This window comes from Thalia democratica, chromosome 3, assembly GCF_965202585.1.
Source record: "Thalia democratica chromosome 3, ktThaDemo2.hap1.1, whole genome shotgun sequence".
Lineage (NCBI taxonomy): Eukaryota > Metazoa > Chordata > Thaliacea > Salpida > Salpidae > Thalia > Thalia democratica.
In genome coordinates this window covers 39108255-39180343 of record NC_139167.1, presented here as the reverse complement: position 1 = coordinate 39180343, position 72089 = coordinate 39108255, and the positions used below count along the sequence as shown (strand labels likewise).

Below are 72089 nucleotides of genomic sequence, written 5' to 3'. Positions count from 1 at the left end.
TTGAATACAAAAGTGAGTTTTTAAAGTGCTCAAACTGTACTTTTTTAAAGAGTTTGGGTATATTTTAAGTGTATAGTGGTGGTAGCCCTATATTATTCAGTTTAAAGTTAAATATTAAGCGTGGGAAGCTGAACTTTAAACTTAGTTCACACTATTTTAGAAATTTAGACCCAATACTTTTAATAAAAACTTTATTAAGGACTCTAAGTATAAAAACTTAGTTTCTAATTTAATTAACCTTTTGCTTTAAAGAAAAACAAACAATTAAGCTTTGCAGCTCAAAATTTGATTTCTTATTATTAATTTTTTTTTCTTAAACAATAGTTTGTTCTAAATATTTTTCCTTAACTAAAAACTTTATATTTTTAGCGACGTTAAAAAGTTTATTTTTTTGTTCAAAATAGTTCTTAATGAAGTAAATATTAAGCTAGATTCAATTATAAACAAAGTTATACAAACTTAGTTATCACTGTTAATATTAAAACAGTTTTTGTTTTATATACAAACTGTTAATATCCCTTATCTTTTTATTAAAGTTTTTTAGTCATATTTTTTTTATTTTGTAACAGTTTTAAGATAAACATTTGAAAATTATTTAGGTGTTGCTTGTCTGTTTTCCACAAAACTTTTTTTTAACTTTTCTCAGCAATAGTTTTTACAATAAACTTTTGCAATTTGGATATCTTACTTATAAACATTATATTTTATTGAACGACAAAAAATACGCTCAAAAGGTTTGGTCCAAGGACCTGGTGTACAAAAAACCTTTCGGTTAACGAGTCATACATACACCAGAACAGTTTAACGTCATGCCCAAGACAACTACAAATACATTAAAAGTACAATTACATTAAAACAAAATACTTTTACATTTTATTACTACTTGTTTTATTAAGGTCCACCTTCAACTGTAAACGTAGAGAAAACAACAGACGAACATCTTATATCTGGTAAACAATCTTCATTTGTTTGTAAAGTTGTTGGAGGTAACCCTAAGCCAGAAGTCATATGGAGTATTGTAAGTCTCTATCATTTTATTTGAAAACTTTGTTTTTACTTTAAATCTTTTACAATATAAACACACATACTTGAACAGATTGTAAATACTTTTTTTAATAAATTGTGTGTATATCAATTTTTAAGGACTGTATTTAAAAAACTTTGATTGTCGTAATGATAAACTTTTACTTGGTTAAGGCCCCTGTACTTTGTTAAATAAAAAATTATTGTTAATAACTTAATTGTTTAAATTGACAGAACGGTGAAAATGTTGTTGGAAAATTGGTAGAAAAGAACAACATGATTTTTAGTTACATAAACCGTACCATGGTTGAAAACGATAAGAGTGTAACTTGCACAGCTGTTAACAGTGCAAATAATGGACAAATTAGTCGAACTTTGAGCATTAATGTCCTTTGTGAGTCAATAGTTATTTAATGCACTTCTGTTCAGAATTATTTATTTAACTGAAAGTAACTAATTCTTACAACTCTCTTTTAATTATAAATTAGTACATGTTTAAACTTTTTTTTTGATTAAACACAAGTTTTTGTTAAATTTATTGCTTATTGTTTTTAAAGTAGCTATTAAATATTACTAAAATAATAATAAAATTGTAGTTTTTTAGCTAACCTCATTAATTTTATAGGTTCCCGTTTAAATAAATTAAAATCAGCTTAAAAATTTAAAGCAGTACATTATTTTAGCACTATAAGAATTATAAATATGATGTATTAAAACTAAAAGTATAAATACAAAAAAAAATTCAATGTTTTTAGGAAATAGTTTTTTTAACATGGTCTAAAAGATATTCCTAAACAAAGTTCAACCTTGTCAAACTTAGATGTAATTTAAAATATTACTTCCTTTTATGATTTGTCGTTATTTTGTTTAAAATAAAACATGCACAGCTCAAAAAAAAAGAAGAAAAGTTCAACATTGCTAAATAATGCTAAAACTTTCATACTGTTTTAAAAATTTACTTATTAAGATATTACAATTTTTAAAGTTTTATTGTGCGCATTTAATTTTGTTTTTCTAAGTAAAACTTACTTTGCACTCTAGCTTTACTTATAGTATTGTTTATTGAACGACAAAAAATACGCTCAAACAGTTTGGTCTAACGACCTGGTGTACGAAAAAACCTTATTTATAATTTATTTTAGATGCACCAAAAACATACACTTTAGTTGTAAGTGAAAACTACTACAACCCAGTAAAGGAAAATGAGCCCTGGAAATTAGAATGCTCTACATCCTCAAGCAACCCTCTTTCGAAATTTACGTGGTAGCTACCATATATTTGTTGATTTTAAATATTAAAAATTATTAAAATAACTACTATCCAGTAAATTATTGAAGTAGTTTTTGTTAACAGTATTTTAAAACAAAATAGTTATTAATTCAAAAATAATTGATTTTGTTATGCAATTTTCTTAATTAAAATATTTTTAATCATTTACTGTGTCGAAAAGTTTAGACGTACAAATTATTTGTTTAAGACTTTTCTATAAAACAGTCTAGACTCTAAAAAAAACATTTTTAAAAACGTTGTTTAATAGGTTCATAAAAAAGCAAGGCTCTACAAATGTCATTCGTCTAAGCAACCAGTTCATAATAACTGAAAAAGACAGTAACGGCGGAAGAACGTCAAGCTTGTTCATAAGCAACATGCAGTCTGAATATGACCAAGCATATTTCGTATGCGAAATTAAGATCATAGAGCTCGGCTTTAAAAAAGAAGTGAGTTTTGCTGTAAGGCTTTTGTTATTGGAGAAAAACTGAAATCATACATGTTGTATTTTTTAAGCTATATTTTAAACAGTTGTCACAAACCACATATATTTTATGTTAAGTCTTTAGAACAACATTTTTTTGTTTTTATCTAAAATATCCTTTCATAACATTTTTTTGTATAAGAATTTTTGTTATAATACTCATTCTACTTCTGTATTGCTTTTTAACAGTTTACAATAAATTTTTGGCATTTACGGTACAATTTAATAATACTTTGTAGACTTATTAGTTTTTGTATAAGATTATAGTTCCTGTATTTTGAAAAATTCGAGGTTTTGTCTTGTTATTTAATGTACTTCATTAACTAAAAATCAACAAAATAGTATATTTTTTATTATTATAACTCTAATAAACTGATTTGAACTCATTCTTGTTAATGATAAAATTTAATATTATTAAATGAAATTGATAATATTTAAATTATGATAAATATTTCAAGTAGTTGGTTTTATAGAAAATAGTCTTTTTTTATTTAGTATTAAAACTAACATTAATGTACTAGTTGTTAAACAAGTATTATACATTGATATCTTGGATCAAATAAATTTTAAAACAGTAACATTAATCTTTATCTAGCATATGTTGTTACAACATAGTCAAGATTTTGTTATTTCCTAGCATTTGAACAAAAATTAATTGTTTTATTAGTTTTTATATTCAGTTTATTAAACCAATATCTTAGCTTATTAAATTGACGCGAGTTTTAAACAGTGTTGTTATCGGTTAAGCAATTTTATTTCATTCTTAGCTGTTTATAACACTTACTATTTAACGTTTTTGTATTATTTATATTTTATTACTTGCAATAGTGTGTAAGTTGTTTACTTGATTTAATTTTCATCATAACTTAACACTTCTAATGTTCAACAGGTCTCAATAAAGAGTGATGTAAAATACAAACCAAAAGAAGTAGAAATTGTTGGTGTTTCAGAGTATAACATATTAACACCGACCTTTTCAAAAAACAAAAAGTTATTGTCAGTTTTATCTGGAAGTCAACTATATCTTATATGTATAGCTAAGGTATTTCTTTGTTGTATGTAAACTATGTCTGACTCTTATAATTTTTTTTTAAAGAAAGCAATACTTATCCTGAATAAAAAAAAAATTTAGAAAGAAAACTAGAGTACTTTACTTATTTTTTGTAGCTAAACACAAATGTATTACTCAGTAGAATGTACTGCAGTTTTAAGTTTTGCTAGATATTGAAAATTTCTAAACTTTAATTTAAAGTATATTTAAACTTACAAAGCTAAATATTCTATAAAAATCCTTATGTTTGATTCATCAAACAAAAATTTGTTTATTTTTTAAGGAAGGTATTGCTTTTATCTTTTTGTTGCATTTGTTTTTGCTAGTTACTACTTTATTTTTTTTTAATAGTTTTTTTAACGCAAATATAAACTTTTATACAGAACTAGCAACAACATTTTTCAAAGTAAAACAATATTTTTTTGTAAACATGTTAAAGAAATTAACGAAGCATCTATAGTTGGTTATAGCCGTAGATTTAAACATTTATAAAGTTGATTTTATTAAGGACATCTTTTCATAATGACTTATTTTGTTATAAAAGTTTTACTTTAAGAAAAACCTATGTTGCTAGGATGGAAACCCTAAGCCAACTTTTTTGTGGTCTGGAAAAAACAAAGATTCAAAGGAATTGACAAAAAATCAAATTCAAAATGAAACTAAATTATGTGCGGCTTGTCGTAACAATGCCGTACTATGCAGTGTCTTGAAGATTGAAAATATATCACAAGCCGATCACTTGAGTGGGTTTAACTGTTCTTTACTCTATGAAGAAAAAGTTGTTCTACATGCCAAAACATTTTTAAATGTTAGTTTGCTAAGTGTGTTTTGACAATATTAGTTTTAATTATTTTCTTCAGCCTTTAAAGATTTATTATGAATTTTAACATAAGGATAATTGAGCTAAATGCTTTTCTATACTAATCAAGCAAGACTCTTTTCACAAATACACGATTTTTTTAAAACTAACTTACGATCATATTTCTTACTTTTCAATAAAACATATTGTTTTATCACTCAAAACTTTTACTTTTTTAATTGTAAATAAGCTAATCTTACAGGTTTATTTTCCTCCCAACAATGTTGAAGTTGAGGCAGAAGCAGTTTTGTCAGCCGGGAAGCAATTCGACTTCACTTGCTCCACCACACAAGCACATCCCAAACCCAGTTTAACTTGGTGGGAAAAACTGAATGTTTTTATCAATAATTTAGCGATTATCAGAGAGTTTTATATAAATTTAACGTTTTTTTTTTGTTTATAAGGCGTAATATATAGTTATTTGTCTAAACTAAAAAAGATTGCTCGATTTACTGGAATGCAAAGAGGTTTTTTAAATAAATGTGTGGAAATTAAATATTTTATTCCCTAAAAGATGTTGAATTTTTCATTGACTTTGAGTTTTGTTAACGTTTTATTGATACTTGGTTTTAATCTTAATTCAGCTTTTTTTTTTTTTTGACTCATTACATTAATTTAATTCAATTTGCTTTTAAATTAGTAATGATTCTACTTTTTTATATATTTTTATGCATGAATAAGTTTTTAAACAACATTATACATAAGCAACAATGTTTACTATTTTATTACACTTGAAAAGGCGTAATTTTATTTCGCCACCAAAACCTGGTAGTAAATGAAACATTTAATTTACACATTCTTATTTAAAGCGTAATATAAATGTATATTGATTATTTAATAGTCAAACTTTTGTAGGCTCATAGATGGTGAAGAGGTCAAAGATATCGGACGAATAGACGAACGTGCAAGTGTGGACGATCAACACAATGCAGTGGCAAGCAGCACCAGCTTTTTGAGATATGTTCCAACGATCGAAAACAACGGAAAGAATATCACTTGCGTGTAAGTCTAAGACTTTTTGCATTTTGGTTTTTAAAGTTTAAACAATTGTTCCTTAATAAATTACGATAAATCTACTATTTTAGAGCAACTTCAACGTTTACGTACGAGGGAAAACAAATGCAGATTGAGAAGGAAGCAAACCAGCCACTAAATGTTCAGTTCGCTCCCATTTTCAACAAGAAAATGTTCAAAACGCTGATAGTCAGTAACGCTGGAGAAGAAATAAAAATATCTCCGGTTGTTATTTCAAATCCTCCCGTGAGCACGTACTCTTGGTATAGGTTTACTGGCTATTGGAAAAACCCTCTACCTTCTGATGCAAAATTTACACTGAACGATAAAAAAGATGAGCTAAAAGTTCTGGCCACAAGAGAAAAATCAATCAAACTTCAAGTAAAGGCAGAAAATGAGATGGGATGGAACTTTTGCAACATCACATTAGATATAATGTGTGAGTAAATTTTTGAGAATACAGAGTGTAACGCTTAATTTAATGCAATGTTTATATGTTGTTACAATTTTATTTTTGGAATTTTTAAGCAAAATAACTTTGGCGAATTCGAAATATTCGCTCAAAATACTAATTAGTCTTAAGTATCTTTTTTTTTCACGTGTTTTTTAAAGTACCAATTTCTCAACTAAAAAACATGTAACGCCTTCTACATATAATTGCTTTTTTAAAATTTCTTGAGTCAAAGTTTAAAAGAAACACTATAATATTTTCTTAATTTTTGATAAGGTTTTTATCCTGAGTTGTTGTTCATCAGTTTTAAACAATTCAGACCCAGCCAAAATTGAAAATGAATTTCCCTCAAGTATTGAAATCGATGAAAGCAGCGAAGTAGTGTTGGAGTGTCACGTGACAGCAAATCCTATAGAGCATCTGAACATTAAGTGGAAGGTTTTCTATTATAATTTGATATATTTAGCAGAGACTTTCAATCCTTGACATTTAAATATTTAATAGCTGACTAAAAGTACCAAGTATTAAAAACTTAACATTTTTTATACACTTTTGAAAAACAAAGTACCTAGTCCCTTTCTCGAAACTAATTTAGTGCGTGTGACCGTTAAAATATACATACATTCAAACAAAGGGACCTGGTGGTAAGGTATTAAAAAGCGTTTGGAACACGACAACTAGTACTCTAAAACTGAACCATGTACAAGGAACAGACGAAGGTGTGTATAACTGCACTGCTTTCAACGGAATTGGACAAGAAGTCTACAAAGCATCAGAACTCCTTGTAAAAAGTAATTATGTTTTTATTATTTATTTAATTTCTATTACTTATACTAACTATAGACTATTCAGCAATAAATGTGTACTATAGCGAAAACTTAGTCTTCCTTAAAACGGTTCATTTTAATTTTAAAAGTTACAGTTTTCCCTAACCTTTCTAAATTTTTCTCATAGTTGCCTTTTAAAAAATAATTCACTTTACGATTGTTAGGATTATATTATAGACTATTATACTTTAAACTTGTTTTTGTAATTACTCTTTGTATGTGCCGTAAATACAACACGTTTTATAGGAAAAGCAAGGATCAACAAAATAAAAACTCCTTCAAAGTATGCTATAAAGAAAAATAGCGCACTAAAAGTAGCAATTCCTTGTTTTGCATCGGGAAGACCTGATGTAGAATTTATTTGGAAAGACTACAATGGGAATAAAATTGATAAGACTAGAAATAACGGGTTTGTTATTGCTAATAAAGTTTGATTTTAAATAAACAAAAGTTGAGCATATATTTCTTTTTTTTGTAGTTATTTCCAGTTTTTATTATACAAAATTTACTAACTAACCTTATTTTTATAAATTTTACCATATTAAACTTATAAATATATAATTTTTCAATGTAGGTATCAAATTACAACAAGCCCTGTTGAGGGAATTTCAAAAGAGAACAAAAGTGTTTTGAGTATTGACAGTTCACATAAAAATGAACTGCTCCGTATTATGAAAGGAAAAAATATCCAGTTCACATGCGCGGCCTACAACAAATTTGGAGAAGACATTGCACTGATTGATGTTGTTCGTGAATGTAAGTATTTTTTAAAACATTGTTTTTGTATGTATTGTTCTTAATCGTCATAGTTAATATAATAGGTTGTAAAAGTAGTTTTTTAAAGTATATAAACACGTACACCCTCATTTTAAAGAACAAAAACTTTACAAAAATGTTTATATGTACATTCAATGTCCTCATCTAAAGTAAACCTTTATAAAGCATTATTTTTAGATAATTTTGAAACAATAGTACTTATAAAGTTCATTTTAAATAGAAATAGTCTATAAATGGAATATTTTTCAATAAAAAGATTAAGTAATTTGAGTGCTTAAATAAAAAAATAAAGTGTGTTTTTCCATAAAAAAAGTATTTTTTAAGTTATATTTTTCTAGATTTATCTGGTAGTTGAAAAATACTTTAGTTTTTAAACACTTACCTAGCACTCAGAGACAAATAAAATCTTACCTACTCGTTAGATACTTTGTAACTGATTTTTTTTTGCTATAGGAAGAAAACTTTTTTGCATTTTGTATTTTTTTTTTTATTTGTTACCTCACAGACGTGTTTTACGTTTTGCCATTGATTATTTATTAATACAATGAATATTTAAAAACAAAAGTAGTTAATAAAACATACTCTATAAGCTAATTAATACATTTTATTTAAATTCTCATTACATTTAAAACATAGTTTTGAAGTACTTTTTCGTTTGTTTTTCAAAATTCTTTTTTTTATAGCTTGACTAAATTTTTTTTTTAAGTTTTCAACTGATATAAAAACAAATTTTATTAACTTTAAAAATGAAAAGAAGTGTAACGAACTTGGTTGAAGTTTTAAAAGAATACTTTTTAATTTTTGGAGTAAACAGTTAAAATGTAATAAAATATACTAATGCTATTTTTTGAAAAGGAAGTATTTTAAACAGAGTACAACGTAGAAAACATCAAAATTACTAATAACAAGTTTAAAAAGTTTTAAATAAACTACTAAAGCTATACTATTCACAAATTTTTATTCTTGAAAACTTTTAATGTATAAGATAACTGCTATATTTAATAACTAAACAGTGTTACTTGTCTCAAACAAGTGTCAGTAAACCCTAAGCAGGTGTGATTGCTTAAAACAGAGCGCGGTCAACTGTTAGTGTACCAAGGGATTTGATTAACGACGATTATAGCTTCTTCTTATTTTTATATGAAGATAAAGTCCACAAGATGTATAACATTATCTAGCTGTAAAAAATTAAAAAGCTTTTATTTTCTTTTATTCAAAACAAATATTTTTTTAACGTAGATAAATAATTTGTAAGTTTAAAATAGTAATACAATACTTAAACCAAAAAATATTTTAGCGTGTTAACTAATAGCTTTCTTTTTAGCAACACCCGACTGCCCATATAACGTTCGAGTAGAAAACAAGGCAGAAAGCTCATTTGATGTAGTGTGGAAGTTAGGATTTAATGGAGGTTATGAACAAAGTATTTTTGTTAAGTGAGTTATTATTACCTTTTTTTTTCTGTCAACTTTTAATACTTGACTAATTAAAACTTAGAAAAATTTTACCACTTCTTAGTTTTAAATAAGCTATTTAGACATAGAATCAATATTTTTAAACTATAAAATTTAGATAATATAAACTTTAAGAGTAAATTGAGGATCTGCAACAACAATTAAATCTTTTTTATTCAGTGTTTCGCAAATATCGAATGACGATACAATATCCAATGACCCAATTGAAGTCAGATTACACGTCAGAAAGTACACCATAAAAAATTTAAAACCAGGAGCCGAATACAAAATTGTGATTAATTCCACTAATCATCTAGGTCCTTGTAAAAATCCAACAGTGCTTACTGTAAATACTAAAAGTGAGACGAAAATACTAAACTATATATTTTTAAACTTTTTTCTATTGCTAATATTCATAGTTACGTTGTCTGTCTTATCTTTTTACGTGTTATTTATTTATACTTATACGCTTTATTGTATCGACAAAGCTAAATTTTGTTTTACAGATGGACAGTCTAGTGATCCAACAGTTAAAGGTTAGCGTACTCTTAAAATTTTTTCATTATTATAATGGTTGTAGGACTATAATTTTTGTAAAAAGTTCTAATATTTACACTGCAGCTCAAAACAAATGTACAAAAGTCTTACAAAATCCTTGTTTTAACTTTATGAAAGCTCTTAAAATTAACAAAAACGTTTGTGTTGTACACTACGTTTAATATCTAAATTACTTTTTTAATAGTATAAAATTTATAAATAAAACATTTATCGAGAATTTTCTTATGAATTATAGAACTTACATTTGAAAAAAAGTTAAAAGCGAAGATTTACTCTACGAAAAATCATCGTTAGCAATTATGCATTGTCAAAAAACTAAGTAAAAGTAATAAAAACTTAAAAAAAACTTTTATTTACTTACATAGTTAAATACTTCGTTAAAGTCAGGGAATTCTTTCATGTATTTTTGATAGTAATAAAACAACCTTTTATAGGTGCCACGAAAGTTTCTACTGTAACCATTGTTTATATTTCCCTGATCATATTTCTGCTGTTGATTATTCTCGTTTTTACTATTACTTGCTTCCGTAAAGTAAAAAACAAAAAGAAGCAAAGCTCGAAATGTTAGTTTTCTATCTAAAATAAAAAATCAGTTTTGTGCATTTTATATTTTTATCAATATATTTAGTCTTTTAATACACTATAACTTTCTATGGATCCAAAAAAAATACAAAAATATTAAAAAGCAAACAGGAAGATTATAAAATAACTGTATTTTACCACTAAACTTTTCATGAAATGTAATTGATCTTTTTTTGATTGTTGCTAAAAAAAGACATAAAAGTAAAGTTACGAGTTTTTTGTTTACTTTTTGTATGTTTTTACAGTGGAAAATATAAATACAACAACTTTTGACCAAACTAAAAGAACACTGATAGAGCACCCTTCAATAAGCACCGGACAGGTATTGAATTTTATTTAAGCGCAGAACTAATTTAATAGCAGTTTAATGCATCCTTTTTAAATGCAACAGTTATAAGTTTTAAACATACTAAAAAAGTTTTGAATTCTTGAATGTTACTTAACATTAAAAACTCGTTTAGTCAAACAGTTTAAAACAAAACAGGGAAGTAATAGTTGTACGTCAGATGAAAACAGTCAAATCAATGTCAATTCTTCAGGTATTTTTTATGCTTATTTTATAGTTTAATTATCATTGATTAGCTTTTGTTGTTGAATAATGCTTAATAGAAATAAGCTATTTAGGTTTTAATTGTTTAAGGTTTCTTCTGCCTACTTTACTTGTAATTATTTTTATATTTTTACTTCATTACAAAGTTTAAACATATTTTTTCATGTACAAAAAAATACAAGTTTTTTTTTAATTTTTAAACAGCACCAGACTAAAAAAAAATAGTTTTCTAAAAAAAATTCATCAATTTACGTTTAAGTACGTAGGCTAACTGAAAGTTTCTGATTAAAAAAAATAGTAACCGTTTATAATTTTTAGCTTTATTGCTTAACTTCTCTAAAAGCATAATTAAAATCAACATTGCTTAATGTACGGCTCTAATCAAGTAAACTGCATATTTCAACTCTGACCGTTTAAACTTAACGTTCCAACTCCGAACAGGGCCTCCGACGTGGATCCGTACCATCCCCGCGTCTTCCGGCATCCGGAACTACCCTCCTCCCCCTTCCTTGTCCAGGGGGAGCCACCACGGCACCAAGTCCGCGTCAACCTGCTCCTTCGACGGCCACCAGCCCCACAGCTCGCTGCTGACCAGCCCCAGGTGCTCCGACATAGCGGCCGTCGGATATTCGAACGGAGAGCTGATAAACAGCGGGTGGGAGAACTCGGAGCAGCAGGCGAGGGTCGGGGAGTACGTGGCGTCGATCGGGAGGATCAACTCCGTCAGTCCTGGATATGGAGGCAGGAGTTAGTATTGATAAAATTTTAATTGAGTTTTTAGTAAAAAATTCTATAAATTTTAAAAGGAGTAAATTGTATCAGAGAAACAGCAGAATTTAAAATAAACCTCAGTTTTCATAAACGCTGTTCATTGCTAAAAACACTAAGCAAGTTCTTATACATTTATAAAACCAAAGATGTAAATAGTTATCAACTTAAATAACAGATATCGATGCCAATCAGTACTCTGTTCCACCTGCAAATATCAACAACATGTATCGACTAAACTCAACATCCAACGCTGTAAGTTTTTACCAAAATTGTTCTACATTGGGAGGAATTCTCGACGAAAGAAGACATGGCTTGCACCAAATAAACGAAGTAGACACCAACCCAACTTTCGAAGGAATACCAAGCACTTTTTTGGATACCAATCAACTAGACCTAAACATGGGAAATAGGTTTGTTTAAAGTGGCTTAAATACTTTTCTTCATCACACGTATTTCAAATTTAAATTCAACTAAAAAAATTATAATTATATTTGTTTGTATACTTACTTCCTTATAACCATCAAATAAACGAAACTTAACCTTATAATTTGTAAACTACAAATTATTATATATAGTATTTTTAATTTTTAATTAAGTAAGTAAAAGATAAAGCTATATTTAGAAAAAAATACTTTTAAAAATAAGTTTGTATCTTCGAACTTTTCTTATTTAAAATTAAGCTAACCTTTTCTGAAAAATAACACAAATCTTTTTTTAACTTTTTGTCCAAGACAGCTTGAAAGTTATTCTTAAACTTTTATTCTATTGTTAAAATTACCAAGTCTTTCATTCAGTTTTTATCTAAACCAATGAATTACTTTCAAATCAAAATTTTTACAACTCAGTTATAAGAACTACGTATAATAAATAGGTTATAATTACAATGTTTTGAAGTAAATTGCATCACCGGCTCTAAAAATTTTCTTTTTTTACTTACTTTTACTGTTTGAGTTTTTTTACCGAAAAGTTTAGCAATTATTTTCAAAAAATATTATTAGCTACTTTTTTGAGCTAAAAACAATATTTTAACGATTTCTCGTCAGGTGTTCATACGTAGCAGTGGGAACCAACAACGACTTCGGCCCGGAAGAAACGGCATCGACAAAGTTCGGACTCCGAGTTCGAGACGCCCCGCCCGAGTCTCATTCGGAAACCGACGAGAGCGAAACAAACGCCCCCAAGTGGCTGCCGAACGCGAGAACGCAAAACCGAATAAGGAGGCAGTCGTGCACTGAGGTATAAAAGTTCGTTGTGTTTTTCAAAATAATAAAAATTTCCCTGATTTTCCAAACAAGAAAAAAATATACTTAACAGAACCCCCGCCATAACATCGAAGCGGGCAGAAAGTATTGTTTGGACAAGCATCGGGCTTCTTCTATTTCGTCGTCGAACGCCACGTCATCGGACGCGTCGTCTACTCGCCAGCTGATTGGTCAGAATTACAAGGGGACTTTGTTTTGATTGCCACGTTCATTAGCTTGCTGCTTTTTGTTTTTTTTAATGATTATAAGGACTTTTTATTTAAGCGTTATCCTGTTTATGTATAGTTTTAAAGATACAAAAAAAAGTTGTTTTGTCTTAATAGGACAAAGCTATTTTTTTAACTAGTTTGTCTGAACATCTTAATAGTTTTATATATTCCTTATTTCTTTCTAAAAACTGGAAATTATATCGTTAATATATAGAAACAAACATATATACCTACATAATTGACGAAATAAAAGAAAGAGTATTTAAAAAAAACGTATAAGTTATTTAAGATTTTTTGCTTAGCTAATTTGTTTTAAAACCAACTAAATTCAGTTACAGAACTAACTTAAATTTGATCGAGACTTTTTTTTTAATTAACTATTGTTTATTTTCTTTTTTTAAACCGCTCTCTTAGAAAATTTATGTTATATTTTTTTTACAAAAGATAACAGAAACTTTTGTTTTTGCATTTTAGAATAAAATATTGAGCCATTAACTTTTGTGTTTTTAATCTACTTAATACATTTACAACTGTTTGAAACAAGCAGTCTAACTAAACTTTGGTATAACTAACTTAATTTCTTTTTTACATATACTTAATGTACAAAGTTTTATATTCGTTAACTAAAAAAGGACAAGTAAGCAAAATGAGTGTTATAAATACTCACTTCAATTAAGTACAAAAAAACTACCATATGACTAAAAACTAACTCTCTTATCTAAGATAAAAATTAATTAATTTTAACTCTTTATTTAGCTTATATATTTATTTGTTTTACTTTAAATTAACTATAAATAAATAATAAACTAAATAGCCATTTTCAACTAAAAAATAGTTTTTGTGAAGGATGACGTAAGTTCATTGTTTATACAATTACATTTTATTATCAGCTTTATATATATATAGTCATAACTAAGGGACGGAAAACATATTTTAGTTTAAGCGTTAATCAAAATATTAGTTTTTGTTCTTTAAATCCTGTAAATATTTAGTTAAAGTTTTTACTATAGGTTTTTCGTTTTACTAAAAGAAAATTATTTACATTTTCAGACACTTAATTAAAATTAACTAGTTAAAGCAAGTCTGTATAATCAATTTCATATGAATAAGATTTATAATAAAATTTTACGAAAACTTAAAAACTCTTATTGTAAACTTATATTCTTCAAAAAATGGATACGTAATTCAGAATAAAAAATATCCTACTTGATAAACACTATCAGTTTATGAAAATATTAATGCTTAAGTACTTTTATAAAACAAAGTTATCATGGGGTTAGGGATTCATTATTTGTGTTGTAACATTGTTTTTTTAATTATAACAAGTTATTTTATTTAGCGGTCTTAAATTAGGAAATACATCTGTATTGAAATAGTAACTTATACTAAGTACAGTAGTTGTTTTAACACCTAAGATAATATACAGAAGTATAAAATAGAAAAATAAGTTTATAACTTGGTTTATTAACCTGGAAAAAGAATAGAAAAGATAAAAATATGAATTTAACTTAGATTGTTGACAAAAATAATTGTTTAATATGAAGTTTAAGCTATTTCTTAATATTTTCTTAATATTTTTCATAAGAATTATTAAAAATATCAGTACAAGTAGATAAACAGAGACTATGCACAATTTTTATACTAGAAATTGCAGCTCTACTTCAAATTACATAGTCACCTCCCACTTGTCCTGGACATGACCTTAAACTGTTCTGGTGCATGACTCGATAACAAAAAGGTTTTTTTCGTGCACCAGGTCCTTAAACCAAACTTTTTGAGTGTTTTTTGTCGTCCAATAAACAATATAAAGCTTCTGGGTGCCGAACTTATAAAATAAACAAGAAGATACATTTTTAGTAGTTTTATCTTTTTTCATATTTTCACTTACAATAAGAATTCTTTTGTATTCTTTGACTATGAATGACCATATCTCAAAAGTTAATAATAATTTTTGAATTTGGTTAAAGAAAACTTGTAGCTAAATTAAAACTGTATAAAATAAGTTCAGCAAAATTATTCTAAAGTAGATGTAAAATGCAAAATTTTATATTCAGGTATAACAAAAATTCAGTTGTTTTTAAACTTGTTGGTAAAAATCTATTTTTACTAAAAACATTTTAATACTCTTAAAGTTATAGATTAAATTAATTTTTTTGCTGTTCAAAATATTTTAAAATTTTCTTAGCTACATTCAGGGTTGCCACACACTCAGAGAAACTTAGGGAATTTTTAAATTCTAAAAAATCTCAGGGAATTCTTTTTTAAACACAGGTTGACTCGGAGCATCTTTAACTTTTTATAAAAGTCTCAGGGTAGTTTTAAGATTTTATAAAATTCTCAGGACAATTTTTTAATAGATTTTGAATAAAATTTAGTTCATTTAGTTTCAACATTTTGTTATTTTATAACCAATTTTTTTAAAGAAGTTAATTTTTATTGGTTTTTAAAAGTTTTTATACTTTATTTTTTTTAGGATTATGAAAATCTCAGGGTGACTCAAGGCAGTTTTTTTGACTCAAAGAGTGTCAAACCTGTATATTATCAAGTTTTTTACTTTTATCTTTTTAATAACAAAAATGTTTATTTTTTTACCCTGTATAGTTAAAAGAATTTTTTGAACGAGGTAGTTGCTACTTTTTATAGGTTTTATAACTAGGAAAATGCAGAAAAAACTAGTCAAGTAAATTGGACAGTTTCTAAGCTTAAAATCTACAAGTTATCATAACTAACAGAGGCTGAAAAGCTAAAATTGTAACAGAGTAGACCAACCCCAGGTCTTTCAATTGAGCAAGAGTTCATTTCAAAAGGTTTTTTTTAAAGTATAATTAAATATGTTCATTCAATATTTTAAACTCTACATATTTTTAAAACTTCTAAGATGTAGTTTGTTTTGTTTTAGCTTTATTAATATGCAGTGCCAAAACTTTTAAATATTTACAGTGATTAGAAATTGTTATTTTAAAAATCTGATCCAGATTTATATTTCTACGCTGATAAATGAATAACCAGTTGAATAGTTAAAAAGTTCAGTACTTGTTCAATAAAAATTCTTAGAATAATCTTCTGAGTTAAATAGGATTCAGATTAAAGATGGTAAATATAATTAAATTTATGACTTTTTGATTTTAATACAAATTGCTTTAACATCTTTAAAAACCGAAGAGTATAACGAAACATTAGTTTATGACAAAAATATTTATTTTTCTTTGTTTATTTAGTAGAGTCAGTTTTAAATTATTGTTGTCACAATAACCTTTTAGTGATTTTAAATGTTGAGATATACCTATATCCTACAGAAAACAAATTTATTAGAATTTAAAGTTTGTAAGTATTAATTAGATTTCTTATCTTATAATCTAAAACAAGCAATATATTATATATAATTTTTTAGTAGGTGTCAGAAAAGCACAGCGTCACTTCAGCATGGGACGTCACTTTAGCAGGGCGTCATGTTAGCACAGAGTGATACTTTAGAACGGAGTGACATTTTTACACGTAATAACTTTAATCTTTTAAAATGTTCATTTGAATAATGTTTAATTTTTTTAGTTCTTAACTTTACAAATAAATAGATGTGAAAAATATTTCTAACATTTAAAAAAAAATCATCTTAAAAAATTGTAAATAAAGTTTTTACTATGAGCTTAAAATGAAATAAGTAGGTTTTTAATCTTTATACATCTCATTTTTATTTAAAAATCACGCTTAAATCTTAGCTTTATTAAAAGTAATTTAAGCCTTTTAGAAAAGTTTAATAATCCTGTATTTATTGCTAGCTTTATTGAAATAGTTTTATGTCAAAAACTTTAAATTAAAAGTATCAAAATATTTTCATTTAAAATTAAATAGTTTTAAAAAAAGTTTTAATTTGCTGTTGTTTTAGTTTTAACTAAAGATTAAACTTGTAATTTATTTAAAGCTTCTTAACTTACAATTTACATATTGCATATCTCGTTTTAAGATTTTTAAACAAAGCAGTACCTAATGTTATTTAAACATAGAAAAAATTTGCAAAAAAACTTTGTGCTAAAGTGTCACACCGTGCTAAATTGTCACTCGGTGCTACATTGTCACTCCGTGCTAAATTTTTATTCCTTTTTATTGTTAGGTTCGATATTAGTAAAAAAATATTCTTTGTTTGGTGTTTAATCCATATTTTTAAGTAAAGTAGAAGCTAAAAGAAGTACTATTAGAGTAGCTGTATTTTTAATATAAATTTATTTTATCCCAATTTTGTTCTACTTTTAGCTTGAGAGATTTGTTAAAAATGAGTATTCATAAGTAAGCAAACATTTTTTTAACTTAGTCAAAAATATTTAATGATTTAAATTCTTATATTTACGTAAATTTTTCATTCTTTTAAAAAATTATTGTTTTCAATATTTTTTTAACAGGATTTCCTAGGTTACATTAGCAATTGAATGTAGTTATATCAGAAAGAGTCTTTATCTAACAAAAAAAGGTTTTAAATAAGGGAATATTTTTTTCTGCACCACTTAAAAAAGTCACTTAAAAGTACCAGAATTAAACTTAAGAGAAAATAAACTAAACATATTTCTAAGAGCTATTTTATTTATATTTTAAAATATACTTATCAAGTAACAAGATATCTGTATTAAAGATTATTTTTTTAAATCAAAGTTGTATATACAACATGGGATGTGCAAATTACCGTAATTAAAAAAACTCTTCCTATGGTCAATTTAAGTAAAAAACAAGCTGAGTTTTTTTATATTATTTTACAAACACCGAATTGTTTTTTAGCTTTAAATTGCTTGTAAACTGGTGTTAAATTTATACTAAAAGTTTTGAATATTTTTTTTGGTTTTGCTGTTAAATGAAATATTTATGAAGTTTATTGCATTAGGTTTTATCGCAATAATATTTGAAGGTTTTGAACATAAAAATGTGTAGAAAATCGTCAAAAACTAATTTTGATTCATTAGTTGTTGTTTTATCGAAAAACTACCATGTGGAACAAGGGAAACATACTTTTATGAACATGTGGAAAGAAAATATAATTCAGCGTGCTGGTGTAAAAAAACAAGGTAAAACATTTTTTTCTAATAAACTTTGTATTTAAAAGTTATTGAAGTGATTATATTCAAGTTTAAAAATTTTTAACAAAATTTTAATTTTTTTTTCAAATAAAAACTTAAGTAGTAGTAACAATAAAAGAAATTTAAAATTTCTAGTTCAATAAAAATATGAAACTGCCTAAAAACTTGCTTTAGTCTAATTAAATTGGACTTTTCAATATCCTGAATTTTTTGTTTCAAATCGTTTTCAATAAGTTTTCCGCTAGCTGGCGTTCTTTTCACCTCCTATCTCGGTTTATATAATAATCAAACACAAAATCAAGACAAATGTATGCAGTCTGCGTAGTCGTTTTGGCGTCAGTACTTACTGTTTCGTTTTTACGCTTTCTTTGTTGTAATGTTTTGTATATTAATAAAGTATGTTTGTTTGTTTCTAATAAACATGTTTATATAGTAATGTGTTTTGTATAAGTTAAAATCGTTAAGACAACCAATTATAAATAACTAAGGGGTATATTAAGTAGATATGTTAAAAAATTAACATAGTTGAGTTTTACTACTATCAAGTGGCAGCCCTCTGAGTCCTCTCAAGTTTCAGTTGGTTATATTTAACACTAAAAATTTTCAAAAAATGTTTTAAAACTTTTAATGGTACTACCCTAAATTTGTTTTTAAGTATTAAAGATTTAAAGTATTAAAGACAGACAGGATATGTTAGTTTTAACTTTTTGGAGTCTAAAACACCTTTTTGTTATATAAAGAACAACATAAAAAATAAATAAATTTATTATTTTTTTACAGCTTATAGGTATCAAATAAAAACATTTGAAATAATCTTTTTAAGTTTATAAATATCATTTTACAAAAACTATTTAAATTTTACTCATTATGAAATCTTATAAAATATTATTTCTAGCTAAAAAAGAAAATGACGAAGAAGCATTTACACTGTACTCACAAATAAACAATTTTTTCTTAGATGTTGGCACTGAAATAGAAAACTTCAAACAAATTAAAATCAAAACTAGTGTGAAAAATTGCGCAGCTACTTTTTACTTATCACAACTTTCAAGTTGCCAAGTTTGTCAATGTTATCTTTTTCACTAATCAATCGTTGTTTTCCAACAGTAGTAGCTGACTCTGATAACTTTTTAGAACTGCACTTTGTTTGTGTGGCAAAAATACTTTCAAGCAGTGAGTTGAACGTTGATTCGGAGCTGCAAGTTTTCAATGCAGCCAGTGACTGGTTGTGTCACAAAACTGCAGAACGTACCCAACACGCTAAAGATCTTTTGTCTATGGTTCGTTTTTTTTTGTTAACAGTAACTGCTCTCGACTACATTTTGAGCAAAGTTGTGTTTTATTAACAACGATGAATTCTTTAAAATTGTTCGAAGTATAGCAGCATCGAAAAATGAAAAAGTTTTCAACTCACGCAGTTTCAATGCTGTCAGTAGACAATGCAGTCAAAATGAGTTCAACATAGTTCTTTGTGGAGGTAGAAGCTCACCTTTTGATGAAGTTAACGATGTATACAGCATCCAAGGAAACAACCTCAGCAGCGTGAAGAAACTTGCTAAGTGGAAGGAGGAGCAGTGTTGCCATGAAACGGTTTGTGCAAATGGCGAACTGTACGCTTTTCGCGGTGCGAGTCGCTGTTTCAAGGAACGTCTCGAAAATACTCAACTGAAACCGAATCGTGGGTCAAAGTAGCTGACGCGTGCGATGCTCGTGAGGCCTTCAGCGCTTGTTCTTTTATGAGTGGTGTTTACGTCATAGAGCAGGGGTTCCCAACCAGGGGTGCTCGCATTTTCCCTTTGGGGTGCGAGATGGCTTTTCATTTTTGTAAGATAAATAAAGAGATTTTCACTCTCTAATAAAGTTTATAAAGTTAAAAAGTACATTTTGTTATAAAAAGAAGTTGGCGCTAATTTTCTGATTAAATGAATTTTATTAATACGTCATACAGCAAGAGCGGTTTTCTAGAAGTAAATTCATTTTACTTATTTCATTTAATAGTTGTTAGTTTAGAATTAACATTTCAGTAAAGCTTTCTTAGAGTTTTACACTTGTGAATTTTAATCATCTATTCTTTAAATATTTAGTTTTTTTAACTGGTTATTAGTTGTTTAAAACAGTTCATGAGCTAGCATCTATTTTAATAGAAATATGTAGACAAAAATTAATATCTTCAGCAGGTTTTTTATTAGCTGTTAAGAACAGGTTCTATTAAGTCTATTACGTTTATAATTTAAATTTTTATTAAGCTTAGTTGTACAGAAAGTGGTGCTTAAAGATTTAACATCAGTAAATTATAAAGTTCACATAAATAACTGTATATTATACCATTTAAGAAAACTTGTTTTTAGCTTTAGTGAAACAAATTTTTATAGATCAGCAAAAGTATTCAATGCATCATTTTTATTTCTATTCATTCATTTTTTGAACTTAAACCGTTTACCATTTTCAATCTATTTTTTTCTATTTATGTTGTAAGCATACAAACTTTTTTTTGTATTTGCTTTTATACATATCTTTTTACAATTTAAGACTAAATATCTTTTATATTTTTAAAATCTCAACTCAAACCTCTATTATTTTGTTTCTTACCATGTGGCGTATAACGTAGCTAAATCAAAAAAGCCTTATACAATTGCTGAAGAGTTGATAAAGCCATGTGTGTTACAAATAACAGAAGATGTTCTGGGAAAAGAAGCTTCAAAAAAGCATGAGAACTATGCATGAACCTTTTTCTCAAAATTCAGTATGAAAGCAAAACTCTTGAACAATATTGGTGTTTTTCAATGAATATGTTTTCAAAACTTGGTGAAAAAGCACTTATTACTCTCATTCCATTCGCGATGACTTACTTGTGCGAGTCTGGATTTAGTACTCTTTTGTAAATAAAAACTAAATCAAGAAACCGCTTGAATTTACAGGCAGACATGCGAATTGCAATCAGCAACAAAATGCCACGTTTTCAGAAAAATTTGTGCAACAAACAGGAACAAAAAAGTCATCAACTTTAAAGTAGATTTAAAGTTAAGTTCTTAATCTTTTCAAAATAATATTGCATGGTAGAATTTTAAAAGTTTGTTAAATGCTCTGTGAGTATAACGACGTGTCATTTAGGATTTTTTTATTAAATATATAAGATTAGTTTAGTTTTTTGTTAATGTTAATTGAAAAAGATTTTTGCTTTTTATAAAGATAGATTTTTTTTTCGTTTAATTAAAAAGTAATTAAGTTCTTTAAATAGTTTAAAAAGGAGCAGGTAAAATACAAGTGATGAGCTCCAAACTCACCTGCTTGACCTTCCGAAAACGTTTATCGTTGCAGAGGGAAGAGTGAGTTCTGATGTTTTTTACCTTATAAAAAATAGATAAAACTTGTTTAAATATAGTCTGTTATGTTATTAAATTTCGAAGTATTTTATTTTCGTTAATATAGTACACTACCACAAAAATTAAAAAACAATTTATTAATCAAAGAAGTCAATGATTTTATAAACAAAATATTAATAAATAGTTGTAGCATATAGTGTTAGGGGTGCGAGATCAATTTAAGAGACTTTAGGGGTGCGGGGCATCAAAAAGGTTGGGAACCACTGTCATAGAAGGATATTTAGATGGTAGGTTCTTGCTATAAGGTTCTTGCTAAAAGTTCTATTTAAAAAACCGTTAATGGCATAAAATTGCTCAACTGAAAGGAGCAAGGCACGACGCAGCTAGCGCGGTGTTCGAAGGAAGAATAGTTGTGTGCGGTGGATACAACATGGGATATTTGAACAGCGTCGAGGCGTACGGTCACGTAGATGATACGTGGTCGCGCATGCCTCGCATGATCGAAAAGAGGACCAAGCACCGTTCGGTGGCTGTTAACAAGTTTTTTGTCGTCGCAGGCTTCCAGACTCATTCTCACGAAGTTTTTGATTCTCGGTGCAACAAGTTTGTTACGTTGAAGCAACCGTTGAGCGCAGTTTGTCACAAGTCTCCAGCGGCCGCCGTCACCGTTGGAAGCAGGATTGTTGTATTTTATAAACGAGATTCGAAAGCGCGTGTTTACGATGTTGAGAGTGGCGAGTGGACGGAAAAAGCGTTTGAATTTTCGAAAAACCTTATTTCGTATCATTGTACTAAAGTCCCGCAACTGTAAAAGTTTAATAAAGTTAAAGTTGTTGCAATATTTTTTATTCTTTTTTCTACTATGTTGATTAAAAAAAATTAAGATCAACTTTAACATAAATAAAAGAACATAGTTATAATAAGCATAAAAACATACCTTTTAGTAGTAATTTAAGTTTAATTTATTAACTAATACTTATTGAATTACTCCATTTTCACAATGTATAATAGTCGGATTATATAAATTATATTGTATCTGAAATTGTTTATTAACTTATTATAATTATGACAAATGTTTTAGTAAACACACATTTTCTTTTCATTTGCTTTATTTTATACTATTTTTTGCGTACTTACATTTTACAGAAAACCGTGGAAAAGCGTTAACTTGTTTAGCACAGAGAAACATGTATCAGCATAATTAAGAAAAGTTAAAATTGTTTTTGTTTCATATTGCAGCGAACTTGCATCGTTAGGATCTATATTAACAAACTATTAGCTTGTAACTTTGAATTTTTAAACGTAAATTAGCGTTTTTATTACAAAAAAGTGCTCGCCACTAGAACTTTTCTTTTAAACCTTCGACCAATCTGTCTTATCTAAAAATAATATACTTAAGGGAAAATTTCTAATTATACTTGTTGGTTCCAAGTTATTCTTTTGCTATTAAAAACGTGCATAATAAAGTAAGCTACTTCTTAGGTCCATTGAAATCCTTAATAAGAAGAATAAGCTTTCTGTAATTTTTATCATTTATAGTTCATTCAGATTTAATAGTTTTAAATGAGGTTAATCTAACTTAAAGATTTTATTAAGCAAAAGTCTAAATACACCTTAATCAACAGTAAACCTTAAATGATGATTTTTGTTTTGAAATTGAAGTTTAAAGTCTTTAAAAACTATGCAATTAGACGGGTGGACAACTATTCAAATTCGTACAATTCAAATTCTTAAAAAAAAATTGAAAGGGTCACAACTAAAAAAGTAATGTATATTTATTAAATATAAAAAAACTCATACGTTCTATTAATATCTAAAAGACATTTTTCCATTTTGCAAAACATTGAATATTTTTTGAGACATGGCTTAAATAAAGTAAAAAACATAGTTAATATTAGTATTTTTTAAATTACTTAAAATTTATTTAAGATTTTGCAAAAAACAAAAAGTGGCTAGTAGATTTTAATAAGATCTACATATACATTTTCTATTTTTTTCAAATTTATAATACTTTTTGAGATATAGTGATTTAAATATTTTTTAAGAATTTGAATTGTCATGTAACCCAATAAGACAGGTGTTTTTTGGCAATAATTTGACACAGTGATCCTGATTATTATTTAATACAGAAACTTTTCAATGTTCTTGCAACCGATTCGTAATGTTGAATCATTAAAGTGGTTTTTTTTTCACTTAAAATTTTCTTCATCTACAAGCTTTTTAATCTGATAAAAAATTCTTTCAGTCTCAAGAGTTTCCAAAAATTTTCGGAAAGCAAGCAATTTTTTCGGTCTCATTATTTTTTAACCTATATTTTGTTGCTCTTGGTGTGTAATTAACGAAAAGTACCAACTGTAACAGAAAAACCAGCTAATCCAAAGAATATTTTTTAAATAAAGTTTTATTGTGCTCAAATCAAAGTTTAGCTAAAGTTTTATCAATAAATTAAATCAATTATTTAGCGAATTTTTAATCCACTAAAAAAAGTTTGTAACTTAACACTTTGTTAGAAGATTTTTGAATTTTTTTTAATCTTAAACTAAAATATTTGTGTTTTAAGTTTTAAATCATGTAAACTTTTGTAAAAAAAATAAGTTTGTTTAAGAAGTTGTATACCCTTTAGGTATATAGTTTTATTAAACTCAGACACATATTTTGAAAAACTTTACTTAAATAGTATAAAGTAGTTAGTATTTAACTAAAACAAATTTATCTAACAATGTTTAAAAAAGACAAAAAAGAATTGCATATACTATATTCTAATTTTGAATAAAATAACTACATGAATTTTCTAGTAAAAATAATTAATACACTCGTTCAAGGATATTTACAATAATTACTGTTTAATTATGTTTAATACGAAAGATAATATTGATTAAGTATAAAAAGTATTGTACTACTATTAAAAAACAGAAAAACGTTTTTATTTTAAAATTTAAAATGAAATACCAGAAGCAAAAGCTTATGATTTATTTTTAAATTTATCCATTTGTTAAAATTCTACCTACCATTGAAGCAATACCAGTTAGCGCGAGGCCACAGTATAAAACACCTCAAATACCTTTTTAATGGTATTTTAATACGATATCATAGTATTTTCTTCATACCTTTTTCTTAACTAATTTAAATTGCGCGTGACAATTATTTTATTGTGTTAGCAACCATGCATACAATTTTTGGAAAACAGTTTACTGAATAATTTAAAACTGTTTAAAATTACTGAATTAAAAATTTGAACATAAACCAATGGTACTATCTTTACATAACACTATACTAATTATTTCTAGTCGAACTTTTTAATGGGAATAGTCATTCGCAGGCTCCCATAAATTTTAAAAGTAATACTAAAAAACTGGTTAAATCAAAACTATTTTGAATTAATAATTAAATAATCAACAATGTAAATTCAAAGTCAAGTAAGGTATATATCGTAAACTGTATAGTTATTATTAGTTATTGTTTAAAAAAAAAACTAATTATGGTTGTTTATAGCTTAAAACTGTATTGCGCTCCGATTATTTATACCTGACGGGCCGGTGACCCCTGTTTTATACCTTCTTATTTATATTTTTTATCCATATACCACAAATATAATCAATAAGAAGTTACTTAGCAACCATTTAAGCTTGATTAAAATTTGGATTAAGCTATTGAAAATTAACTTATTGTCAAATAGACAAATACTAATTAAACGCTTGTAAAAACTATGGTATGTATATGATTGTATTATTATCAAGAAATAGAACTAAGAGTTAGGCTAAGTTTTTACAGCTAATAGAAAAGTTGTAAGTAAAAAATACTTATTTTCAATACACCAAACTATAAACATGGGCGGATCATCTAGCTCCATGGTAAAGAAAAACGAATTTTTCGAGTGCGAACTTGTAATTTCCAAGGTGAAAAAAGAACTGCCCTGGCCAGCAAGGATTGAAAGGGTGGACGAACAGGTCGAGTTGGATCAACGAAGGTACATTACAAGGCGTTTTGTGACGGGAGAGAAATTGTTTTTAAGCAACAAACATGTGTTTCCGTACAAACAAAACAGAAAAATTAAAGACAATTACAAGAACTGGTTTACTTACGTCAAAGCTTGGGAGAAAATAGAAGAAGAATTTGTTTCTAGATACCCAGAGTGTTGCTACTATGACTAGGAAACGTGTTTGCTTGCTAAAATTCTACATAAGTAATAGAAAGTTGTAACAAAACTAAAAAGAAACTATTTATAAAGTCATGCAAATTGCACAAATGAATTTAACTTAAAACAAAAGCATTTATAAACTTTCAGCGAGTTTTATTCTAATTCAATTTTACAGTGTTACTTAAATATATTAGGAGCCTTTATATAAATATATATTTATTGATTTATATAACATACAAGTTTTTTACAGCCGTTTCGTATAAAAGATATTTCTATCTCATATATTCCTCAGCAAAGTTTTACAGAAATTTAGAACTTATTTATTTATGTTTTTAATGAAATTTTTTAATAGTAATAATGAAGGTTTTAGTGCAGTAAGCTAAGTTGAAATACACTGATTTTAATTTTGTATCTGGTTTAGAATTTTTGCATTTTGAAAAAAAAATTGTGATTGCTAAATAAAAATTTTGTGAAGTATGGAAACGATAAGTTGTACTATGTTTAATAGCAATTAGTAGATTTACGTTTTAGTTCACTCTAAATTAAAATATCAATTTTTTAAGAACAGCAAACATAGAGTTTTAGTTTGTGTATAAAGTTTTAAGAAATATTGAATAAAATTTTCTTAATAAACACGACATTTATTGAAATGATTGGAGTTTATTATATAAACATACAATGAAAAATTATTTTCAACTAATTTTATAAATATTTATTCTGGTTTTATAAAAAAAACTGCACAATTTAGATACAACACTACTTTAAAACAACATGAAGAGAAAAATTTATCAAGTTTATTAATTTTAATAATTCCTTCTTTACCTGGAATCTACTGAAAAAAAACTTATGATAATTTTAAATTATTTGTACATTTTATATTTTTGCAGTTTCACTATTTAAACGTATAAAATATGCTATTTGAACAATTGCTTGTATCTAAGTAAAATATTAGCTTTGTAAAGACTAAACACTACCAGTCACAAAACTTTAAAACCGTAAAATTTAAATTTTACTTAAAACTAATATTTAATTAAGCTAATAGAAAATAAACTTCAGTTTTGAGAAAAAAATATTTTTTAATTGAGCTTAACCACCTGAGACAATGCCAAGGAATTTTCTCATTAAAAAAATCACATTTCAAAAAACATCAACAGAAAAATTTACATACACCGTTCACTGGCGTCAATTAGTTCAACAACTACCTCAAAGCTTGATGGTCCGGCCCGATCATCCTCCCATGCTGCTGCTGCTGGCTCAACTGCCCTGGCTGCTGCAAGAAGGCCTGGTGAGGCGAGTTGGCGGGAACTCCGACGGTGCTGCTGCTGATCAGCTGCAGGTTGTGCGACATGATCTTCTTCCACGAGGCGCACATGAGCAGGCAGTGCGACTTGCACTCGTCCACCTTCTTTATCTTCTGGCTGAGCGTCTCGATCTGCAGCTGCAGGTCCAGCTCCCTGTTGAGCAGCAGGATTTGGCAGCGCACCTTTGGAAGTTTCGCTTGATTTTTTTTTGCATTAACAATTACACTTGAAATAAGAAGAAATCACCAGCTTATTCAAAATGGTGCTTATTTAATTTTAACAGAAAACAAAAATACTTTGAAAATAAAAAAACTGAAAAATTTTTAAATATGAGTAATTTTTATTTTTATCTTAAATTGCAAGTGTTAAATGAAAAGTATAAAAATGTTTCCCAAAATTACACGGTTCAGAAATTTTATATCAAAACTTAAACAGAGATATGCAAACTTATATTATACCCTGTCAGTTGTATAATTTAAGTTGTTCTAAAATGCAAAGCTTTTTGATGATAAATAAATTTGTTGATCAAAAAATTGGTCCACTAAATGTAATATTATCTTAACCATATTACAGGGTTTCCAATACACTCTGGATAAAGTTAAAGAATAATAAAAAACACAGAATTTTTCTCTAAAAATTAATATTAGCTTAAGTATGAGCTTTAAGATTTAAAAAAAAAAAAACAATTAGATTTTGATATACAGAAAGCTATTTAGATACAAAGTATGGGCCATAATTTTTATTGTCAAATTTTACGGATATTTAAAAGCTGATTGAAAATTAAGTTATTTTATGTTTGTGAGCTTTTAAAACTTCAACAACTATCCTTAAACAGTATTAAAATTCTAAATAACTGGAAGTTTTAATTATAAAATAGATTTAAATCGTTTAAAACTCTAAAAAAAAACCAACAATTAGTTAAAAAAACAACTAGTAAACAATAAAAAGTAAAAAATTGAAGTAAACTAGTAAAAAATTTGACTAGAAGATAGATTTTTTAAATAAAAATTGTTTTTTTTTTTCTTTATTTTTTATATCTTCTATAAGGAACCTACTGAACTAGCTTTGGTGAACTTAATCACTATGTATTAGTTATACATTTAAATTACTTTGTGGTCTTAAATTTTTAGACACATTAATTAAAAAAAAATTAACGGTATTGAACTGCTAGCTAATATTTAAAAATACTTCTTTAAATGGTCGAAAAAAAATTCTAATAAATCACGAAGCTCTAATTGTTTTCCATTTTGTGTTTACTACTTATTAACACTATAAACTAATACACGAACTTGTCCCTTCATTTCTCATTTCTCAAAAACTAGTTTTTATCATTAAAAAAAGGTTAAAAAGCAACTGTTAGCTGAGTTAAAGATCTTTAAAATAAGATAAATATGAAAAAAGTGTCTTACCCTGATACGCCCTTAATCTATAAATTTAACCATCTAAAATTTTTTTTTAACGTTGCACTTTGATGCAATGTAAAAAAAATATGAAACCTAAAACTTAATTTTAATAATCTAAATTTACAATTGCAAAAGAAGAAAAAAATAATACCATAGTGATGGGTCAGCTGCAGTAGAACTTTTTTGGAGTATTTTTCATTAAACTTTTGCAAATGATAAACAGCAATAATACAGTACTACAGTAGTAAAGTTTAAACCCCTACCTCATTTAACAAAAATTGTAAATTTAAACCCTTACCTCTGACACACCTTACCCAAACACATACAAATTGTATTATTGATTAAATAAATAAAGCTTGAAAATTGGTTAAGCTCAAAAAAAAATCAAAGTTTAACCAATCAAACTTGAGCAGTACTTCTCCAACTGGTAGCATAGTAATAGTTAAGTTAATTAAAATAAAAACTACTACAATCAAATTGTTTTTAGGATATCTAAAAAACTATGTAAGCTTATAAGGTGTTCTGCTTACCATAAAAATATTTTAATTTCAGATCAAAATACAATGGTTTAAATAAAAAAAATTAACAAAATCATAAAAATTTTTGGATCAATTTTTTTTTTTTGAACATTCAATTATTAAGCATTTGTTTATCATATAACCTTAAATATTTACAAAGTACCTCATTAAAGTATGTTTCACATTGGGCTAGTTTCTCAGAAAATTCTTTGGCAAGTGCATCGGTTGTTGGACGATGATCGGCATTATGAACTTGAGAGAGACACAAGTTGTTGTTGACAAAAGGAGCAATTATTGCTTGGAAAGCAAGTTGCAACTCTGTAATTGGGTTAGGCTGCTGTGGTGCGCTTACTGCTGGTGAATCCTGTTTAAAGAGATTTAATAATATTATTATTTGTTAGAAATATAAGTATGTTAAAATTAAGTGCGGAATAATTTATTCAATCAAAAAAAAAACTTTGGTCAGATCAGCAGAGCAGAAGCCTGGACTTTTGTATGCCGTTAGACAATCTCAAGTTTAACTTAAGGGTTTATCATACCAATTCTATCATCAGACCACAAGCTTTCAGACCACAAGAGAAAGCTTGTGGTTTGATGATCGAATTGGTATGATAAACCCTTAAAATAAATTATTCAAGTAAATAAAAAACTTGAATAATTATTAACTTTTATCTATGACAGCTACATTTACAATTGGTTAAAAACACTTATGTTTTTGCTTGCAAAATTTAATGTAGGCAAATACAAATAAATCAATATTAAACACAGTACTTTGTAGTTATAAACTTATACCAAATGTATATAGTTTAAAGTTTTTGTAATGCAAACAAAAAGTAGAATACTACTAAAAATTCAGTATTTTTCTAAAACAAAACTCATATTCACAAATTGTTTTTAAAAAGCTTGAAACTTTAATTTAAAATCTAATTCTAAAACTAGATTACTTTTTAATTTTAATACCAACATAAGTCAAAAACTTATGAACCAAATTAAAACTTAAGTATTACTGATATAATTAAAAGTCAAAAACTTGCTACTATATTATTTTGATTTCATTTATTTATGAATTAAGCTTTTTTAATGTATTACAAAAAGTAAGGTAAAAAATAACTATTAAATTAATACAACAGTTTTTACTTCTAATATTGTACAAACATAATATGAATTTTAAAAAATTTCAAGGTGTAAAAGAATTACTTTAATTAAAAACAAAAGTTCTAAACTAGTTAATACTTAGTAGTTGATTAATAAACTCATTATTTACAAAAATGAAAAAATATTTGTTTCATTACTCTTTTAAATGTCTTTAAATGATTTAATTTTAAACTTCTTGACGTTATTTTTGTTAAACTATATTAAACAACTTTTTGTATTGTACTCTTAGTTTTTAAAAAATAACTACTACTTTTTTAGCTTTTTTTTGTTTATCTGTTTAACATTTAATTAAATAAAGAGCTGATTTTTACATTATTAGAAGAAAATTGGTTGACTATTCTTTATATTGTTATAGGACAACTAAATCTATTGTACAACTTTTCACAGCTTAAACTTTGTATTTATGAATTAAAAATTGTATTAAAACTTTATGAAAACTGTCAAAGAATTGAAACAACTGTTTAATGTTGAAATTTGAAAATTTATTTATTTTCATTCGCATTTATAAATATATTCAGAAATCTATTGAACGCCCAATTCAAAAAAAAGTCATCTTTGAGATAAAATATTAAACAGAAACACATTAAGTTGTCTTATAGTTGCATGTATACTTTTTAACAAAAATACTCAAGTACACAAATAACACAACACTTATTAAAACAAGTATGAAATTGTAATTGCAGAAACAAATTATGCCTGTTAAACAAATTAACTGAGTTAACCAGAGTTTTTGCAAATATACAAACTAACTTAAGTTTGTTACAAGCCTGACTAAAGAAGATTCCCACACACTTTATAAATTCATACTTTTATTTTTAAGACTTTCAATTTAGTTTACTTAAAACTTATCATATCTTTTCAAATACTAATGTTTCTGTAATGCTAATTCTACTTTTATCTTAAAAATCAGAACTTGAAGTTTTGTAACATTTAAATATAGTAGTAATAAAACTGTTTATTTACTTAAAAGCTCTAGTTAAAAAAATCTTAGTATTAAGTTTAAATGAAAACTTAAGGGCAAAGGGGGGTACAACATTATTTCAACAAATAGCATAGTTGGTTGTTAAACAAAAGCTTGAAATGTGAACTATAAGTCAGTTTATATAGAATATAAAAGATTCAATTATTGTTTGAGGTAAATCTTTTTAGTAAAAATTCATCAAGTTTTCAGTGAATATTCCTTGCAATATTTAGAAAAATTTATCAAACACTATTTATTAAAAAATAAAACTTATGACAAAAATAACAAAAAAGTTAATTTAAAAACTAAAAATTCCTTCTAAAATAATTCTATACATTGAGTAAAGATAAGACCAGAGTTGTCTTAAGTCAAAAGAACTTTCCTGGGTGACCATAAACTGTCCTGAGTCATCCTGACTTATTTCAGATCAAAAAAAAAAGATCTTTCTAGCCAAAAAAAATCAAGATCTTAACACAATTGGTTATAAAATAACAAATATTGAAACTAAATCAACTAAATTAGGGGTTGGCAACGTATGGCCCGCAGAATGAAAATGACCGGCCCCCAACCGTTTTCTAAACTTGGGATCTAGCCCGCAAATGAAAATGACAGGCGCTCGAGCTAATTTATAGGCCCGCAAAGGGTCAATATTACAAATTTTTACAAAACTTTGTATCATATTTTTACAAAATAAAACTGTAAGAATTTGACTTCAACAACATGCTAACAAATTACTTTATAAATTAATGTGTACTAATACACACCATTTTGTCCTAATATTTTATGTTGTTCTAACTTAGTTAGAATATCTTTTTGTAAAATTACCCCAAGCAAAGTGTTTTTTTTAAGTACAATGTTTTACATACGTGCCTTTGTCAATTATAATGTCAATTCTATTTATAGACATTATTTAAACATCTGACATGTCTCAATCTACATGTTAAATTGTCAGACTTGAGAAAGTTTTTTGAACTTGAAGGATTTAAGAAATTGATCATCAGTATCCATAAATTTATATTTCGGGCGGATCCGAAACTTTTATTTACATTAGAATCCAACCAGATCTGTATCTTGACTTGAAATTAGTTCTAGTTGAATTTGGATCTAAAAAGTCATCATTTGGCTTGATCCGGATACTGGATCCGGTAAATCACTAATTCAAAATGCTCAGGCCTGCAAAAGACTAAATTTTTTCGGATCCAGCCCGTTGATTGAAAAACGTTGCCCACCCCTAAACTAAATCTAATTCAAAATCTAGATAAAAACTGGCCTGAGTCATCCTGAGTCTAAAAAATAAAAACTAGCCTAATTCTTCCTGAGATTTTTTAAAATTTTAAACCATCCTGAGTATTCTGAGTGTAAACCTGTAAATCTGAAAAAATTAAAGACTGCTCAAAAATTATTGGAGGAGTAGACTTTTACTTGAGATTTTTTTTGTACCTCCCATAAGAAACCTAGAAACTGTCAAACTTAAATAGCTTATATATTAAAAAAAATTACATCAATACAATAGGTTAAGATATCATAAATCATATGCATGCTTTCAATTTAAGGTTTCCCAAAATGGGCCATTACAGAAATTTAGGGTGGCATAAGAAGCAAGCCACAGAGGGGTCATTAGGCCATAATTTGAAAATTATACTAAATTTTTTAGATTTAATTAAGTAAAGCAAAAAAAACAACTATTATAAGTTTTTTTGGGTATTTAAGGGTTGTTTTGAAATCTTTATCTTATTTATATTATGGGAAATTTTTAGAATTTTAAGGGACCATAAGCTGTAAAAGGTTGAGTATCAAGGCCTTAATTTGAAAATTACACTAGATATTGAATTGCAAAGAAACATGATTTTAAATATATCTAAAACACTGACAGTTGGTTAAAAAAACTTTATAAATTCTTTAACTTTTTGTAGCTTAAAGCTTTAGTATTTTCTTTTGATTTTAACTAATCCTATCATTTGTGTGTTTACGCACACAGTTGATAAGTTCTATCATAACCAAATTTGCATAGAACTAAAAATTTGCTTAACATAAAGCAAACAAGTATTAACTTGGTTTTCTATAACTATATCCTTTTTATCTTGAGAAATACAGATTTTATTCAAAAAATACAACCATCCAAAAAAAAAATCTATTTGTCGGAATTATTTCACTGCTTTTTAATATTAATAGTAAACAATATAAAATACAGGAGGGGGTACTTGAGCTTTTAAGAACCATTTCAAAGAGATACACATCACAAATTCATAGTTTATTTCATATTGATGTCATTTCTACATTTCCTCAGTCACTATCAATAACAAAACTCAGCAAAATAACTAAAAACTAGTGATAAAAAACTGAATACATAAGATAGATTAAGTAATAAGATATATACAAACAGTTGAACATTATAAACTACCAACTACAGTAAAAGTATTTTCTTATAACTTAATCTGTTACTTATTACTTAATTTGTCTTATATATTTAGTTTTTTAACACTAACTTTTAGTTTTTTTGAAGTTTTGTTTCTGTAATGACTGAGGAAAAGTCGAAACGACGTCAAAATTAAATAAACTATGAATTTTTAATGTGTATCTCTTTGAAATGGTTTTTAGAAAATTATATATTTATTTTAGTTACATTTTTGATTAACGTTTATTCTTTTTAAGCTGTATACAAAAAATGTGTGCAGTAGTGGTTACAAAAAAAAATACCTTAGCTAAGTTAGGTGGTTGATTGAATGCCATCTGGTTGTTTAACTTCCTTTTATGTATTTTCTTATTTAATCTTAAATTAATTATTATATATTCAAACCATAAATGAACTAAATGCAATTTTTTTAAACAGGGAAATTCCCGCAGTTAAAACCTAAACGTTTTGTCTAAGGTAGGGGTCGGCAAACTGCAGCCTGCCAAGCAAAAAAAGTAGCCTGCGACCTGCTTTATAGGTGAAAAACATGTAATGCAGAAAAATCAGGTTTAAGTTTTTTTTTCTTTACATATATGCTCTTTTTTTTCATTTGCATAGACTATATTGCAAAAAATAGCTTTAAAAATAGACAGTAGAATTGTTTCATGTAGCTTACTGCTTTAATGTTCAACTGTTTACATTTCAAAATGAATAAAATTTGTACAAAAGTTACAATAAAACCAAAAATTGTAATGACAAAGTTGTGAAACTTTTTACAAAACGCGACTAGTGCAAAATTTCAACTTTGTTCGTAACAAACAACTGCAATTACAATACAACAAAAAAGTGACTACAAAATTTAAAGTTTTTAAACTAATTGAGTTTTAGAGGAAATTTTTTTTTTACTTTGTGGAAGACGATATAAACTCGATTATCTATAACCTTTTTTTTTAACATTCAGATAACGGTAGATGATTCTTTTAAGCAGAGCCAACACACCAGATTATTACCATTGAATATAGGCTGTGCTCTGTTTATTACCTCCTAACTTATTCTATAATAAATGTTCTTTTGCTTTAGGTCACAACACAAACATAGTTTGTTTTGAAAACTCGAACTTAAAAAGAATAGTACAAATTTTTCATAAAAACAATAAAGTTGTTTTTAATCATCAGCTGTAGTTTGAATTTAATTACACTTTGCTAAACATTAATACAAAGCTTGTACAAAAAAAACTGTTATGTAATTATTAAATATTGTAGAGGACAAATTTTCAGTGCAGAAGTTAATATACCTTCTAAAGAAACAACTAAAATTCAAAACTTACAAATATGTGATTGTAACATTTAATACTTTAAAACTTATTGAATTTTAAGAGGAGAATTTTTATATGCCGATAACATGATATGAGTTCACTACATTTGTATAAGCAACCCTCTTTTTTCAACGAATACATAACGGCCGTTGATTCTTTTAAGAACAGCCTACAAACAGGGTTATTACCGTCTGCTATAGGCTGTGCTATTTTTATCACCTCCCAAGTAATTTTAAAATCAAAGTTTTTGCGCTTAAGGTCACGAACGTACTTTGAAAATTAAGTCTTATTTTCATTTACACAACCTTTTAAAAAATTGTTTGGTTATCATACCGGAATCTGAACTGAGTTGTGCAGAAGCTGATGTAGAACTTTTTCTTAAAGTCAGAGTTAACTGTTGCCTTGTAAATAATATTCGTCGAACGACAGTTGTCCCCCTAAATATATTCGTTGTTCAACAATTTATAAACTTGTTTATAATAGTCCCTAGTTTATAATCATTCTATAATTCTAAAGTATTTGAAATTGAGTTTGTTGGAGAATTATTTAAAATAAAACGTTGTATACCGAAGGTGTGTCTAAGTTTTCTAAGTTGGGTAGCACATTTTTTTGTTGTTAAATTTTAGATTATTCGTTATCTAAGCCTTTAGTATAACACTTTTTATAATATTTTAAGAGCCTAATAAAATGTTAAGCACTTGTTCTCTATAACTAAAATAAGTATTCGTAAAATTTATATTTAGTTTTTGTTAATATATTTCATTTAATTATAATAAGAATTTTGTTTTCTTTAAAAACTGTTAGTTTTCTAAACATTATCTAGCTAAATGAGATCACTAGTTTTAAAACAAAAAAGTCTGAAAAAAATTTAAGTTATTTTAAATATAATTCTAGTAGACATTAACTACTAGCTAAAACTTGATATATAAACAGTTTATAAATTTAAAACAAGTACTAAAAAAACTTTAATTAACTAACATTCGTTAGATATAATGTTCAAAATCTACTACCTAGTAAAATTTTAACAAAGAAAGATCTTTGGAATATGCCAGAACAACAAACAACAATTTGCATAATACTTGCTAAATAAAGCTAACTAACTAAAGCAAGTATTGTGCAAATGCAAACTATTTTAATTCTTTTATGTTATATATACAGCTATTGTTAGTAAATATTGATAGTTGGTTGAAAATTTAAATAAAAATAAGTTAAAACTTTGAGTCAATAATTAAAAAACTTTAAAGACAATTATTAATGTTCGTTATACTTGTAAATAGTGTTAAAAGATATTATTAAATGTAAAGTAACATCTAAAACAGATTAAAAATGTGAAACAAGAACTAAAACAAATTGTAACTATAAATTAGTACACAATAACTTTTAGATAAAAGTCGAAAATAAAAAGTTGTATTAATTACAGTTTTACATAGTTAAGTTTAACTGCTAAAACTCGAAATGTCACTATGAAAACCTTACTAATTTAAGCTTCGATACTATTCAAGTATATTAAAAAATAAATTTCATAAAATATTTATGTAAAATTCCAATTAAAAGTAAATTATTAAATGTCACTACAATGGTTATGTGGTAGAGTGGCTAAAATGACATCGTCATTGGTCACTTATTAGTGACTGTAAGATTCAAAACTTAAAAAATTAAGAACAATTACAAATATTGTTAACAAAAAACGTGCGGTAATCTTCTTTAACATAACAAAACAAGCAACTAAGTATAATGACGCTTAAGTGATTAACATTGAAAATTTTTGAAGTAAAGCTGTACTTTCTAGTGAAAAAATGCAAAATTGCTATTCATTTACTTACACTATCATTTTTATTTAAAAGCTTTATGCAACTAGTTAGTTTTGTTTTACAAGTTAGCTCTCATAGGTAAAAAAATATTATAAAATAAAAATCAAGTTTAATTTCAATATTTGTTGTAACTAATAGCAAGGACAGCACCAAGAAATAATAAAATTCTGACTGATGTTAACATCTTATTAATACATCATCATTATTTGAAAAGTTAGCAAAAGAACACAACCAAATCCATTGGTATATGAAAATTTCTGCTGAACAACATTTTAGTAAATAATCTATAATAGTTTTCCTTTTTCTCCTATTATTTTAGAGGTTGCACAGGCTTCAGGAAACCAGTCAAAACACGCCCCTGTTTTCTACGCGTTATTTAAGGGTTTTTTTTTTTCAAATTTACAACTTAAAAGAAAGTTATTAGTAAAACAACTGTATTGTTTATAATTTTGGACTTTTGATGAACTATCAGTATAGTTAATAATAGTTATAGTCACGTTTCTAATCGTAAGTAGGGTAAAACAAGTCTTTTTCCTTGACATATATATGCAAATATTAAAGGACGCAAAAACAAAGCTTGATAATTTTAAACGATAAAAAACTATTTTGAAATTTGCTATTTAAAGTTGAATCAGTTTTGCATTCTTATTTCATATATTTTTATTGTTTGTTGAACGACAAAAAAACGCTCAAAATTTTTGACCCTAAGACCAGATGCAAGAAAAAACTTTTCGGCTATCGATTCAAACACCATTTTGATACCTTTTAACGTCTTATCCAGGACAGGAACTTAAGGTGTCAACATACCACAAACCTTTGTTAGACCACATAGTTAGTTAATTATATAACATGCATAGAATTTTCCTAAGAGTTAAGTGAAAAAAAAATCTTTTTAGCGAGCTAAAAGTTTTAAAAACAAAATCAAATATTTTAAAAGCGTGGTTTAAACATAGCCTTCAACGAATCAAACGATGCCAAAACTAATTGTTGTATCCCTAAAGCTTTGGCTTAACTTGTTTATCAACAAATTTCAGATAACCCTAAGCTGTTCAAATTGTAAAATAAACTCTTTGCACACTAAAGTGTTAAAAATATAACTTTTATAAACGCAATTTTATGATTTAGGTGTGTTAATACTAGTGATGTACCGGACTCACTATCCGGGTCCGGGTCCGGCCGGATATTGCCATTTTTGTCTGATATCCGGATCCGGCCGGACTCTAATTTGAAAAAAAAGTCCGGATCCGGTTCCGGCCAGATTCTAATTTGAAAAAAAAGTCCGGACCCGGATCTAGTTAGTAAAAAAGAGTATACTGAAAAGTATTTTTTTCAAAAACAAACCCTGTGTAAATTAATAAGAGTCATTTTCGTCAGTTAAAATTAAACACCTACCGTGATTGGCTCATTTTGTACACGTGACTAATTTACATTTGTTTACATTTAAACTATGAAATAAACATTTTAGAAATGCAACTCTTTACATATGTTGTAAAATTGAAAACTTTAGAATGAATACTTGCATTATTTATTGTTTAAAGTTGAGCTCAGAGAGTATTTAGAGTCAATACGGTTGAATGTACGAGCCAATGAGAAACATATGACGAAATGTTTCAAACTAAAAACTGATGCAACAAAACATCAGAACATGACAGGCAGTTTATATGTCAGCAGTTGGTTAGTTTGGTGTGCAGCTTGAAGCAACAAAATATCTTGAACTTTTTTGTGAATGCTTATTGTAAGTAGTGTTTTGTTTTGAAAGTGAACATTTTAACTGGTGTTTAACTGTTTAAATATTTAAGCAAGGTTTATAGTTTAATAGTTTATTAAAAATTTTACAGTTTCTTGTTTACTAAAAGAATTATTTAATTTTTAGTTTATTGTTTTAAGTCTTTTGATATAGATTTAAATAGCTTCCAGTTTTTAAAGTGTTACCAAAGTAATTGTTAATTTTGTATATGCTAGTATTTCTTGTTGTGTTTCTTATAAAAGATTCATCACTCAAAACTGTCGTGTCTGATTATAGAAAGTAGTCTCAGTTAGAATTTAGTATTTGTTAGATATTAATTAAATAAGGTAGGATTTAATTATGAATGGTAGTACTAATAAGTTAAGTGTACCACAATCAGTCCACAACTTTACTACCAAATTGTCAACCTTTGCTAGCTGTTCTACTGATTATTAGATTAAAGTATTTTTTTCAGTTTTTAAAAACCTCATTCTGACTCAGGCTTGTTTATACTCACTCTAGCTAGTTTTATTGACTTAAACAGTGGCAATCCTGCTAGTTTGAAAATTTTTGGGAATTTTAGAAAATATTGGACTGCCTCACGCTAGTTTAGTTTTTTATAAAAACTCAGGCTAGTTTTCTTTTAGATTTTGAATGAGTTTGAGCTGATCCAGTTTTCAACATTTGGTAATTTTCAAGTGTTTTTTGTTCAAGAACTTGATTTCAGATTTTTAATTGTAAATAAAACCTAAATTTGTAAACTTTGTTGCTAGCTGTTCCACTTAGTTCTTTTTTTTCAGTTTTTAAAAATCTCATTTTGACTTAGGCTAGTTTATACTAGTGATGAAGCGGACTCACTATCCGGGTCCGGGTCCGGCAGGATATTGCCATTTTTGTCAGATATCCGGATCCGGCCGGATTCTAATTTGAAAAAAAAATCCGGATCCGGTTCCGGCCGGATTCTAATTTGAAAAAAAAGTCCGGATCCGGTTCCGGCCGGATTCTAATTCGGAAAAAAAGTCCGGGTCCGGTTCCGGCCGGATTCTAACTAGAAAAAAAAGTCCGGATCCGGGTCCGGTACATCACTAGTTAATACATAAAAACAGTGTTCAACAAAAACATCGGCGAAAGTCAGCAGAGCAGAAGCCTGGACTTTCTTATGCCATGAAACAAGATCAAGTTTAACATAAGGGTTGATCATACCAATTCGATCATCAGACCACAAGCTTTCGGTAGACTGAGACCGGTTTCGTCCTGATTAGGACTTATCAGTCAGACACAACCGAAAAACGGAAATTTTGTTTTCCTAAACATTAACCTGTGTTTTTCGGTTTGTAAAGAGTATTAAAAACCCTTAATTAATCTAAAAATAAAATTTTCTAACAGAAAAAACAAACAAACGTGATTACATTAACTAAGTTTTCTGTGCACAGCAAAAAAAAAAGTATAAATATACACACTGCTGTGCACAGGCGCATACTGTGAGAAGAACTTTTTTTGATAATGGGCGGCAAACATTAACATCTTGGCCATATCTAGACCGGCAGACGAAAACTATTTATAAATTTATAAATTAGATAAAACAAGCTCTTTTTTTTGCACAAAATTTATATTTATTTGTCAAGCTTTTGTAAAGATCATAAGTAAGAAAGATTTTTATAAAAGTATTAAAATTTAAAACCTAATTGTCACTTTTGTTAACTAAACTGGTTAGAACTTTGTATCATGATTTTCTCCTTAGCTTGAAAACTTTGTTATAATAAAAATGCAAAAGCATTTAAAATTTCAATTAAAAAAAATCTGTTATAAAAATAAAAGAATTATTTAAAGTTAAACTAGATAAAACTATAAAACAACTTTGAATTGTTTTTCTATTTAAAGATATTTCAAACCAGTTTTACACTCAAAGTTTTATGTTATAAATTATAGTCTCAAACAAAACAAATTAACAAAAACGTTTAAAAATGAACGCTGTTTTTATCTTTGAGATAAAGATAGCTTATGTCTTATTTTTTACTAAAAAATAAATAATTTAATTTGTTAGTTTAGAACATCTAAAAGCATAGTCTATGACTTTTAAACAACAAATTCATAGTAAAATAATGAGTTAATAAAATTTCTACTAAAACTAATGGCTAACAGTAATTTCGATGATTTATTTTATTTTTAATTAGACGAACAGTTTTAAGCATATTTTTGCTTTATTTTAAAAAATACCTTATTTTTTACTGCAGTCAACTAGTAGACCTGTTAGAGTAAGTCAATTATTTAACAAATAGTTCTAAAAAAGCATTAGCATTTACAAAGTATTTCTGAAGTTTCAACAGTTGTTTCATAATTTTGTGTAAAAAAATGGTGCTAATCACATTAATATATAGATATTTGGAATTTAAAATTTACATTTTTTTACTATTTGTACTAATAAACAAGTATCATGATACATATTTTAAAAAGTGTAGGTGTTTTTTACACATTGTTACTGTTAGAATTGCTCTGGTATCTTGACTTTAGATTTTCAAACTCAAGTTTAATAAAGGGATTACCATGCCAAACTTAAACTTAAGCTTCATCACGGCAAACGAAAATCCAGGCTTCTGCTCTGCAGACTTTCGCCGATGTTTTTGTTGAAAGATCTTCAAACTGTTGTTTAAAAGTGTTTACCCGGATAGGTTTCAAAAATACACGAAGAGTCACTTTCGCAAGAAAATACATTTGCACGTCGTCACTTATTTACGAAGGGTCACTTTTGTACCGTATTACTTTTACACGGATTGACACTTTTGGACGGGTTTAAACTTGTTTTAGTTTATGTCTTTTTTTTTTTATTATCACCGTTTCCCCTAACCCTTAACCTTAGTCGGAAATTTTATTTGTTCTTATTTCTTACCTTTTTTTTTATACTTTTTTATTTCCTGCTTAATTTATATTTTATACTCTCACTGTTATCCCTAACCTTTAACGAAGTCACCTTGCAAAAATTAAGCTTCGTGCAAAACATTTTTATACAAAAGTGACTTCATGCAAAAGTTTCTTCTTGCAAAAGTGACCCATTTTGTGTTTATTCGTATACCTTCCTTTTTTTTTCGATTCGTTCAAAATGTTGTAGTTTGAAATGATTTTATTATAAGAATAAGTTACTTTTAATACTTTTCTAATAAATATATTTGTTTTCTTAAAATTTTTTGTATTATTAATACTCAAAAACTTTTATTCAAGTACAAAGTACGAAATAGTTTTTTAGAAACTATAATCTAATTTAAAGACTTTTGAATTCTAAATGCAATTTACCTAAGTTTTTCATGTGACAGTTTGTATAGTTATGTCGTAATAAAATAATTTTCTTATGAAGCTATTTATTGCAAAGCTCTCGTTTGTCATCTTTAACCGTTTTAAATATCACATATTAGAAGCCTTTAAATTTTTGAGATACTATGAACCAAATGGATTTAAACTTGTACTGATTTTTTTTGCAAATTATTTGTACTGAAAAAAAATCAGTATTTTTCCACCAGCTAAATTAATACTATTATTTGTTATCTTTTTTTAATGTAAGTCTTAATAGACTTAAAGTAAAAAACTTTCGCAGCATATCTAATTAGCAAAAAATAAGTCTTTGTATTTTAAGAAAGTTTGATTCGTGGTAATTGGTTTTTAATTTCTTTTAATTTGAGAATGTACTGTTTATGTATAATGTTTCATTTTTTATATACTTTAATTGATAAAAAAAAAACAAAGATAACATGCAAAAATAGTATAATTATAAAACTAGTTTTTTAAACAGACAAAAAATTATACTAAATTTTAGTGTTTATATTCCTTTTATTACTCTAAAAGTTTATTATATTTTTCAAATTACATGACTAAAATTGTTTAGCTTTTTTTAAATTGAACTTTAAATTTAATGAATTTAAGTGTAAAACAAATTTAATGTGCATATTTTTAAGAAAAGACTTTTATGTTAAATGACTAACAAAAATAACTTAGATAATAAAACTATCGAATTTAAGTTTCTCAAATTGTCCTTCTCGTATGTTAATTGTTATTTTTGATTTTTTATATACAATTTTACACTTCAAAAAAACTGAAAAAACTTTTATTTAAAACTCATTTTTATTGCTTGGGAAAATTTCAAATTTTTCGTCAGCAAACGGGAAGAATTATGATTTTTTACCTCTTGCTTGCTAACGAAGCATTTGAAAGTTTCTCAAGCAACAATAATGAAATAGTTATAAAAATTTTGTTGACTTTTTAAGTAGAATAATTTCATATTTAAAGCAAAAGTTACTAATTAAAAGTGTATCAAAAAGTTTAGATGTAGAGCTTTTAGTGCTTACTTAGATTTTAAGGGAGTAGTTTAAGTTTTTTTTTGGTTTTATGCTTTTAAACCGACCAAGTTTGTATGTATTAGAATTAGTGGTTCATTTTTAATGAATTTAAATTAACAATACTGTCTTTTTTTTTAATCCAAAATTACTGAAAATATCTAACAAATATTCAAATATAAGTTTTAAACAAATTCAAGTAACAATTAAAAAAGTTATAAGTTATCATAATATAATAGTTAATATAGTTAGAATACTTAAAGCCTCAAAATAGCCTTTTTTTTCTATTAAAACTGTTTATTAAGTTAACACGAATTTAGTAAACTTAATTTCCATTTAGAACAGATACCGCTTACTCAAGCTATTTTTACATTTTAGAATTTTGCCTATGGCTTTAATCCAAAAACTAGATAAGTTCTCTTGTTTTCAAAACTGTTTATTCAACTCAGTTTACAGGAGAGGTTACAATTTTTAAAATCACTGAAGTGTAGCACGTGAAAAATCTTTTTCAATACTACAATTGTTGTCATGTGCCTACAAACTTTTTAGCGCCTCAGCTAACCTTTTTCACGAAAGAACTCTTTACTACTAAAGCTTTTTTTTAGTTTTTGGTAGTGCTTGTATTTTGAGTAAAACTAAATTGTTTTACGATACTTCAGTTAAATAAAAAAGATGATTTAGATACTAGTGAAAGTTTTATGTTTGTTTTTGATTTAGTTAAAACATTTAAGTTAGGTTAGCAGCTTTTTTCATACTAAGCATAAAAAACTTAATCAGCTTAAAAAGTTTTAAAAAATTTCTAAATTCAAAATAAACAAGTTTTAGGATTTTTAAGTTTCGTTTTTTTTTTTTTAATGAAATAGCCATAACTGAGTTGCTCAACAATGAAGTTTTTAGTGTATTTTTCATATAAAAACAAAATTGTTTTTATATAACAAAAAAAATCAAGAAAATTCTAACTTAAATACGATAACGTAGTGTTTTAAATTAGATCAAACTTAATTAAATAAAAATAACCTCAAAAATTCTCTTGAAACCTTTTTCGCCGCACATATTTTAAACATTATAAAAACAGTGTCATCGAGAACTTGATTAATACAAACTAGCTTAAAAGTAAAAGGCATTTTATCTTTTAATCAAGTTAATTAAGTGTAATATTTTGGTATACTAAACTTTTTTACCTTCTTGAGTTTGTATCTACATAATTTCTCTAGTAATCATGAAAATTTAGAACTTTATATCTAGTTATTAATCTAATAGCTAAACGAAATTTAATATATTTTAGGCGTTGTTTTTCTTTTTTATTAAGTTTGAGTTAAAGATAAACCAATTTACTAGCTAACTATTGATTGAACTATTAATAAATAAAAACAGAGCTTTTTTTTCAAATCTTGCGTTAAAAGTATCTCAGGTTTTGTTAAACCTACAAAGCTTTAGACAATTAATACACTCTAACAAAGTTTAATACAAAAATATTCTTTTTAACTTTATTTGATATAAACAACAAAAGTTAAACTCAAGTCAACTTCTTTAAGTCAAGCCTAATACTTTTGTTTTTAAGGCCTAAATTTGTGGGTGTGGTCTCCTAAGATACTAAATTTGTTAAGAAACTTTAAATTACAGTGGAGCGGTTAGTATTTACCGTCTGCGGAAATGTTTGATAAAAAGAGTAATATTTAATAAGGTAATACATTTTAAGAATGTTAATGATTATCTATTCATCAGATTGCAATTTGTTTAAAAATTTAACTTTTTCTGTTTTAAGATTTTTTTCATACCAAAATAAATCTTAAACTTTCATTTATTTCTAGTTTTTTTTTTTTTGAAAAAGGATGTTTGATTTTCTCATTGCAATAAATAAACAAAAATATTAGTTATCAAAAGTATAGCTACTAAAAATATTCTTGTTTTTACATCAATGAAATAGCTTTTAATTTCTATTTAGCATCAACTTCAAATAATTCATTTATAGCCTTCAAGAAATTCAAGTGCTAACTACAATCAAAATTTGATTGTCTGAAAACTGAACCTATAAATACTTTATAGCCTGTAGCACGCGTTTCACAGTAGTTCTAACGCTATTAAGCCTTAACTTTTGTTCACTATTTTTTTGTTTTAAATAAGAAAACAAAGCAAATTTAAAAAACCAATAGTAAGTTTTAATCCTAATCATTTGTTTAGACTCCAAGTAGAGCCTTTTAAAAAACTTACAACAGTCTTATCGTGTCAACATACAAGCTTTTCGATCACAGAACAAAACCAGTTATGTCAACTACTGCAGAATCACCAACAACAGCAGCGGCTGAAACACCTGAAGAGCTGAACGTGTGGGGCATTGTCGGCATTGCTGTGTTTTACTTGCTGATAGTGCTTGTTGGAGTTTGGGCTGCGTGGTACAAAAGGAACAAAAACAGAAACAGCGACGCGAGCGAAACCATCATTGTGGGCGGGAGAGACATCGGGCTGTTTGTCGGCTGCTTCACAATGACTGGTAGTTTAGCCAATGACTTACAATAAAATATTTTAGGAAAAAAATTATGAAATTTACAAACCTTTGAGTAGCTACGATATACTAATAAATTTCAATAAAACTACTCTGCACTTTTTAGATTATAAATTTAGCTAGCTTAAATATTATTTTTCTATATTTTAAGTTTTATAGTTTGTAAATTATATCTGACTTTTTTACAAAACGTAAATGATGCATTTTGTTAAAAAATATATATGCAAATAAGTCCTCATGTTTTAAAGCGAATAATTAAGATATAAACATTAAACTAAACTTAAACTTTTTTAGATGAACAACTTTAAATTTGTTAATCAGAATTGCTTTACAGGCTCAACAATTACTAAGAAAAGAACTTAATTCAAAATAAATTTCTATGTATTAGCTTTTCAATTTCTTTTATGAAGCCCTGTTCTTTTAAATAAAATACTAATTTAAAAGAAAAAGTACTTGCTTTCTTAAAGCAACTTCACTTTACCTGTTTTTTAAAATGTCTATAGCATACAATAAAGATTAAATAACAAATACAAATAACATTTCAGCCACGTGGGTCGGGGGAGGCTACATAAACGGAACATCTGAGCTAGTTTACAGCAGTGGCCTGCTGTTCACCCAGGCACCTTGGGGTTACGCCTTGTCCCTCGTGCTTGGCGGCTTGCTCTTCGCTAAACAAATGAGAGTGAGAGTAAGTTTTCGGTTTTTTTACGTTCCGTCACAAACAAAGTACAAGGAAAAATTTTTTGATAAACTTAAATATATACTGTTATAAAAGTATAACACAAAACTTGAAGTGAAACAAGTTTAGCTTAAAAAACAAACTTTTGAAAATGAAAAAATTTCAGGGGTTTGTTACCATGCTGGATCCAATCCAAAGAAAGCTTGGTGACAACATGGGAGCTTTACTTTACTTACCAGCTCTGCTTGCTGAACTTTTCTGGTCAGCAGCTATTCTATCTGCACTGGGTGAATTTAACTTTATTTAAATACTTAAGTTAAAAAACTTGTTTTGACTACTGTGTTTTATAAACTAAACAGTCATTCTGTTATTACACTTTGATAGTTATGTTAAAAAAAAAACTGTAACTTAAATTATATCTTATAATTAGGTAGCTCTTTGAGAGTGATAGTCGGACTCGAACGGACTGTTTCGGTTATTGTGTCGGCAGTAATAGCAGTAGGCTATACATTGGTTGGAGGTCTTTATTCGGTTGCTTACACTGACGTAGTACAACTTATTTGCATATTCCTAGGATTGGTTCGTTTTATACTTTAACTAAAAGTTGTTAAACAACTGCAGAACAAAATATTAAGTTTCTGCAAAAAAAATATATCTTTAAGAAAGTTATTTTTTGCTTAATAAAAGTCTAATAAAGGTTTATAACCAAATTCAGCATACTTTTTTAAGTTACAAATCAGGGTTTCTAAAAACCACAGTTTTACTTTTCTAGCAACTCTAATCAAGCGTTAGTATCAAATTTACAACCAAATTTACAGTGGCTGTCGATCCCGTTCGCTCTGATAAACGACAAAGTGGACAGCATAGCGATAACACCGGAGACATCCGGGTGGCTGGGGGAGTGGAGCACCCCGTACACGGGAGGATGGATTGACAGCGCTCTTTTGCTGGTACGAACTGGTTTTTTAATTTAACTGCTTTGAATAACCATGCTGCTGTGCGACAGATATTCGGAGGAATTCCCTGGCAAGTGTACTTCCAACGCGTTCTGTCTGCAAAGTCGGCGAAACAAGCTCAGCAGCTGTCGTTCGTGGCCGCTTTCGGCTGCATCTTCATGGCCGTGCCTCCCGTCATAATCGGCGCCATCGGATACACCACTCGTTTGTTCATGCTGTTTTTATAATTTAAGCATGTGATGAAATTACAACTTTTATAATGTTTTTTCAATCTTTTAAACTTTTTCATTATCTACAAAAAATAAAAAACAAGTAGTACTCAAAAGGTTTCAAAAAAATGCTGTAAAAAATTTATAAAGAATTAACTACTATTGTTTTATAAAGTGATAGTCTGTTAATATTTTTGTTAAAAATTCAACCTATTTCTGAACTGTAATGATTCAAACGCGCAAGGTTGTGTAAAATAAAAAACCTAAACAGGGTGGAACGAAACCGCTCTGGGTACCAGCTCGGTGCCCCCAGCCGACGTCCTCCCCCTCGTCCTCTACCACCTCACTCCGACCGCGGTAGGGGTGATCGGGTTGGGCGCGGTTTCGGCGGCTGTCATGTCCTCGGCCGACTCCTCCATTCTTTCGGTGTCCTCCATGTTCCTCCAGAACGTCTACAGAAAAGTTTTCAGATGCGGAAAAGTTAGTGTGGTTTGTAGGGAAATTGAATGAGAAAACTTTTTTTTAAAGAAAAAAATAAACTTAAAGTTCTCTTTTTGTTGTAACGGTCAAAAATCGTTTTGGAAAAAAATAAAACCTGTATTAACTTTTTGTATGTTTTTATTACATAAAACTATAAATGAACACACTTAAGCAATTTAGAATACTTTAAGTGTTTTTTTCTCTATACAGTTATAATGTTTAAGTAAGATTTATAAAATAAAACTGCACTACAACTCGATTATCATGCTACATTTCTTTTATTTCAACAAATGTTAGTTTTTTATTTAATATGTTTTTTTTTTTCAAAGACTAAATTTTATAATTATCGGCAACTACGCGTTTAATAACTAAAATGTCCAATCAAAGTAAAAATAAGATTACTTGCAGGCAATTAAGTGACAAATTTAAACTTCTTTAACCTTAATCCACTTCAAACAGGCCGGTGCAACAGAGCTGAAGTGGGTTTTGCGCGTTGTCATAGTGATAATGGGAGCGGTGGCGTGCGTGTTTGCGCTTCTTATAAAATCAGTCTACACTCTCTGGTATCTCTGCTCTGATCTTCTCTACGTCATCTTGTTCCCACAGGTAGACGTTTGTTGCAGTTTAAAACTTTTGTTTGGTTGTTTTAAAAACTAAAAATTAAAACAATATAATTAATAAACTGCATGAAAGAAAATCAACGAAACTAAAGTTAATTATAGCATGAAAAACTTTATTTTACACTGAAAAGCACACTAAATAGACAGTCTTTTTTTTTAATTGCTAGATATTAAATTAAGTTTTTTGTACAATAAAAAAATAAGCGCTCAAAGTTTTTGATCAAAGGACCTGGTGAACAAAAAAACTTTCGGTTATCGAACTTATTTTACACTAAAAAGAAAATATAAAACGTTTGAAAATTAACTTTCTAAAAGCTGAAACTTAATTATTACGAACACAAATTAAAAAACTCCTAAAGGTATTAATAGCAAGTGTTAATATTTAGAACTATTTGAAATAACTCATTTATAATTTTGAAAATTCTGCATGATGATTTATTAATTCAATAATTTAAACAATAAAAGTTGTGTTTATTAATGTAACATTAAAAACGCTTTTTTTTAATAACAATATTTGGTTGAAGTAAATGACTATAAATTTACTTCATTGAACTACAAATTTTTAATAAAATAATTTCACTTTCTATTTTTATGCTTTATCATAACTAAAACACTGTTTACTCTATGCTAATAAATCAATAAAGAGCTTTTACAAAAAGTAATACATTTTAAAAATTTATTTTTGAATTCAGGCTTTGACAGCATTATAATTCATAATGCTTTGAATGTTTTTTCATGTTATTGTTATACATATTATATACTTGTTTATGCGCAAAAGCACCAAAAAAATAAAACATTTTATACATTCAATTAGGAATATTTAATTGAAAATATTTTCATATATACCAGCAGGGAAACATTGAATAAATTTGAATAAATAAAATTGTTGCAAATTCTTGTGTCACTCAAACTCAAGCTTTTAACTTCACCACAGCTCCTCTGCACCTTCTACATGGACCCGAACACTTACGGCTCGCTGACGGCCTTCGTGGTCGGGCTGGTGTTGCGCATCGGGGGCGGGGAGCAGCAGCTGAACTTCGAACCCTTCATCCCCTACCCCGGCAACGAGGACATAATGAACGGCAAGTACAACTTCCCGTACAAAACTCTCGCCATGGTCAGCTCCCTGGTAACGACCATTGTGGCGTCGTGGATCGCCAAGATGCTGTTCACGTCCGGGATACTCTCGCCGAAGTGAGTTTTTGTTTTTTTGACATTATTGCTTTGTTTAGCTTTATAGACTTGAAGCAGAGTTGCATGAATTCCAATTTTCTGAAGAGTGAATTAATGTTATTGATTTAATTATGTAATTAATTAGTGAATTAGTGTTCGTTTTTTTTATCTTAAAATATCATGCTCGAGTAGTTGTGTGGTATTTTTTAAAAGAAATGTGGCAAATATGTATAAAATTACTGTAGTAAATATATTGAAAGTAAAACCACTTTTAGTTTCACTTATTTAACTTAATCTTACGCTTTGATTCTTTTATGAACACAAAAGGGAGCTTAAAGAAATACTTTTAAACAATTGCTTATAACTATTAAAGTTTTTTATTTTCTAAAACTAATTTTGTTAATCTATTTGGATAAGGTGTAGATTAGGCGTAAGTGATTATAATAAAACTTTTGTGTAAACATTGTATACTTTTTTTTTATCTAGATGCTTACCTTTAAATTACCTTAACTAGGCAGCTGGAAATTACTTAGGTTAAAAACTAAAATCTTTTTTATCTTAAAAATAGATTAAGTAAGTGTTTTAAAATATTTTCAAACGCTTAAAAGTTTTAAAACAAAGATTAAAAGAAACTTAAAACATTGTTTCGTTGTTTCTAGGGCGTGTAGAGATTTTCGGTAAAAGTGGTTTTTGTGTATCGCATCGTCACTCAACCGCAAACGTGTTATCAACTTACTTTTTTATAATTTTATTACAACATACAAAATTAGTTTAAAACTAGATAATAATAATTATCACGCTTTCGGTTGTAAAATTGTTTACAGTTTGCTAAAATTTTCCCAACAAAGTTAGTTATAATTCAAAAAAATATTTGTTATTCAAAACTTAAGGAAAAAAAGACTAACTAAGTTCTTAATCTTAACACAATATACTAGTTTGAATAACATTAAAATTTGGTTTAATTAATTACTTGTTTATAAGTTGTATTTATTTATATAATACGTAAAGATTGAATATACGATTATAAGAATTAAGCTAAATAGCTTAAGTTTAACTATATCATTTTAAATTTTAACTTTAGTTCGACTACCGTGACTTAAAGTCTTTCAAACAAAATTTGCTTTTTTCAATTACTTAAATTTAACCTTCTATCGTTTAGCAAAACATCATTTTAAATTTAAGTTTGTTATCTTTTTAGTATTATTAAGTTACAGCTAAAAACTATTCTTTATTACTTTATTTTGCGTTTTTTTTTTCAAGCTTTTTAAATAGTTTATAAACATTATCTAAAATAATATTTTTTTACTTTTTATATCTTTGCTAGAATAAATAAATATAATCTTTTAACAGTTGCTAATGTAGACGTTCACATTGTTAATACTCGGAATAACTATGCTGCATAAATATATTAAGTATACATCTAACTTACAATTTATGTTTAAGTAAACTAAAACTTTCACAAAGCCTGATATGTTAAAAATTCTAATATATTAACTCTCACTAAAAATTTTGTACACAGCAAAAACTATTTCAACCCATTAGTTAGCACGTGGACAATGTTTAAGCTTTTTGTATTTTAGAGAAAAATTATATCAATTTAATTAAATGAATTTTATTATTAAAAAGTAAATAAAAGAGTTTTTAACTTTATTGTTTGTTATGTTTCTTTTAGTGTTTTTGTTTTAATTGTTCTAACTTAAAGTTGTGTAGTTTTAACTTTATAGATCACAATAAAAGTTCTTGACTAAATGATAAGGAGAATAATCAACTTAATTTTTTATATTTTTATTAAAAAAAATGTTTCACTCGTCTGAAATAAATCAAACGATATCATCAGTTGAATATAAAATTTTATTCAAATTAAATAACTTAATGTTCAAGGCTTAAAGATATATTTTACTATTATTCAAATTTTTCATTATTAATAACTTGTCAAAATAGTTATATTCAAACAAAAAATTTCAGGTACGATATATTCAATTGCAACTTGGCCTACGGAGGAAGGTCAATCGACATCAAACAAAACAAAGAAGACGAAGAACCGCCAATTCCCATCACTGATATAGCGCCCCCTGCCGGCAGGGACAACACGGCTTTTGATCCACCACCGTATGAAGAAAAAACTGAACTGTAACTGTATTATAAACATGACAAGTATCATGACAGTACTGTCATTTGTTCTTAATTTTTTTTTCAAATCAGATTCGTTTCTAATGAAGTTAGATTAAATTAGTTTTCAATAATACACATTTTTGACCTTACTTCAAAGACACACTGGACGATCTAAATTTAAGAAATGAAAGAATTTAAAATATTTTTAGTTACCCCGTATTAAAATTCTTGTGTGCATAGTTAAGGTCATGAAATTTACTTCTAACAAGTTTTTTTAACAATACGAAGTTTATTCTTCAAACTTGAAAATTTTGGTTATACTCTTGCCAGTCAATCTGTTTTTATTTAATACTTTTTAATTTTTTTAATTTATTTGAAGCCTTATTTTTTTTAATCATTACAGTTTGACTATATATATTTAGTATATTTTTTTAAATAATTAGAAAAGTTAAAAGCTAAAGTTATCTTAAAATTTGACTCCAGATATTTTGTTATAAATTGTTGAAAATTTACTTTTTTTTTTTAATCACACTTATAATCAAACAAATTTAAACAAAAGCTAATCACTAGTTATACTTTATAACGAACTTGTTTGAAACTAAGTACTGTTTTACTTTTACTCTATTAGTTTTGATTTACCTTTTAAAAAACTTAAGTACTCAAAGTGAGTAAAATTATTGAAGCTGTAAAGTAATTGCATAACAGTTTTATTTTATCTCTTATATTTTTTAAAATATAATCTTTTAGTTCAGCAAATTTATTTTTGCTGTGCAAAATATTTTTTTTTTAATATGCTGGATACCAAAAAAAAAATTTAGTAAGTAAAAACAACATAAAAACATATTTTACCTTTTTAAACACCTATTTTTAAATATTATTGTCCTCTTTGGTTTGTTTCTTTATCAATTAATAAACTATTTTTATAAAGGGTATTTACCAACTATTATTGTTATTATTAGGCTTTACCTCTAGATTAAACTGATATTTAATCGAGGTTATTTTAAACTACCTTCTAAACTAATTGTTTTCTTTTGGTAACTGTTTTGAATTTTCAGTCGTGTTATTTAAGCTACTAAGCTTAAAAAAATTATAGTTAAAACAAATTTTCAATTAGTTTATTCAATAGTATATCTAAATTTAGAATTTAAACTGTATAAATTTGTTTTTAAACTTACCAGTTTAGACATAGTTTTCATTCTTCTAGCTTAGAGAAGAAATGAAATACTTAACCGATTCGGTTTTTAAGCTTAATTAAATAAAAAGACTAAATTACTGTTAATAATTTTAATAATTAAATAGTATACAAATATTAGTTTTTACTAAATTTTATGTTACATAATTTTAGCCTAAATTTAAACTCAATAAGAATTACAGATTTTTGTTTAAATTTTAAATAGTCTAATTGGTTTCAAGAAATTGGAATCATCAAAAATAAAAATTTTAACTTCGTGTTTTCTTTGAAGATTATGCTTTTTACTCCAAATTTTTCTTATAAGTTTCAGTACAACATATTACAAAACTTAAAAGTTAATCAATACTTGTTTGACATAAAGTTGAACATAAATAAAATAGTGTTCAAAATCGTGTTGACACTTTTACACAAATAAAAAAATGAAAATATATAAAAGGTCAAACTTGGGTTGTTGAAAGTTTCAACACAATTTTAAACTATCTGTTTTACTTATGATTCATGTGTCATATACCTATTATTTATCAGTTTTATACTTGTTGTTTTACATCATACAACTTAAGTTAAAACAATCTTAGGGGAAAAACTTACGAGATTTACAACTTTATATATTTTTGTAAATCCAGGTATCATTCAAAAATATGTCAACTATAAAACAGCATGAATTAATAATTTATTTTAGTTAAAGTTTTTTTTACACTGCTTGGTTTTTCTCGAGGTAATTTGAACATAAAATAACTATAGCAAACATCAAAAGATTAAGGGATAAATTGAGGGTTCTACCTTATTTTTTTACAAGTTTATCTGATTTTGTAGAGTTTTATCTGAGCTACCAGAGATTTCTAACCACTGAAAAATATTCAAAGTAACTTTTGAGATATAAGCGATCAAACTCGGTGAGCTCAATAGCTTCCTAATGGAGAGTGCAAACCAAAAACGCCAAAAAAGACTATTTCACTAAAAATATACCATCTACTTTTTTTTACTAGTCTTTTTAAAATTTTCACAGTAAATCAATTAATCGATTTAATGCAGCAATTTCTTTAACTTTGAAAATAAAAGTTTTATTAAAGTCTTTTTAGTATTTTTAATCTAAAACTCTTGTTTTTTAATATTTAAAAATCCCAACAGTCAAAATATTTTAAACTATATAAGATATTTTTTCTAAACGATTGAGGGCTTTAGCTCGAAAAATGAAGAAGAACATAGACTTTTGGAGAATTTTTTAATTTCCAAGAAATTTGACGATAGAATATTACGGTCTATACGTTTGTATTGAAAACGTTTACAAAGACGTCTATATCTTAAAAATTAATTAGAATTTTTATATTTTATAAAAACTTACGTATAGTTTATACTTTTAACTTTAATATAACGAACCAATTCTAAATTTTGTTAAAAAAAATGTTGACTCCCCTACGCACTTAACTTGTTGTTTCGCAGTTTTAACATCTTTAACTTTTTTATGAAAAACTTTATCTACTAAAAATTTTTTTTAATAAAAAAGTTTTTGAATCTATACATTATAAATTTAGGATAGTTTTTTTCAGCTTTTTTATGAAACTTGGCGAAAACATAAATAATAAAATAATATATAATATTTATACTACACAAACATATCAAACTACTTTTAGCTAAAGGCTCAAAATTTTAGTTATGATACTGACTTAAACCTTTTAAAAGTTGAAATATTATTAAAACTTAATGTGCTAACAAAAAAAATGAAACACAGATAAGTACTACTTTTAAAAGCATAAATTCAACATGTGGCCTTTTCTTGAAATTTGACTGCAATAATAAGCATGATTAATAATATATTTCATTAAAAATGAACATAGATAATTATCTTAAACTCTTAAATAAGTTTATTTAAACAATGTCAACAGAAAAATATACTTTTGAACTTTACTTTCGGTTTTCGTATAAACTCGTTTTTTAGTTAGTTTCATATACGTACATAAAAGAAGACTTTGTTAAGAATTTACATTGCTGAAAGTTAGTATTTTAATATTAATCTCTGATTAGACAGTTTTAAACATAATTTAAAGTTTATTAAAATTTTCACAGAAATCCTGAAAACTAATAAAATTCAGTTATACAAAGTTATATTTAGAGAGTAATTTAATAGAAGTTATTTTTATATTATTTAGCTTAGACTCAGTTTTATCAATATCTTTTAAAATAATTGTAAAAACTTCTAGTTAATGTATACAGTAAAAAGTTATGCCAAGTTTTATTGTGGGCAATTTTGTTTTTATCTAACAAAAAACAACTATACTCTTAGTATTTTCATCATTCAAACTTGAGAAAAAAATCAAAACAGATAGTTTTATATTATCTGTTACACTATATATAATTTTTTTTTAATATTGTTATGCATGCAGTAGAACTAAGATTTTCTTTACAAGATACTTCTTTCGTGGAAAAAAAAAGTTTTCTTATAGCTATTTTAACAAGCTTCATAAATTAAATGAAGTATCATTATTTATTGGTAACTTTTCAATTTTTAAACATGCAACAGTTGCTAGAATTTGATGTCATATTTTTTAAAGTTTGTAAATGTTTTCTTTAGTACTTAAGTACAATCACGTTAGATTTATTTATTTATTTAATTAGAAAGTTTTATTTTATTTTATTTTACATGTGCGATTTCTTTAGTTAGATAAATTATGTTTAAACATAATTACTACAAAAACACCAGACGTCAATAGTATACAAATGATTTTTAAATGCAATTTTTCGTAATACTGAAAACGAAAGAATTTTATTACTAACTATGTATATTGTATAGAAATGTAAATTATCTTTATGGTTAAAACTAAAACTCAATACCATGTAACCTAGGTACTGATTACAATTACATTGACACAAAATAACATTAAAAATTTATGTTTTTAAAACGGACCTTTTTACTTTTTCCAATAATAAATAGGTATATAATAAAAACTTGCATCTTTTTTATTTTATTTTTATAAGAGTTAAAAAAGATTTAAGCTGAAATGTACTAATAATATTGGCCCGTTTGCAGCAGAAATGGGCCATTATTCTGACAAAATTATTAACTAAATTTTGTTATTAAAAAGTTTATGTATAAATCAAAGTTAAATTCAACATGTACTGAAATAACAAGTAAACTTTATTGTGGCTCCTTCAACCTCTTGGGTCTGTAAATTGTTGTTGTTGTGTTTCTCTCACAAATTTTAATCGCATGAGGGAGCGCCAAACTTTGAAATCATCAGCTAGATTTTCTTATTCATCAATTGTTGAACTTATGCACTTTTTATGCTTGCAAAAGTCTTTGTAACGTTGTATTGGGTGACCAACCTTGCGTAGTCTTGTGCCAACAATCAACTCACTGCACAACAAAGCCTCAGGAATGTGTCAAGTATTCATCTTTAGAATATGACTGGTTTCTCTGTTGTATTACTTTTAGTGCAGTGTACACAGTGGTCGGAGAAATACGTCTTGTTCTTCATTGCTGATTTTGCGTTGCCTTTTAACTTTGAAAAGACGACGAAGGCATTGTTGATGGAGTATGTCAATTTTCTTCTTTTTGATAAGTCATGGAGTCCACTTATCGCTTCCGTACAGAAAAGATAACTTAGCATAAACTACACAAGCACGATACACAGTCTACGTTCGTTCAAATAAATCGGGGTTTAACCCAAACTGTCGCAGGCAGTTTAGCAAAAAGACCTAAACCTTTTTCAATGCAACAAGAAACATCAGTTTCCATATGTTCGTTGGACGCAACACTTAAGTCAAATTATACAAACCTTTTCATGTTTTCAATGCACTTGTCATCAATCTTGATTATTGATGAAAATGTTCCTTGGTTTAAGATCTTAGCTTTTGTAATGCTGATAGCAAGGAAAATACAATAAAAAAGAAAATAGACAGTAGTGTTTGTAGATCATAGCGAGCTACGACCGCAGCACCATCAGTAAAAAGTGGACCTCGTGAACTTTTTTTGTAATTTTGCTTTGATTCAGACGTGCAAGCTGAATAAGAGTCTTTCAAAAATATCTTATAGGCATAATACCCATAGCTAATGAGCATTAAAAATTAATAAAAAATTAAGATTAATAGAAGAGATATATAATAAAAGATAATTGTCCTGGACAAGACGTTAAAAGGTAACCAAGTGGTGCGCGACTCGATAACCAAAAGGTTTTTTTGTGCACCAGGTCCTTAGACAAATTACTTTAAGCGTTTTTTGTCGTTCAATAAACAATAATATATAAAAACAAAAATAAATACGCACAACAAATAAATCTACTTCAAATAAACGAAAAAAGGGATAGTGGATTAAAATTCGTATTTGCCGTAATAACAAATCTTGACTTTTGAACAATACTGCTTACATAAAAATGTTGTACTTCAAGCATTAGTAATCACCAACAAAATTACAAATTATTAGATAGAATCAACTGCTTGAGTTTTAAAAAAGATAGTTTGCTCACAAAAAATATGAGAAAATCTAAAAACCAATTGAACTGAATTATTTAAATACATTTGGAATTTTAAAAATAAAAAATACAATACGAAATAAATTGAAAGATATCAAGTAAAATTTAGAAAAAAATCATTTGATAAATTTTCAAAACTTGTTATACTGAAAAAATGGAAGCAGCATTTACAAACAATAACAGTCATGATTTAAACAAAATACATGAATTATTTGTACTACTCCCTTATTTAAGGTCTTCTTATCTCAAAAGTTAAATAAGTTTTTATGCCATTTGACTTTTTAGTATGCTTATGTTTAATTTTGATTTGTTATGATTGCCTCTTTGATTGTTATAATAAATGTTTTTTTATTCATCCTTAATATAATTGAAAACAAAGAAATATCGGCGAAAGTATATAAAGCCAAAGACTGGACTTTCGTATGTCGTGAGACAAGCTTTAGTTTGTATAAGGCTTGTTCATATCAATTAAATAATCAGACCACAAGCCTTCGGTAGGCTGAGACCGGTTTTGTCCTTATTCGGACCTATCAGACAGCCACAACCGAAAAATTTGCAGTCGTCAATTTACAAACGGATTATAATGTTAAAATATGAATTGTATTGATCAGTGACGTCAGCATTGGCTTTTTCCGTGCAACGTTTAATACATTGTCCACTAGGAAAGACAGCTGGTACGCTCGTATTGAATACGATCAACAAAAAAATTGGCGAAAAAATCTACAAATCATGGACTTTCGTACATTAATACAAATAACGCAATGGAGTTTCGTACGTTAATATATTTGCATTATTATGTAGGCACATTTTGTTTCGAAATTTAAAAAAAAAATTAACATTATTATGCTTAAAGAATATTTCCAAGATAAAGTTTGATGTATTTCTTAAGTAAAGTTTAACAATATAAGTAAGTCATATCGTTATTGATACCATCATACTTGTTTATTAACTTTAGTATTCATACCAGGGGCGTCGCGTGGTGTGTTGCACTGCCGCAATTGCACCACCTTATAATTTTGTAAGAAAAAATTAAGTATCTATAACGTTTTCGTTTATTTTTAGAACAAAGTCTCTTATAAAACTTCAATTTAGAAAACGACCGTTTTGCTCACTTCACTGCCGCAAACTCTTAGCTGACTGCCGCAAATGAACTCAAAAAAGCAAAATTTCTTCAAGAATTACCGCAAAATAAACATCTTGCGGTAAGTAAGCTAAGTTAAAAATTACCTAAATCTGTACAGGCTTAAGTATTATTCCACAAGCTACTGTAAACAAAAAATGAAAACAAAGCAGTGCAGAGGTAACTCGAGTAGAAGCAACACAAGCAGAGGCGATTCGAGCAGAAGCAACTCGAGTAGAAGCAATACAAACAGAGGCAATTCGAGCAGAAGCAACTCGAGTAGAAACAACACAAGCAGAGGCGATTCGAGCAGAGGCAAGTCGAGCAGAGGCAACTCGAGTTGAAGCAACGCAAGCAGAGGCGATTCGAGCAGAAGCAACTCGAGCAAAGGCAACTCGAGCAGAAGCAAGTCGAGAAGGAACAACTCAAGTAAGGGCAAATCGAGCACCGGCAACTCGATTTTTTTTTCTGCACCACCTATAAAAAATATCACGCGACACCACTGATTCATACTACAGAGCATCAGTGCTTTTTAATACCGCAATGTTAAAACACTGTTGCATAATAAACTGTTTAAGTATTTACATTAGCCTCTTAACTGTAGAGACCTCTCAATTCTCAAGTTTTTAAAAAATAAAATGCATAATATATTCATAAACAAAACAATCAAAAACATCATCCCCATACTTAAAACTTTAATTTAGGGGTAAGTTAAAGTGTACCATATTTTCATAATTTATTTTAAAATCAATTTTTACATTTTAATCTAATAACTAAATTTTACAAATCAATTAACAAAGATCACTTAATTTTATAACCTGGAATTCTGCATTATACGTTTTATTATTAAAGAAATAAGACTACTTGTATAATTTTCTGAGGTTTCAAATTTTATTAGATTTAAAATTACTTTATACTAACTACGTAAACACTGTTGACATGTCTTGACAGTAAAAGTTTAAAAGCAGTTATTTGAAAACTGTGAGAAATATATATCTTTTTGTTGGTATACTATCAAAATCCACCCGCGTTCAAAATCCACCCGATTTTTTATTTATTTATTAATTAGTTTTGTATATTTTTTGAACTTTTTGATTTAAATTTTATTTATTTTTCACTATCACTGTTACCCCTAACCCTTACCGTCGATCGGTAAACGGTTCTAGAATTTGACTGGGTGGATTTTGAACGTGTCTCCTTTTTGTTAGACATTGAGTTTTGTTTTTCGAATACAAAACTCAAAACTTTTAAGAACCTTAATTAGTTCAATCATCACACATTTATTTTAGAATTTACTGAAATAAAGATTGGTAGAAAATAATTAATAGTTGATTTAAGTTTCCAAAATAATAATTTTTAAAAAGTACAATAGCTTGCTTTATCCTGAAATTCTAAGCTTCTCTATTTTGAATTATACATTTACAAATAAAGAGTTTTTGAAAATTGGCTGCCCTCCATGACTACTTAACAATGTAAAGTTTTTTAGACAATAGTAAAATAGAGCATGGTTGAGATATTGCGTTAAATACTTTTATGATTCGTCTTCTATGCTGTTAAAGCATCTTTTATTTTGGTCTTTTTTGTTTTTATATTTTTATTTTAATATTTTATTAACTATATTATATATTTAAATGTATAAGATTATTTCAGTTCAATATTTTCATCGGATATTTTATTTTACGAAATATGTCTACTAACTGGATGAACTTTTTACAATGCTGATAGCTTTCTAAAAAACAAAAAAAAACGCAATCGATGTACTAATTTAGTTCAACAATAAAAACAAAAGAGAAACTTAACGCAACTAGTTTTGATATAAACTCGAAAAATTCATCCATCCAGCATCGAACTTAAACACCTTAAAAATCAGTCAAATTTACCAGTGAAAACACAATAATCAGTGAAAAAGACATCAAAGTGATCGAGCACATCTCAGTTATAACATGCAATTCAAAACTCTGTTACTATCACTGAAAACTAACTATCAACAAAGACGTATAAATAAAATCATTGCGAAGCTGTGTGAATTAATTTGATGTACATATTTAGTAACCTAAAGCACTTGTATGATATAAATAAAGTTGGACTATATCGTGATGATCAATTACGAAAACAATTAAGAAATAGTAAACACCAAAAGCGACCTTTTTTTTTATTGAAAAAACCGGTATATTTTTAAGCTTAAAATAATGATTTTAAATAATATTATTTATAAACAGGAACACCGTATGGCTTATATTACTTTTATTTAGTTTATTGTACCTTCAGACTAGGCTAAAAACATACTCATAAATTTCAAAACTTAGCTTAGTTGTTTGTTATCAAAACTTTTAGCACTTTTTTATTCATTAGAAAATTTTATATGAACTATAACAGAAGCAAACTTTTCAGACCTGTTTGTTTAATTTTGTTACTAAATTTGATTTAGCGTAATATTTTTTTTAATATTTAGATAACATTAACTTATAATTAATTATAATTTTAATTTAAGTCATAAAAATTATTTACATTATTTTTTACAATATACATGTATGATTTTTAAATAAAATAAAATGCTAGATTACTATTTTATTTGAAGTTATAAACTTAAGATGTTAAGTATAATATAATATATTTTGTTATTTTGTGATTGGAGTTATAAATTATCAAATCAAAACGTGTTTGAAATATATTTTTTATAACATTTAACTAATAATATTCTTTTATCACTTTTGATCAAAAAATAAATTGTCTCGAGATTTTATTATCGATAATATATGCAAAACTGCAAAAGCCTTCAAATAACGATGTTGTTTTTTTATGTATAAAATACTTTAATTTTAAATTAAAAAGTCAAAAGTTGTACAAAATATTTACAAAGACAACTGCTAAAAACTTATATAAAAATAAATTAAATATACAATATTGTAATCATTAAACTTTTGTTACAGTTTTTATTTTCTTAAGTTTTAATTTGTTTTGAAACATTTGTTTATACTTTGAAATTAGAAACAGAAATGTAAAAATTTATGTTTTTGTTGTTAATTTAGCGGTGGTACTAGACTAGCTATGATTTTCTCAATTATATTATCATAGATCTAGCCCTGACGAACTTAGTACAACGGTAATAGTTTCAAAATCGAAAGATTTATAGAAGACTAAAAATTTTTTTCAAGATTTCAAGAATTAAAATAACAGTAAATATTCTTAGCTAAGGAAGATTTAGAACTAGCATTGTCATTATTGATTCGTTTGATAAATAACTTAAAAATTTAAGTCTTAAAGAATTTAGTATTTGGCAACCCTAGTTAAAAAATTTTTTTAACATTAATTACTCTTAGTTTGTGATTTTTTTATTGTATGAAACTAGCATAAGAAATAAATATTTAACATATGTTACAATAACAAAACAAACTATTAAACTTTCTATTATATATTTTGTCTAAAATCATTTAGAAACTATGTTAAAAGCTGAAAATAAAACAATTATTTTAAATGTTTACTTTGGTGAACTAAACTATTTACTTAATTAGAAAAAAACTTAGATTTAGAAAAATTGAGTTATTAGACGATAAAAAAAATATTTGTGCATACTTGAATGGAAGATCAAAAAATATGACCTGTAGTTTGAAAAAGATTGCGTTCAAAAAATAAAAGATAGTAATTGATAATGAAAATTCATTTTTTTTTACAAAAAGCAAAATAAAGTAGTTCTAACAAAAGTTTTTCTAATTAAAAAAAAAGGTTTTTGCGAAAAGTTGTTTTGTTTTTATTTTACTATTTCACTTTCGTTTTTTATTTGGTAGAGTCCATTATTAGACACGTTAATGTTTAGTAAGAAAACACGTTAGAGTAAAAGTTTAGGGGCTTTTTGAAATAAAGCCAATTAAAATACTTGCAGTGTAAATATAGACCAATAGAAATCTTACACAGGCTTTTTATATTTCAAATTTCATTGCTATGTGTCTCTAACACAAGTAGATATAGAGCAGTACAAGTAACAGATTATTATATTAAAAGCAAACAATCAGGTTTGTTGAATCAATTGAAAATAAATAAGTGGTTCCGGATATACTTATGAATCTTAAGTTGAAGTGGATTAGATTCAATTTGTTGGTTAAATAGGTATATGTATAAATTTGTATCAATAAATCTTCTTATAATTTATTGTAAAAATTTTGTATTACTAATTTATAAATTGAGATAATAAGTCGAAGTAAGAATTACAGTATATAACAATATAATATATAAATTTTGTTATTTTTTTGTAACCAGAAATTTTTAAATTGTGTAAGTACACTCTAACATTTTTATTAGCTTTATTAGAATTCCAACCATAAAATTATTAAATACTGATAGATTTTAATAGTTAAATGTGAAAATAGAGTGGCTCTCTACAAAATGTTTAGGTGTTAGTATATTTTATTTTTAAAATACAATCCTTTTTTGATAAAATTGTTATTATCTATTTAATAAGTATATTGTTGTCACTCACTCAAGCTAGTTTGAAAATATAGATTATTCAGGCTTTTTTTGTAAAACTCTGGCTTGTTTACTACTTTTTTCGAATCTCAGGCTAGTTTTTATGATTAAAACTCATACTTTAAGTTTTTTATTTGGTGTTTTTTGATTATAAAGATGAATGCTATTTTTTTCAGTCTTTACCTTACTTACTTTATCTGTTAATTTTGTTTCCTATTTTTAGAAAAAATAAACTATTCAGGTTTGCTTTTTGAGGCAAACCAAAAAGGGATTCACACAAAATTTTGTTCATAAAAGTTAATTTAAATTTATTTATTTATTCTTTTGTGTAAAATCTTTCTTCTAAGTATTTTTTCTTAAAAGTTTTCAAATTAATTTATTTTGATCATATAGGAAATCTTCTATTTAAAACCTGCCAACCTGTTTAATAGAAATAGAATAAGTAAGTCAGGGTTGCCACTTTACTTGGAAACCTGTTAAAACCTGGAATTTGACATTTTAGGCAGAAAAAACCTGGAATTTTAAACAAAAAACCTATATTTTTTTACAACTTAAAAATTTTCAGTAGTAAAATTTTGATTTGACACAAATATATATCAAATAAATAAGATTTTTTGTCATAATCAAAACTTTGTTTTATAAAAAAACATATTTAAAGTAACTTTACACTATCTTTTTAATGTTTTTATACTATTTTCCACAGTTTCTTACATTAAACTTAAATTAAAATTAAAATCAGACCCAAAAATGTGTACTTTTAAAAACCTGGAAGAAGTTTGTTAATACTGGAAAAAATCTAAAAAGAACAAGTGGCAACCCTAGTATGTTAAAACAAAAAAATAATGCTTTTCTAAAAATTAAATAATTCATTTTCATTTTGATCTGGTAATTTTTTTTAACAGTAAAAGAGTTTTAAAAATGATTCATTACTATACCTTATGAATTTTAAGTTTATATGCTTCTTCAGTAATTTTATGATTAAAAGTTTAATCCCGGAATGACATCAGTTTTTAGTGACAAACTAAGATTGGGAACTTATAGTGTTTAAAAGTTAAAATCTTTATAGAAATAACACATTGATAAATACATTGATATCTGCTCTAATAAAAAATACAGTACATAAGAAGCATACATTATAGATATAATTAGTAGTTATTTGATAAAAAACAGTAATACTGAAAGTAGTGATAAATTATTATTGACAAAAAAATGGTAATTAATTTTTCATAGTAAAGTGGTTTTAGTCAAATTAATTAGTTTCTGTTTTATAAGTAAAAAGCATAGTACATTTTCAATAAATTATCTTGACATGGATTAAGTTTAAAAATATAGCTGATAACCATTTTATATTTTTATTATATTCACTGTAATTTAAGTTTGTGTTAGATATCAATTTGTAGCTTGGTAGTTTTGCTACATAAAAATATATAAAAAGTTACTTGTTTGAAAACTAAATATAATTTTTATTATATTAAAGTAAGTAAATAATGGTAAAATTTGTTTGATAATGGTATATAAAATTGGTGTTTATTTAAATTTCATTCCAATCAAATTAAAATTTAAAGTTTGTTAGTACTATAAACTAACATAACATAATTACTTAAGATTACTATTAGATTAAATTTAGTATAGTTCATTTAAATCAAATGTGTTAATCTTGTAATAAGATTATAAGCATTGAATTAAATTATTTTTAATTAATAACATATAACTTAAAGCTCAAATAATTTCTTAGTTATTATATTTAAATATAATAATTGACTTAGATTTAATCTGGTATGGTTTATATAATTTATATATTATTAATATTTCACCTCTAAATATTTTACTTTCTGTTAAAATCTATTGAAATAAATCAAATTCATTATTAAGTTAGTTTATTTTTAAAGTTTATGTAATAAATTGTACAATGCTTAATGTTTACTACTGTATAATTCTAACAGATTATTTAATTTAAAAACTTAAGTAAGTTTATTTGAAATGAAGTTTTCCTACTTTGTTCTGGCCCTTATTGTGGCTGTTAACTTGGCCCATGCCAGTGAAGATTCAAAAGATTTAGGAACTGTTATTGGAATTGATTTAGGAACAACTTATTCTTGGTAAGTTTTTTGTTTATGAGTAATATAATTGTGTTTATTTTAGAACATATATTTGTTTTTTTTTAGTTGCTGTAAAAGCTTGATATTTTGAAAAATACAAAACAATTGGGAAGTCATTTAAACTAAACAGCAATAATGTTCAATGTAATTTTTTTTAATATAAAAAGTTGATCAAATGTTTTTTAATTGCAGTATTTTGAACAGTATTATGTTTATAACAGTGATTAGTAATTTTTTTGCAATCATTTTATTTACAATTTTAATAACTTTTTCAAAATAAGCTGAATTATAAGTAACTTATGTTGATTAGTCAATTAATCATTATGATCAATCAATTGATCATCTATTAAAATTATGATTATTATAATTCAGTAATAATAATCAGAAGTATATTATTCTAGTGTTGGTGTTTATCAAAATGGACGTGTTGAAATTATTGCCAATGACCAAGGAAACAGAATTACCCCATCATATGTAGCATTTACAGCTGAAGGTGATCGCCTCATTGGAGATGCTGCCAAAAATCAGCTTACTTCCAACCCAGAAAACACTATTTTTGATGCTAAGCGTCTCATTGGTCGCACATGGTCTGACAAGGGTGTCCAAAGTGATCTTAAATATTTCCCATTCAAACTGAAAAAGGTCAATGACAAGCCTTATATTGAAGTAGATGTCAAAGGGGATAAGAAGGTTAGTGTTAATTATTTGAATAGTTATTTAACTGGTTGTCATGTAGTTGCAACCACATATTGTTTCTATCAAATGAACTATATGACTAACTGATTATATATATTTCAATTTGTAAAACGATTTGAACAAATAAATGAATATATATTTGCTTGTATTCATTCAAATTTATTCTATAAAAATAAACAAAAGTGTCTAAACTAAATTAAAAGAAAAGTTAGCTATCTTATTTAGATTTATAAAAAAAAAATAAAAACAAGCTATTAAATACAAGTATTTTAAATCAGAAATTTGCTGCTGAAGAAGTCAGTGCTATGATCTTGAGCAAAATGAAGGAAATCGCTGAAGCCTATTTAGGAAAATCTGTCACTCATGCTGTTGTAACTGTTCCAGCTTATTTCACTGATGGTCAACGCCAAGCCACTAAAGATGCTGGTACTATTTCTGGTCTTAATGTCATGCGTATCATCAATGAGCCGTTAGTTATTATTCATACAAATTCTATTGTGCTTAGAATACAAGTTTTATAAATTAAAAATATTTTAGAACTGCTGCTGCCATTGCATACGGTTTGGACAAAAAAGAAGGAGAAAAGAACATCCTTGTCTTTGATTTGGGTGGTGGTACTTTTGATGTGTCCCTGTTGACCATTGACAACGGAGTTTTTGAGGTCATTGCCACCAACGGAGACACTCACTTAGGAGGAGAAGATTTCGATCAACGTGTCATGGATTACTTCATGAAGTTGTACAAGAAGAAGAAAGGTAAAGATGTCCGAAGTGACAACCGTGCTGTACAGAAACTCCGTCGTGAAGTTGAAAAAGCAAAGAGAGCTCTTTCTTCCCAACAAACTACCCGTGTTGAAATTGAATCTTTCTACAATGGAGAAGATTTCTCTGAAACTTTGACTCGTGCCAAATTTGAAGAATTGTGCATGGTAATTAATTAAATATACATTTTTATATAGTCTGAATTCTAAGTCGTAATGTTTTATGCATTTATTAAAACTTTATTTTCTAAAACTAACAACTGAAAATTAATCTATGTTTTCTGTTGTGCTTAATTAACAATATTCTTTAGGATTTGTTCCGTTCCACATTGAAACCAGTCAAAAAAGTATTGGAAGATGCTGACATCTCAAAGAAAGAAGTTGATGAAGTTGTCATGGTCGGAGGCTCAACCAGGATACCAAAAGTTCAAAACCTTGTCAAAGAATTCTTCAACGGAAAAGAGCCCAACCGTGGTATCAACCCAGATGAGGCTGTTGCTTATGGAGCAGCTGTCCAAGCTGGTGTTCTTGGAGGAGAATCTACCACCGCTGACCTTGTTCTTTTGGATGTCTGCCCACTTACTCTTGGAATTGAAACTGTCGGAGGAGTCATGACTAAGCTCATCGCCCGTAACTCTGTTGTCCCAACCAAGAAGTCACAAATCTTTTCAACTGCTTCAGACAACCAACCTACTGTCACCATCAATGTTTTGGAAGGTAAGTGTTAATTATAATGATTTTTTTTAAGTAAAATTAATTTTAAACAATATGTTTTCTTGTAAATACTAATAAATTAATTAATCCTTAAGTGGATAAGCGATCGTGCCGTAATGTTATATAATAAATTAAACCTATATTTGTTTATCAAATTTTATTTTTAATAATATTCTTTTAATTTAGGTGAACGTACTATGGTCAAAGATAACCACCACTTGGGTAAATTTGACTTGACCGGAATTCCACCAGCACCCCGTGGTACCCCACAGATTGAAGTTACTTTTGAGATCGATGTCAACGGAATCTTGAGAGTATCAGCCGAAGACAAGGGCACTGGTAACAAGGAAAAGATTACCATCAACAACGATGACAAGCGTCTTTCAAAGGAAGACATCGACAGAATGGTTCAAGATGCTGAGAAATTCGCAACTGAGGATCAAAAAGTAAGCCACTTTAATTGCTGTTTGAAATATTTGTAATTTTTTTAGAATCTTAAATTTTTAATATAGTTTTTAAATGAATGCTAATTAATAATTTTTGTGCAGTTGAAGGAGCGTGTCGATGCCCGCAACGAGTTGGAAGGATACGCCTACTCCTTGAAGAACCAAGTAGCTGACAAGGAAAAGTTGGGAGCCAAGTTGAGCGACGACGACAAAACAGAACTCAACAAGGCGATCGACGAAACCATCTCGTGGTTGGAAAGCAACCAGGAAGCCGAGAAGGAAGACCTCGAGGCACAGAAGAAGAAGTTGGAAGAAGTTTCGCACCCAATCATCAAGAAAATCTACCCTGAAGGAGGAGCTGGCGGCGCAGAAGGTGCTCAACAAGGAGGAGCTGAAGAGAAGGACGAATTATAATCTTTCACCGAAATCCACTGATACCTAGATTATTTATTAACTGACTTTGATCTAATTGACAGCTTTGTTATTGTTGTCACATTGCCTATTGTTTTTTTTCTTCCGGCCCTTGAGAAGCACCCATACTAATTTTTATTTTTATCGGTTGTGCTCTTTGTTGTGTGTTGGATTTATGTTGTGAGCCTTCTGGTTGAGGTGAGTCAATCAAAAGGTATACGTAGTCGCAGTATTAAAATTTTGATATTTCTTCTTTGTAATCTTTCCTCACCTCTTTATTTACCACATTTGTTGGTGAACTTTCTTAGGAAATAATCTAATTATTTTATTGTACTTAAATTTGTATGTTTTTATAATTTATTATCGTTTTCCAATTGAATGTTTTTATACAGTTGACAATTATAATTTCTGTGTGTTTAGCATTTTATATGCGAAGTTTCAAGTCGTTTTAAATTTTCTCGATTAAACCTTGAAGAATTATAACTTTTATTTTGTTGTATTTATTCTCAAGTTGAATAATCCAGATAAACTTAGTTAAAAACTAGGTAGGTGCCAAAATTATAATTAAGTTTTCCGGTTTTAATTAACTAAAATTGTTCAATACCTTATGTATATACATACGTTAAATTATAGCACGATGGTTGATTCACTATATTTATCAAGTTTGTGAAAAGTAATGATTTAAATTTAGGTTGAAGGGAAATTTCAAAAAGAGAAAGTTGGAATTTATGGTAGTTTTATCAATCTAAAATATAATTGTTCCCATTAAATATTGTAAAATTTATCAATGTTAAATAACAGAAACACGAAATAACATAACATAGTCTAAAAAAAACATTGAAAATATCTGTAAAACAATAGACACTAGCTAGTGGCTAAATTTTATAGTAAGATAACTAAAATTTTTAAAACAATTAGATTAAATTTAAACTAATAGTAAGAAAGGAAAAGAACTTAAATAACCTGAGATAAATAATAAGAGATGAAGAAAAAGTTTTGCTTGTAACGAAAAACCGTTAATTCTGCTTGAAACGATTTTATAATTTAGCTTGTTAAGCTGCTTGCGGCATAAAAAATTTTAAGTGTGATTTACCGGAATACCCAGTCACTGCTGGGTAAGCAATTTAATAGTTACATTTCTTCTCCGCTTATTTTAGTCCAGAGTAGGTTTAGTTAATTCAGCTAAAATTAACGCTTTACTATAGACAAATGTCTAACTTGTGAACAATAACTAAGCTAGCAGATGATAGTAATGTAATAATTCTAAAAAAATTAAAATATGTTTTAATTCACATTTTCTCGCTATAAGAATATTGAACCGAGGGATACTCTGAACATCAAATTTTTATTGCGATGAAACAGGGTTATATTCAATATGTTTCCAAGACATACCTTGACATTAGTACACAACCGGCCAGATTAAACAAATAACCAGAAAGTATTTCACACCGTTTCCGTGAGTTTTGTGCTAAAAAACAAGAAAGCTATGTCAAACAAACCTTTCTTTTTTTAGAAAGGCTCCCGATGAAAGTTAAACTTTACGACCTAATTTGTTTTCGTTAGGATACTTTTAAACTTTACAAAGTTTTGTTTCGTTTATTATTTGTCGTTTTTAAATCTTAGAATTACTTACATACTTAAATTTATTTCAATAAATAAATTAATTTAACAGATAATTAAGTATACGTTTAAATCTATGCATTGCATATTAAAAAAAGCTTTATTTTGTTCATATCCGGCCTTATTTACAAAAAAGTTTGCACAAAACTGCCGGATAAGCGAAGAAGCACTATACTAGACAAATTAAAACGATAATAGTAACTCCTGCGACAGTAAGAAAAAAAAAACTTATAAAAATGTTTACTAGACTAAATAAAATTGGGTAACTCTGTAAACATTTAACTTTTTTCTTATCATAACCACTACCTTAACAAGATGTATAATCAAGCAATCGTATACTAACCATAAAGTTTAAATGGTGTTTTTTGCTGTCTTTCTGCTACTGATTGCTTGTGGTTTAAGATGGTAACAAGGGATTTTGGTAGCTATTTGTCTTTCCCACTACAGAGCTTTGCTAGCAAAATCTAGTCTCTTTTATTTACTATATGTAATTTGTTGGTGCAACTGTATGTTTTAAAAATATTGGCTACCAAATCGTCTGGGTAAGTCTACTGTTGACCGCTTGTTATCTGTGTATTTATATTTTTAAAACACGCCTGTTTTCTTCAGAGTCAGTCATTTCCTTTTCTCTCACTTTATTGAAAATTGTTAATGAAACATTTCATTTAAATATTAGAGCTTAAGGCTAATATAAATTTTTAAAGTACAGTAAAATTAAATTGTTTTTTTTTGAATACTTTGCCAGCATTAATTTACAGTTCTTTCGTTTTCAACTAAAATTTCGCTTTTTCTTAGACTGTCCTTACTTTTAGCCGAATTAAAACGTAATGTTGTTTTTTTATTATCCGGTACAGAACACTGAGAAAGCCAGTAAAGAAACTCAAGTCTGCATTGGTTTTAATATGTCTCTGTGTGGTAATTCTAATCCCAACAAATTGTCTTCATTTTCTGAAAATCCACTAAAAGAAAGGGAAATTAAAAAATTCAAAACACTTTTTTGGAGTTTTTAGTGAAAATGTTGAAATGCACTTAGTGGTGTTGGTCTATTGATTAACGAAGTCTAAAAGTTATTTGGCGGGATTCTATTCAAAAAAATAATCCGGATCCTTATTTGAGGATCCAGTAGATTACTACTATAAATTAAAGCAGTATCAGTAATCAAAACTTTGGTATACTTGTATTTGCAATAAAAACTATAAAATATATCAGTAATTACATATAACTAGATATTTAAAACTGTTTTACTTTTCTTTGACCGTCAAAATATATTAAACTCCAATAGTGAATTAAAATAAAAACTTTAGTCTGTACTTTATGTAAAAGTAATAAAATTTTATATAAAGTTTTGCATAAAATACATTAATGTTGATTTAGCCAAGCTATTTCTGTTTTGTTTTATAGATAGGAATATGAAAAAAAACTTAACAGAATACATTTTTGTGACTGTTTTTTACCTTTTGCAATACTATAGATAGTATTGTTAAAGCATAATTTAAATGTATAAAGTTTATCTATTTAAACTTAATAGAAACCTTTTAAATACAGTTTTTATACCTCAAATACGGTCTCTGACTTATTTTCAAATAAAAACAGCTTGTTAAATACAATTTAGCTAATATTAATTGAAAAATAAAACCTAATTTTTTTTTAATTATTTAACTTGATGTAAGTAGTGATGCTAATCTAAAGATTGTATACCGAAATTTTCCTGTTATTTTTTTTTTTCTAATAAAAAATGTTTAAGAAAACTGCGGCTTTAAAAACACTTATTCCTGTTAATTCGGTAAGTCATTTATAAAAGTTTGCCGATAAAAAATAGTTACCATTTTGTTTCCTTTTAAACGAAATATTTGTAAAGTTTTAAAGCCAGTAATTACTTTTTTTGACAAAAAAAAGGTGTAGCTAAGCTCGAGTAAAAAAGGAATTCCTTTTCACAAGTTTGGTCCTGGACAAGACGTTAAACTTTACCCAACTAGTGTACGAATCGATAACCGAAAGGTTTGTTGTACACCAGGTCCTTAGTCCAATTTTTTAAGCGCTTTTTATTGTTCATTTAACACTTTCTAATAATTGATAGCTTAACGAATGGGCTTAACTTTAAAGTAATACTTCTTTACTGGAGTCTTCATTAATATTTACTTAATAAAATATATATTTTTATAAATCATGTTTCAACATAGTTCTTAAATGTTTGTTCGAACACTTGTTAATCTGAGATATTTATTATATACTTCAAGTTTAATATAGATGCAATTATTATATTTGAAGTGTTTTTTCTTTCAAGACAATATTAAGACATAAATTGACAGTATTCTTATACTATTCAAAAATGACTTTATTTACAGTCTACAACTATAATTATTTGAAGCTTAATGCATAGAGAGTCATATAGTTTAAAAAAAAAACTTTTTATTATGCTTACTAAAAATTTCACATATACAAAACTGATATGAATAAAGTTTATTAAAAACATAAGCCAGGAAAAACTTTTACAAAATTCACAAGTCGAAAACTATGTTTGTTATACTGCAATAAACACGGTTAAATTGTATGAGTTTTAACTAATTTCATAATTATGTTCAAGCTAAGATTAAATCATCGTCAGGGCTCCAAGATTCATTTTCAATCTGTTAAAAGCAAATTTCAAATATCTTAATTCCATTTTTTTATATTTAACGTACCAAGACTCATTTTTAATCAGTTAATGATAAAGGTTAAAAAATTCAGCTTTAATCAAGTTCAGACTCAATGGTTAAAGACTCACTTTCAATCAATTAATAATCAAATAAAAAAAATTGTTCTTACT

General features: G+C 27.1%; 3 protein-coding genes across 3 annotated transcripts; 2 read left to right on the top strand and 1 right to left on the bottom strand.

The window, feature by feature from the left end:
* Positions 1 to 26478: 26478 nt before the first annotated feature.
* Positions 26479 to 33765, bottom strand: LOC145831929 (uncharacterized). Its single transcript, XM_082939283.1, has 3 exons — positions 33698 to 33765; positions 29048 to 29248; positions 26479 to 27145 (listed from the first exon to the last, which is right to left on the bottom strand). The coding sequence occupies exons 1-3, from the start codon at positions 33728 to 33730 to the stop codon at positions 26861 to 26863; spliced, it is 519 nt and encodes a 172-aa protein (XP_082795409.1). The 5' UTR covers positions 33731 to 33765; the 3' UTR covers positions 26479 to 26860.
* Positions 33766 to 44367: 10602 nt separating this feature from the next.
* Positions 44368 to 52159, top strand: LOC145831598 (high affinity choline transporter 1-like). Its single transcript, XM_082938904.1, has 10 exons — positions 44368 to 45057; positions 45615 to 45757; positions 45915 to 46035; positions 46179 to 46327; positions 46567 to 46698; positions 46755 to 46908; positions 47185 to 47393; positions 47853 to 47999; positions 48948 to 49207; positions 51152 to 52159. The coding sequence occupies exons 1-10, from the start codon at positions 44832 to 44834 to the stop codon at positions 51318 to 51320; spliced, it is 1710 nt and encodes a 569-aa protein (XP_082795030.1). The 5' UTR covers positions 44368 to 44831; the 3' UTR covers positions 51321 to 52159.
* Positions 52160 to 64484: 12325 nt separating this feature from the next.
* On the top strand, positions 64485 to 68146 carry LOC145831871 (endoplasmic reticulum chaperone BiP-like). The gene is made up of 7 exons (XM_082939218.1): positions 64485 to 64636; positions 65038 to 65326; positions 65611 to 65801; positions 65870 to 66260; positions 66404 to 66809; positions 66993 to 67252; positions 67355 to 68146. The coding sequence occupies exons 1-7, from the start codon at positions 64518 to 64520 to the stop codon at positions 67664 to 67666; spliced, it is 1968 nt and encodes a 655-aa protein (XP_082795344.1). The 5' UTR covers positions 64485 to 64517; the 3' UTR covers positions 67667 to 68146.
* Positions 68147 to 72089: the final 3943 nt, after the last annotated feature.

What these genes read in the sequence shown, in the direction of transcription:
- LOC145831929 (XM_082939283.1), bottom strand. Translation starts at nt 33,730, where the DNA reads ATGGCATTCAATCAACCACCTAACTTAGCTAAG. An exon ending in AACCACCTAACTTAGCTAAG is followed by an intron (nt 29,249 to 33,697) that starts GTATTTTTTTTT and finishes CTCTTTAAACAG; the next exon opens with GATTCACCAGCAGTAAGCGC. An exon ending in GTGAAACATACTTTAATGAG is followed by an intron (nt 27,146 to 29,047) that starts GTACTTTGTAAA and finishes AAACTTCCAAAG; the next exon opens with GTGCGCTGCCAAATCCTGCT.
- LOC145831598 (XM_082938904.1), top strand. Translation starts at nt 44,832, where the DNA reads ATGTCAACTACTGCAGAATCACCAACAACAGCAGCGGCTGAAACACCT. An exon ending in CTAAACAAATGAGAGTGAGA is followed by an intron (nt 45,758 to 45,914) that starts GTAAGTTTTCGG and finishes AAAAAATTTCAG; the next exon opens with GGGTTTGTTACCATGCTGGA. An exon ending in AGCTATTCTATCTGCACTGG is followed by an intron (nt 46,036 to 46,178) that starts GTGAATTTAACT and finishes TCTTATAATTAG; the next exon opens with GTAGCTCTTTGAGAGTGATA.
- LOC145831871 (XM_082939218.1), top strand. Translation starts at nt 64,518, where the DNA reads ATGAAGTTTTCCTACTTTGTTCTGGCCCTTATTGTGGCTGTTAACTTG. An exon ending in CACCATCAATGTTTTGGAAG is followed by an intron (nt 66,810 to 66,992) that starts GTAAGTGTTAAT and finishes CTTTTAATTTAG; the next exon opens with GTGAACGTACTATGGTCAAA. An exon ending in TCGCAACTGAGGATCAAAAA is followed by an intron (nt 67,253 to 67,354) that starts GTAAGCCACTTT and finishes ATTTTTGTGCAG; the next exon opens with TTGAAGGAGCGTGTCGATGC.